Source organism: Nicotiana tabacum, chromosome 5 (genome assembly GCF_000715075.1).
Source record: "Nicotiana tabacum cultivar K326 chromosome 5, ASM71507v2, whole genome shotgun sequence".
NCBI lineage: Eukaryota > Viridiplantae > Streptophyta > Magnoliopsida > Solanales > Solanaceae > Nicotiana > Nicotiana tabacum.
The window spans coordinates 153,346,274-153,418,362 of record NC_134084.1 but is presented as its reverse complement, the minus strand read 5'-3'; the positions used below and the strand labels follow the sequence as shown (position 1 = coordinate 153,418,362).

Genomic DNA, 72,089 nt, shown 5'->3' with positions numbered 1-72,089 from the left:
TATTTCGGGCACACCTGTTTTAGACGGACCCAACCCCTGTGTTAAGTCCCCTAAGTCAAATGCACATGATGCAAACAAACGTTCCTACTAGGGATCCGGCATGGGGCTGTGTTTTTGCTAGGTTTAAATCCTGGGGGTTTGGTGTAGACTTGGGGTACCCGAGCGGACAACTGGGGCCGAGGAGGGGGCGACGTACCGGGAGCACTGAAGTCTACCCGGCCTTGTCGCTTGCCCAGCCTCGTTCTATTTGGTATAATTTCTACAGAAAAAGTGGGCTACGCGAACGTATGCACCATTTTCAGAAGACTCAGATGGGTGGCGTGAGAAGACAATTATACAATTCCAACAATTCCAGAGATTCTGGGTTCGATCCCCAGCAGAGTCGCCAGAGATGTCACACCTCCTTTTTCACTACACCCCCGTAAAGGGCATAAATATAAGGGAGTTTTTCCAATTAAATGATAATCGAAACGGGATCGTTTATTTGTTAAAAAATTAGAGTCGCCACTTGGGATAATTTAGGGTGTCCCAAGTCACCGGTTTAAAATCCCGAATCGAGGAAGTTGACTCTGTTCTACAGCCTGCGAACAAAGAAATTCGGGTAAGGAATTCTGCTAACCCGGGAGAAGGTGTTAGGCATTCCCGAGTTTCGTGGTTCTAGTACGGTCGCTTTTGATCGTACTTGGCTTATTAAAATTGTTTAATTACTCATTTTTAAACCTATGTGCATTTGCCTCTTAATAGCTTTTTAATTAAGAAAATTATCTTGAAACGAGTCATGCGTACGTGTACCCATTTGTTTGGCGCGTCAAAAATTATGTCACGCGAACGTGTCCAAAATTAATAACACTTTATTGTTATATATGAAAAGATTTGGCCAAAGTTGCGTGTGTCTAAAGCAAAACATAAACATTCGTCACTTGTATGATTAAATGGTATACAACGCACCTAGGACTATATGAACTAATTTAATTAATACCATATGAGAATCCGCTTATTATTAAGAAAGTTTGTTTGAAGTTGCGCGAACGCATACTATGAATCGATTTTTAGAATTGTAATCATGTCACGCGAACGTGTACACAATCACAATTGTATTTTAAATGGCCCTAGAGGTTCCTCTACGACTATTCAACATTTATTCCTAAAATCGAGTCGGAATTGCTAAGGCCACGAGCTATACATTTGACTAGTCGGGTGTGCCTCAATCCATTTTTAAAAGGTCTAGCTAGTTGACTAAAGGTCTAAAGTGATTTGAATTCCACCTAAGTAAACAAGTGACTTAACGAAATGCAACAATGTCTCATTAATATAACCCAACCCACTACAGACCCACATCGATAACAGGCCCAAATTACGAAGTACAACAGGAGTCCGAAATGAAATTTAGAGCATGCCGGAGGCGCGGTGCCAGCGTTAAAGGCCCAACTACAAGCTCCAAACAAAATCACACCCAGGAACTTATCAATTGTACATATTGTATTGAACACCAATCAGCTAAAGCAATGTGGAGCAGTGACAAACCAACATCTTTTCCCTTGGACTGCCTTGGACTCACAAGGCCATCTCGCAAGAGCATGAGCTTTGGGCCCAACGAGCCCAAATCAAATTTCAGGGTAATCTACTGGAAGTTTAAAGACTCGTTATCGAGTCTCTTCAGCATCGAATAATGTCTGTCTAATAAACAGGCCTCAATATGCAAGTTTATAGCTGAACTAAAGCATGCACTCAAGCCAACAATACTGGTCTCAATAGACCCCAAACAGACCTGAAACACATCCGACACCACTAAAATTCTTTGCAATTATTCCCTACTGTTCCTATACATGATCAAAACCCTTCAACTTTCAAGTTAAGCGAGTGAAAGGGAGAACTTTATACAACATCATAAAGAATCTAAAAGGTACGGTAATAAGTAAATAACTTATGTGAATCTAGTAGGAACATGAAGACGACATATATCAAACACCACGACTGGTAAAGTAATAGGGAAAGGGCAGCGATCGATTTCTTCAACTCGAACTACATAATTCAAGCACAATTGCCATAAAAAGCTTCATTTCCGTTCAAGGTTTGAAGGAAATACCTGGAAATTGAAAAGCAAAACAGAGAAATGAGGAATCAGGAGTGGAATCAGTAGCAGGAACAGGACTCAGCAACAAAATCAGCCCAGAAATGATTGAGGAAAGACCACTTTAGCCCAGTTTGTACCCACACTGATATCATATACAACTCAAAAACCAAAATCTACCCAACATTAAACCAAAACTTGTATACCAAATCATATTTAGCTCTTTTAAAACTTCAGTTGCTCGGAACTTATCACAGAATCAGTACCACAAGAATTTCCCTAAAGATTTTCAATGGAACAGTACTTTTTGTATTATTTTTTAGCTGTCTCTCATTTTTTATTTTTCAGCCCCTTTTCTCTCTCTAAAGTGTAACCAAAAAACTGACTTGAATGAGAAGAAAGCTTTCTTTTTAAAAGGCTGAGGGTCTGCTGTGTGCCTTCCAAGGCAAGGCAGTCAGATTTTCCAAAATACCCTCATAGGGCATCTTTCAAAACTGAATTTTTTGGACAACTGTCCATTTCCTTCAGATATTTTCAACTTACAGCCTATTTTCCCTAACCATTTTGGACAGCTGTCCATTTAGGAAGCTTCCATCAGTTATTAAAGATTTCTTAGGTTGAAACAATCTCTAAAATTACCCCCTAAAGTTTCTCATTATTCACTTACCCCCCTTAAATTCTTACTACCCCCAATCTCAATAACAGTAAACAAACGGGCTGACACTTCCAAACAAATTGAAACCCAAAACAATTATTGAAATTATGAGAAATTGGCTTGCATACCCTTCACACATAAACATGAATTCAGAAAATATTTGTGAAACAAGAATTAATGCAAACGATGAACTATACTTGACTCAGTTCCAAAATTAATTCACAAAATGTGACATGAAACCCAGCGGAAAACAAAAGAAAATTTCGTGAATTGAAACTAAATTAAACGCAAACCTTACGAAGCCGATTGTCATCGACAACTACGCAAACAAGCTAACTAACAATCTAGCAATCAGAACATAATGCCATTAATCAAGAGACGAAGATTCTGAAAGCTATAAAACAAACCGAGCAAACAAACAGAAGAGAAAAGCCAATCGACGCAAAGGAAAATTATTCCAAACCTGCTTAGGCAAGAACCGCATGAACTCTAACAACCTTGGAGGAGGCAGTGAACCTTTGACAGTCATTAATCAGTTGTCCTCGACAGAAAACAAACAATTAATGACGGTATTAGGTTCACCTGACCTTGCTAAGCCGGAAAAGAATCCCAAGGAGAAACTTGGCAATCCGGACCTCTACTCTACCACTAGGGGCCATTTTGAGATGAAACCAACATGTATTTGAGGCCGGAGGGAGATGAAGGGTTGCATGGTGTGATTTTGGGTGGATCTGGGAATTTTAGGATTTCCGGTGCTAACCTCAGATCTGAGATTCGAGGCGATAGAAGGGGATTCGAGAGGAACTATGTGGATATTTGGGATGGGGAGATGGAGAGGAGTTCAGGGTGTTATTCTTAGTTGTTATTTATTGTCACATCATATCTTTGTTCCGGGCTAGTTTCATGGCATTGTGAGCACGTATGTTATACTGGAGAGTGATGATTGAGTGAGGCCGAGAGCCTGATTTTAAGTGATAGTTATGGGATCGGGCTGCACGCTGCAACAATTATGTTGATGATTATGATAGCACTTGGGCTCTAGGAGACCCCCGGAGTCTGTAACACACCCACAGTGAGCGTAGTTGATATTTTTGAGGGATGGATTCTGGGATAGATCTTTGTAACGACCCGACCGGTCGTTTTGAGCATTTTGCACTTTGCTCGCCAGTTTCCAGACATGACTTGCCCCATATGATGTATTATGACTTATGTTAATTGTTGGTTTTATCTTTTAGGGTAGTCGGAACGAGTTTGGAAGAACAGTTCTCAGTTTGAAGCTTGAAATTTGAAATGTTTGACCAAGATTTGACATATATGATCTCGGATCAGAATTTTTATGATTTGGTTAGCTCCGTTAGGTTATTTGAGACTTAGGAGCGTGATCGGAATGCATTTTGGAGCTTCCGGAGGTCGATTCGTGTGGGCAAGGCATCGCGGGCTAGAGTTTGGACCAGATCGAGGTGAGTAATGATTGTAAATGTTGTCCTGAGGGTATGAAACCCTGGATTGCACATCGTTGTGCTATATTGAGGTGACGCACATGCTAGATGACGAGCGTAAGGTCGGACACTGTTGGGATTGTGACTTAGTCCATCTTGAATGACTGTTTTACTGTGTATTTGATTGAAAACTATTTGCTATCACCGTGTTTTGGGTTGAATTCCATATTTGGGCCTCGTGCCAACTATTTGGACCCTTCGGAGAATTTTATTGATATTGCCTCACTGTCTTGACTTTAAACTTGTACTCAGTCATGCTATATTCTACTACTTTCAAAACTCAGCCACGTTTACTCTGCTTTAACACTTGAAATGATATTTTAAATCATATTTTTGGCTAAGCATCATGTTTTACTGTTGCCCGAGTGGCTTATGTGATTTTTGACTGAGTAAGGTCGAGGGTTTGTGTTGTGAGGATACTTTTGGGTCAGGCTGCACGCAGTAGTAGTGATACACTGATTTTGATTATGAGGCCGAGGGCCTGAGATATGTACGCCATGAGGTGGCTTGTTGATATGAGGCCGAGGGCCTGAGATATGTACGCCACGAGATGGCTTGATATTGTGCTTGGGTCGTAAGGGGCCCCTCCAGGAGTCTGCACACCCCTAGTGAGCGGGTATCCATTGTGATGTGAGATATAGCCCGAGGGGCTGGTATTGTTCTGAGATATTGCCTGAGGGGCGAATTCTTTGACATTGTGCCCGAGGGGCGAACCTTTATGTGTTTATCTTTCTTACTTGCTTGTCATTTACCTAATTAATGGTGTATTTATACCCGAGGGGGCAGATTTTCTGTGTTTATCTGTTCTAATTGCTTTGCATTCAATTGCTTAACTATTACAAAGGCATTTTTATAGATGTTTAAACTAAGTTAAGGTGCTTAAAGAAATTTCACAGCTTTATTGTTTTCATACTGGTTTTGTACCACTCTATATAACATGTTGATGTACCTTACGTGTTTTCTTACTCCTCAATTTTTATTTACCTTTATTACTCACTGAATTGGAGTACTCACTTTACTCCCTGCACCTTGTGTGCAGATTCAGGTATTTCTACACCCGGTAGCGGGTATTGGCTGAGCAGAGGCAGAGTCATTGGAGTTTTAGTGAGGTAGCTACCCAAGGTCCGCAGCACAGCTTTACTCCCTCTTGATGTCATTAGGCTATTTTTAGTATGTTTTCAGAATCCCGTTGTATTTTAGACCTTAGTAGATGCTCGTGACTTGTGACACCCCGATGTCGGGCTGTATTCATTTTCGCACTCATTTTATTTTGCTAAATCTGTACTTGTTGGGGATTTATCCTTATAAATGACTTAAATTGACTAATTAAACTATTAAAACTGAATTTGGGAGTTGTGTCGGCTAGCCTTGTCTTCATGAGAAGCGCCATTATGACCGGGTCCGGTTTGGGGTCGTGACAAGTTGGTATCAGAGCCTAGGTTACATAGGTCTCACGAGTCATGAGCAGGTTTAGTAGAGTCTCGCAGATCTGTTCGGAGACGTTTGTACTTATCCTTGGGAGGCTGCAGAACCTTTAAGAAAAATTTCACATTCTTGAATTATTATCGTGCGTCCTTGATTCAGCTTGAAAAGTAACTCTTTGAATTACTTCCACGTGTACGTATGCGCGCATGAGTGCTCAGTATATGATGTGCATTGATGGCTTGTGATTCCTCGATCAAGGGGCGAGATGTGATCTCTGTGTGTTGATATTGGGCTAGTCTGGAAGACTTGAGGCCGGATTTTTGCCTATAGCTCGAGCCTTGAGCTGTTGATTTCGTGAGCGCGTGCTTCTGGATCTATATGTTCTATTGTGTCCCTATTAAGGGGAGTAATGACTGGATAGCTACATGATGAGTATGTTATGACTGTGAGGTGTATTCATATGATTTGGAAATAACGAGAAGGGTCTGCTGGAGGATAGAAGAACTATTAGGTACTTGATTTTCATCTCGATTTAAGGTATAGCCCCGAGTTATGGGTGTGTGAAGAATCTTTTCATGTGTTCTAGTTGGGAGTGAAGTGAAATTCATGTTGCAGTATGAGTTCAGACTCAGGAAGATTAAGTGACTGCGTAATGTTTATGACGGTGGAAGGTATACAAAAATGTTAGTTTGAGGCAAAGCAGATGGGGTTATCTCTGCGGATTGTTTTGAAGTTTGTGTAATCCCTTGTGTCATTTATTGGAAGATCTCTATTACAAGGGAAATATATGTTTTAAAATTTGAATTTGGGTTGCTCAAGAGAGTAGGCTTGACTACTACGAGAGTGAATGCGAGATTTGCAGAAGATATAAAGTACCAGATGGTCTGTGTTCCACGGCTTATGAAGGATTGAGTTTAATCTCACTATGGTATTATGGCAACAATAAAGTATATGTGTTATGAGTTATTGTGTATGTTTTGGTCCGTGGTTTCAAGCCAAATGGGGGATTACACTATTAATTAGTCGATTGCACGGTTATGTGCTATGCTGGTTCCAGTTTGAGACGTGCGAGTGGATCAGTTATGGCTTATGGAGATTGATACTGAGGATGGCTCGAGTAAAGGAAAATTTTGACAAAGGTTATGTCATGCTTCATAGGTGTATGAGAATCACGGATTGTCATAAGTTGTTATTGGTAATGGGCCAGTGTTTGGATGGGGACGCGCATTGGAGCAAGGCTATGTGGAGGTATGATCATTCGGGTTAGATTTGTGTGTTCTGTTTCTATGATATAAGACGGGTTCTCAGCCTTGTGTGTGGCAGTATTGGTGAGCTTGCGGTACAACTCTTTCATGTAAGTCATTTTCATGATTTAGGTATGTTCGAATTATTGTTTATTGGTGTCTGGATTGCACAAGTTGTGGCTTTAGTCTATATTGATGTGTTATGTCGCCAAAGTAGTGTGTTGAATTAGATGGGATTGTTGGAATCTTTAATGAATACGAACAGATTCGGTTTTAGCATGTTGGAAGACTAATGTCGAGGTTCGGCTCAGAAATTTGCTATGGTCTTTGCCAAAGGAGGAGTGGCTTCATGAATGGTTGATTTGAGAAATGGTTATGGCTTACTGTGTGTTTTATTTATCATAGGCAGTATATGAAAGTGTTGGAATGAGACTTTAGTTGATAAGGTGTTTTCCACCAGTATTCGATTGTTGTGTGCAGCTACTGTGATTAGAAGTTATCGCTACAAGTGTTTGTGTTATGTGGTATATCATATAATTGCACCTGAGGTTGCAGGTATGGGTTATTATAGCTGGTTCGGGCTTATTCAGAGTATAGATGTAAGATTCTGATCTTGTAGATGATTCCAGAAGTGGAAATGTGGTTCTAAGGTTAATGGGCTAAGTTGGATTGTGAAAATTTCAGTCACATTGTATTATCGGACCTATGTGAGATAGGGTGACGTGGGATCACCCCGGGTATATGTATGGTAAGGTTATTCAGCAATTGGTTGGCTTTTGGAACCACTCTGGGCACATTCAAGGACGAACGTATGTTTAAGTAGGGGAGGATGTAACGACCCGACTGGTTATTTTGAGCTTTTTTCACTTTGCTCGCCAGTTTCCGGGCATGACTTGCCCCTTGTGATGTATTATGACTTATGTAAATCATTGGTTTTGGCTTTCAGGTTAGTCGGAACAAGTTTGGAAGAACAGTTCTCAGTTTGAAGCTTGAAATTTGAAAGATTTGACCAAGATTTGACTTGTTTGTATATGATCTTGGATCGGAATTTTTATGATTTGGTTAGCTCTGTTAGGTGATTTGGGACTGGGGAGCGTGATCGGAATACATTTTGGAAGTCCATGGAAGGTTTAGGCTGGAATTAGCGAAATTGAGATTTTAGCGTTTTTCAGTTGATAGGTGAGATTTTGATATAGAGGTCGGAATGGAATTTAGGAAGTTGCAGTAGCTCCTTTGTGTCATTTGTGACATGTGTGCAAAATTTCAGGTCATTCGGACATGGTTTGGTTGGGTTTTTGATCAAAAGCGTAATTTGGAAGTTCTTGAAATTCTTAGGCTTGAATCCGATGTGTTTTGATTGATTTGATGTTGTTTGAGGTGTTTTAAAGATTGGTACAGGTTTGAATAAAGTTTTGTGATATGTTGGTGCCTTTGGTTGAGGTCCCGGGGGCCTCGGGTGAGTTTCGGGTGGTTAAACGGATGAAATTTCATATTGAGGTGTTGCAGATTTTGCTTCAGGTCTGTTGCAGACCTTTAATTCTATGCAATCGCGTATATAGGATTGTGATCGCATAGGTTTAGTTGAGGTCTAAGGCATAGTTTCCTTATGCGATCACGTGGAGAGGGTTGTGATCGTGTAGGTCTGTGTGGTGCATCTTCGCGTTCGCATGAGCCTAATTGCGATCGCATAGGTTTGAGTGTTAAGGCTTCGCGATCGCGTAAGGTTAAATGGGGAGTCAGCATTTTGTGCTTCGCGATCGCATGGTTTTATCTGCCATCGTAGTGAAGGAAATTTAATAGCTGGGCGGAATGTTTTAAAAGCTCATTTCCGCGAATTTGAGGCTAAGTTCCTCCATTGTTGGTCAATTTTGAAGCTTTTTGAAGAGGATTGAAGAGGGATTCAAGGGGAATCACTTGGAGATAAGATTTTTTAACTCAATACTCGATTCTTGTGTAAATTCTACCTAATTAATCATGGAAGTAGGCCTAGTATTGAAGAATTAGGGCTTGAATTTGGAGAGTGTAAATTGGGGATTTGAGGGGTCATTTGAGGCCCGATTTTGATGTTCTTGGTATGTATAGACTCGTGAGTGGATGAGGATTCTATTGATGTAATTTTTATCGGATTCTGAGATGTGGGCTTGGGGGCCGGATTTGAGCAATTTTGGGATTTTGATGTAAATTGGATATTTTTGAGTAGGCTTCGTTACCTTAGCATATTTTAATAATTATGTACTGATTTTTGCTAGATTTGGAGCAATTGGAGGTCGATTCGTGCGGTCAAGGCAACGCGGGCTAGAGTTTGGACCGAATCAAGGTGAGTAATGATTGTAAATGTTGTCCTGAGGGTATGAAACCCCGGATTGCACATCGTTGTGCTATATTGAGGTGACGCACATGCTAGATGAAGAGCGTGGGGTCGGGCACTGTTGGGGATTGTGACTTAGTCCATCCCGAATGATTGTACTGCGTATTTTATTGAAAACTATTTGCTATCATCGTGTTTTGGGTTGAATGCCGCCAACTATTTGAACCCTTCGGGGATTTTTATTGATATTGCCTCACTATCTTGACTTTAAACTTGTACTCAGTCATGCTATATTCTACTGTTTTCAAAACTCAACCATGTTTACTCTGCTTTAACACTTGAAATGATATTTTAAATCATATTTTGGACTGAGCATCATGTTTTACTATTGCCCGAGTGGCTTATGTGAATTTTGACTGAGTAAGGCCGAGGGTCTGTGTTGTGAGGATACTTTTGGGTCGGGTTGCACGCCGCAGCGGTGATATACTGATTTTGATTATGAGGCCGAGGGTCTGAGATATGTACGCTACGAGGTGGCTTGTTGATATGAGGCCGAGCACCACAACAAAAAACGTTTTTAGAGGCAATTATTTAGTGGCAATAAGCTATTTGTCACTAATTTATATCTTAAGATGAAAATTTACCCGGCAAATATACTTTTGCCAGGAAAAGGTCCATCTTTATCGGTAGTTAACAAAAATGGCCAGTAAAAGAGCACATTTTTATTTTACCTTCCCTCCAAAAGTTAGCCCTAATTATTTTCATTTTCCTCTCTTGCTAATCCAGCCGTAGAATTTTTTTCTATTTTACTATTCATATCTCTTTTGTTTTCTGATTACCCTTTCAAACTTTCATGATTTTAAATATTGAGTTATCTACAAAAACTCCGATGTGAAGGTAATGGTTAACTGGCCATCAATTTAGGATAAAATTTTGTGTACATTGATCGATTTTTGTCTTTTATTTACATATTTTTAATTTCTCTTATGGGTGAATAGGTATCTAATTTTCTCATGCTTCTTATTGTCGTCTCTTTTTTCGGCATGCATGTGTCCCTATGTCAATCGTAGAATTGGATTAAGTAAAGTCTCTTTTTTCTTTTCTTTTTTCAATTTTACAATAATATGTATTAGTTTGATTTTGTTTAGTTTGACGCTTCTTTGTACTCGTTTTGTAATCATAGGAGATTGGGTTTAGTTTTGGTTCATTTGTTTTATCTATATTGCTTATGGTCCGGTTCTAATTCATCTTTTAATATTATATGCTTGAGGTATTTTATTCTAGAGGATGAATTTAAAAGGCCTATTTGGTGTTTGATAAAATGCCACAACAGAGATAATGTCATTTGAATAGTAATATTTATATTATGGCTATGTTGTTTAACAAGGTTCTTTAAATCTTTGAAAGATAAGATATCATTTTCAAATATTCGTATTAGTTTTAATTCCTTTCTTTATGAGTTAGATCAGATTCGATTGACAAGTTAAATTTCGAAGAACAATAGAAGTACCTCTCGGTAAATTAAGTTGTTAAGTTATGTTGTTATTGTTCATCAATGTTTTTATGTGAACATGAAGATATTATCCTAAATAGAGAATAAATTTTTAATTGAATCTGTAATGAGAAATTACATCAGCAAAAACATGGCTCCTAAGAATAAATATATAGTGAGAACTAAGGAGATATAAGGACTACAGCATAAACAGAATAGGGTGAACTTTGGTTAGAGGCAAAAATTGGAGAAAATGAGGACAAAATAGGAAACTGATTGGTGCAATAAAGGTGCAGACAGTCTTTATATTTTAGCTTACTATAAAGTATTTATGTTTACATTTTTTTGCCTTAGTTTCTATCTAGTTATGCTATTTTCCTGTTTTTTGGGTGATCGACAAAGGTGGTAACTTAAAAGTTTTTAGAGTTAGGTAGATACAGTTTTAGAATCACTAGAGCCAAGTTAGGATGATGTACAACTGTTTGATTATATTAAGTTTTGCACTACCTTATAGTTCTGGATATATTTTTTTCACAAAAAATAAGCTTTTACTTTTTATTTGCACCTTTATTAAACAGGAAAGCTTTATTACAAACACAAAGAACTCAATGTTAGGGATGTACATTGTTGTTACCATGTGGATGGGATGCCATAGGGTAATCAACAACTGAATATCACGAACTCCTAAAAAAAGGGGGGTTTTCATATGCACTAAATCTGAATTATTAATATGCAACACAATAGTTGCATAATTCTTTACTTTTTGCTATTTTAAGTTCCCATGGTATATCTCAACAGGTCATTAGCCTATGTTGCGAAATGGATGCAGCTTCTAGACAGCACAACTCCTCTTTTTAGGTAATAACATGTAGAGTAATTTTACTGTCACATTAATTGCCTCTGTTTTATTTACAATATACTGCTACTTTGTGTTGCAGATGATGGTAGGCAGGAGGTATACTTAGAAGTTAGGATATTCTTGTTCAATTGTATTCGGCGTTGTGTTTAGCTAGATCTCCAAACCATAAGTTCTTTATTTAATGAATTCTTGTTCTTTAAGTTACATAGTTGAAATAGTTGTTATGGTATTGTAGTTACATGTCTTCTTTCTCCACAGCTACTAAAATCAACTCATTATTTTAGGTACAGACTATATAATCATAGTTTCATGAGCCTAAATTACTAATAGATAATCGGAACCCACGACTAGGAAAGACAATTGCTATTCTTGAGTTCCATATAGAAGAAAACAAACTTGTGAAAAACTTATTAGGGAATACTTACACCTGCTGGAGTATTCACTTGTTCAACGGTGCAAAGATTTGTGCATGTTTTCAAGCATTCAAGTACGTTAAATTTATGATAATGAGTATATTCACTAGTAAAATGAATGGTATTACTTAATACCTCTTTTATATCGTATCTCAATATTAGACTAAATCAAGCTGATAGATACATATTCAGGATTGACATTAGATGTTTGGTTGTTAAAACTTAAATCCAATTTTTAGGTGCATTCTTTTATAGTGTGACAATTTGGATCTTAGTGTTGTACTTGATTTTGCTGGTATATTCTGTCATTCAAATTAAAAAATACGGTCAACTGACTACGGACACTTTGACCGGAGTCCATCGAAAAATTTGGGAGAAAAATTGAGATTTTTATTTCTCAAAATCAAAAATAAAACAGATTTAAGAGAATGAAAGAGCTATACTGCGCGGACTCTCCAAAATGTAGCCGCACCCGTGTTGGATTCTTCAAAAATGCACTACTTTTGGAGGATCCGACACGTATCCGGCCACAATTTCGGAGAGTCCGAGCAGCATAGTAAAAGAATAATGTCCATCTTGGAGAATAAAAGATTGAATTCTATAATATTCATGTAAGTTTTTTACAGAATATCTCTCAAAATTTACAATATTTTTATAGCTTTATTTTTTATTAGCCGAATCCCCACACCCGTATCCATATTCGGATCCGTACCCTCGAGTCTTAAAATTTAGACTTTGCCGAATCCGAATATCAGTAAAGTTATCAAAGGTTTCACATTCTCTTCCAATTTTCCTATACTACTTTTAGTTTCTTCTTTTTGCCACTGCTAGCTTACTGCTTGACCAAAAACCATCCTTTTGGAGTATTAATGAATAGCAACAAATATCTTTGACAAGTTATGTTGTTAGTTTCTAGACAAAAAATATAAGGTTGATTGTTGCAACTTTAAAATTAGTTAAGGGATGTTTGTTTTCTAGTATAATAATAGAAGGATATACCTTTGGTTTGGGTCATACTTTTGAGGATGTTTTTAGCCGAAAACTCTCACCTTCCATGTCCAGGTGAATAAAATGATCTTTTCACTATGCTATTGCTAGTTTTTGAGGGACTAACATCAGTAAATTGCCTCTGCTGATGTTGTATAATCTTTTGAAGTACTAAGTAAAGTTCTCCATCGCTGAATCCATGGAAATGATTTTCTTATAACCTGATTTGCAGAACTCGGGAGAAGGTGTTAGGCATTCCCGAGTTCCGTGGTTCTAGCACGGTCGCTCAATTGTTATAATTGGCCTATTTACTGATTTTAATACATGTTTTAACCTATGTGCAATTTCAACCTTAACCGCTTTTATTCATTTTTAGGAAGATTGCAGCGTTATTAAAACACGTCTTGAACCACGTCACACAAATGCACCCGTGGTCTTTGACATATTTTAACATTGTTGAGATTTGGATTTGGGTCACATAAATGCGCACCCGAGTTTTAAGGAAGTTAATTATTAAAATAACGCGCCTAAAGCAACTACGCATATTTGGATTATTTTCCTAATCTTTGAGATTATTGGGAAGGCCATGGTTATGGGAGTTATTGTGGGAAATCATACTAATTTTTATTTCTAATTATATGGAATTGACCAAGCATTTAAGAATAGATATGGCACCAAATTTCTAGCATAAACTTCAAAATATGATAAGAAAAGATCACTTTATCTAAACTGGAATTGGTCACACTTATACAAACAAACCTATTCACATTAAGAACAAGAATACATTTGAACACAAAATTTACTTCAATAACCTACCAAGAAAATACAACTAACCCATTAAGTACTGAAATAAGTAATCCAGTATGACAAAGCTTAGCTTGAAAACAGAACAATTATCAAAATTGAATATATAAGCACAAAAGTAGTCATGATTTTCATGTTCATGTAAGAATACTGCTCCCAACCTATTGAGCTATTAAAGAAAGACTCACTTATTTCATCATTTCGTTGGCAAAACTTGACCTAACAACACCAAAATTTATACAAACACACACGATCCATTCAATGAACTAAGTGACTAAGTAATTAGAAAAGTCATATAATACTAAGCTAAATGAAAGCGATGAAAATGAATTTCTTATCACTTCAATTGAATACATATCAAACGATGAGTTCAAAACAGTAAGCACCTAAAGTTAATTTAAAATAAAACTTTGATTCATGGGCTTCAATTAAGTGACAACAAACTTAAATATCCTCCAAAGAACAGTCGGAACATGAGAGGGAGCAATTACAAAATGATATGAGAAGGAGCAATTACAACAATGCAATACCTAGAAGAAGAAAGCTCAAATATCAGATAAGACGCCCATATATTCATCAATAAGGGGGAAAATTACAGCATCGTTTTAGACTGATACTCATACCTGGAATGCAAAGAAACTTGAACGCCAAAACAGAGACCGACGGAACTCGAATCGAAAACCGACGACAGTACCTCGACGTATGACTGAAACAGACTCCTTGAACAACAACCTCCGACGAACTCGAAGCTCGTCGGAAAGAGATTCTAAACGAGCTTGAGTTGATAAAACTTACTAGTTGTTCTATTTCATGGGTGGATATGGAGGGTGGTCATTTGGCGTGGTGTTTCTGTTGCTGGTGACGGACAACGACTGGTGGAAGGCTGGGCGCTGGATTTTGGGTCTGTCCGGCGGGTCAAAGCTGACGAGATGGGCGGTGGGGAGCTGGGCATTAATGGGCAGCTGGCGGCGAGGATGATGGAGTGAGCAGATGGAGTCGTTCGGGGTGGTTACTGGCGGATCTTGGTTGCTCTTGTGTCTTGGTTGAAGAAAATCAAGTTTCAAGGGCTGTTCTTTTGCTGAAAGAAAATGAATGATGAGGGGTCGCTTATGGCTGCTCAGTGGCGCTCATCTTGTGTGTAGAAGAAGGTGACCACTAGAAGGGGATGTCCGGCGATGATTAGGTCTGGAGTAGAGTTGAAGGTTGCTATGGTGTTTTGAGATTGGGATAAAGAAGAAGGGTCAGCGGCGTGTGTAGTCTATTAGGGTTCTGCTAGGGTTTTTCATTGTTGTCTCCATGAATAAGATGAAGGGGCTTGTCTTCTTTAGAAGAAGGTAACGGCTGATTCCATGAAACAAATCCCCCTTAGAGTCTCTTAGGCGTTAGTCTATATAGGCTTAGGGTCTAGGTTTATATTTTGTGTATTTTGCCAATTAGTCCCTAGGTCTTTTGTGTATTAGGTCCTTAGGGTCTTTTTATTTATTTTTGTCCCAAAGAAGAGTCTAGAAGGGTCCATAGACTACACAATGCCTTTTAAAATAAGATAGAAATACTACACAATGCCAAAGCTAATCCTAATTAATTAAACTAAACATGAAACTGTTTTTTTTGTGTTTTTTTTTTTGAAATTATATAAAGATAAAAATAAGGTACTATTTTTGTATTTATTTTTTAAAAATTTATGAAAAATACCAAAACTAAAATATTTTTTATAATTTTTATTTTTCTTGTAATAAAATAAAGTAAAATATTCCAAATGAGTTGAAATAGCTATATTAGGCCTTAATTAAATATTTACGTGCTAAAATATGAAAAATCTCGGGGAGGGTCAAAAATCATATGTCTACAGCTACCCCTCTTTGACTGGAAACGCACAGAGTTTTCAGACAAAGACTGACTATACAGGTTTTTGACCCGACCCTTATTTGGAGAGACTAAAACTAAGAGAGAGGGGAATGTGACCGAGCCCTGGTATCTGAGCTGCCTATATATCATTGGCTATAAAGGAATCAGGCCACGTGTAGTTCAGGGGTGAGTGAGATGATGGAGTATGTCAAGGTGGAGAGCCGGTTGAGGTGCCGTTCCGCCGAGGTTCCGGTCCGCAGTCCTATTATTACATCAAGATCAAAAGGAATGAAAAAGACTAACTAAGCCTGTCAACTACGAGTTACAAGATTCTTATCTATAAGTCTTCTGAAGCTTGATCTTGAGTCTTAAGTGGTTCTTCATGCTGACTTTGGATTTAAACCTCGACGCTTGCTAGTTGCAGGTGCTAGCTCATTCTTCTTCAGCTTTTCGGATCAAAATCGGGCATGCAGTGTTTATGACTTCCACCATATCTTAAGCAGTTCACGTCTTCCATCAACTTCTGTATTTGGATTCACTTCTTGCCTTTCTTTTTTTTTCTTTATTGTGACTAACTTCTGTTGATCACCTCGGACTGTTGACTCGCATTCTTGCCACGAGATTCTTTGGTTGCTGATTTGAATTGCAATCTGAGATGCTTTTCCTTTTCTTCAGGTGGACACCTGATTGTTGAACTTGAATTGTATTCCCTTGCTCTCTAGGTGTGCGCCTGACTGCTGAACTTTGAATTATATTCCCATGCTTTCCAAGCGGGCTCCTGATTGCTAAACTTGAATGTATTCCCTACTCTCCAGGCGGGCTCCTGACTGCTAACTTGAAATGTATTCCCTGCTCTCCAGGCGGGCTCTTGACTTCAACAAAATAGACAAAAACAAAGAAAATTTCCTGCCTCCTATTTGGGTATCTGGGCACATATGTAAGTGTAAAACGAATCACATTACCAAATATCAATAAGAACTTGAAAGCTGAAACTTGAATTGTACTCCTTTGTTCTCCATGTGGGCTCCTGATTGCTGACTTGGAATGTATTCCATGCTCCTCAAGTGGGCTCCTGACTGCTGAACTTGAACTGTATTCCCTTGCTCTCCAGGTGGGTTCCTGATTGCTAAACTTGAATGTATTCCCTGCTCTCCAGGCGGGCTCCCGAATGCTAACTTGAAATGTATTCCCTACTCTCCAGACGGGCTCCTGATTTTAACAAAATAGACAAAACAAAGAAAATTTTCTGCCCCAGTTTGGTGGTTGGGCACAGATGTGAGTGTAAAACTAAATCATGTTACCAAATAAGAACTTGAAAGCTAAAACTTGAATTGTACTCCCTTGTTCTCCAGGTGGGCTTCTGACTTCAACAAAATAGACAAAAACAAAGAAAATTTCTCTACCCCGGTTTGGTAGCTGGGCACATAGGTGAGTGTTAAATTGAATCATTCTACCAACTATTATTAAGAATCTGAAAGCTAAGTCCTATTATCTAGAGAGGTCCTGACAACTCTTAATTAGATGACAATTATAGATCTAAGCTATATCTTCTAAAGGTATTACTTCCGCTAAGTCCTGATATCTAAAAGGGTCTTAAATTACATCCTATTATTCAGGAAGGTCCTGAAACTCAAAATCAAATTTTGTCCTAAAAAATGACACTTTTACGACTGAATTATACTACCCTACGACAGAATTTATAACACATCTTGTGATCTAATGGAAATCTCAAAACTAGGTCTCATTATTCGGGGAGGGGGGGTCCTGAAACTCCTAATTTAATCCTATCTTAAACATGCAAACTTTGAAACCAACTTACCTTCCTCTATGTTATTCATGATTGTATTTTAACTGAGCCACATTTTCTAGGAAGGTCCTGAGAGTTTACGGTCAAACCTGTCTGGTGCTTGCTTTTCCTTGCGGAGGGTTTCTCTGAAACAAACGAAATTTTCTGCCCATGTTTCAATCAAAGAAAATTCTTGTCAGTTTAAAATGCGGTGGTTGGTTTGTGGCCTTGACTTTGAGGGAGATTGCTCCTCCACTTCCCATGATAACTTTGACTTCCACTCGAAGACCTTGCTAACCACTTTCTCTGTCATCCTTATCACAGAAAATACCTCTTCTCCGTTCAGACCCAATACCCTCTATCTGTTGCATTGCTCATGAACTGACATTTACCAAACCTTTGTGTCTCACATGAATCCCAAAGTACGTCAATTGCCACCCACTCAGTACGTATGTTGTTCTTTCTTGACTTAAACCACTAGCCTTGGCCTTGAGGTCTATTGCTCCTTCACTTGCCATGATAACTTTGATTTCTGCTTGGAAGACCTTGCTTGTCACTGGTTAACCACTTTCTTTGTCAATCTTATCATAGAAAATACCTTTGATCCGTTCACCCTACACCCTTCATCTGTTGCATTGTTCATGAATTGATATATACCAAACCTTTGTATTTCACATGAATCCCAAAGCATGTTGATTGTTTCCAACTCAGTGCGCACGTTGTTCTTTCCTAACTTATGCCACTTTGATGTACTAGCCAGATCCCGTTTCGTGCAATTGGAAAGCTGGTGGCAAATTTTGAAGTCATTTATCACTTATCTTGACCAAACAGACTCAGGAAGAGGAATTAAACAAGACAAAAAGAACAGAGTGAAGGACAATAGAAAAGATGATTCCTAACAAGAAAACTACAAAGTAGAAACCTATCAGTTGTGGATACCAACTCTAATGACCATGACATGCACCTGTGGCCTATTCTGTCAAGTAAGCCTGATGTTCAACTCTTGTTGTACCTTTAAACCGTGAAACTGGGCTTCAATGCTCCGATTATCCAAGCTGATTCACAATCCTTATTCGACTTGTAGTGCCCGAAGGGTTTTCACCATCAAGCCTCTCTCATTTTGTTCTTTTTCTCAACTTACCGTCGCCTTTATGGTGACCGTGAGGGTTTTCACCAATAAGACTCTCTCATTTTTATTTCTCTCATTTTTTATTTCTCTCAGCTTTCCATCGCCTTACGGTACCCGTGAAGGTTTTCACCACTAAGACTCTCTCATTTTCAATTTTTCCTGCTTGGACCAGAGTGTTACCCTTGATATGATTCCCCTCTACCTACTTGACTCGATATTTCTCGAATACTGATCAGAAGGTCTTTCTTTGGACCGTAACGTGGGCTTTTGGACAGGATTAGAAAGAAAGGGTATAAAAGCCTCAAAACAATTCAAGTGGCTTCAAAATTACAACCTTTGGAATCGGATTTCTTGCAACAACCACAACTTCTGCCCCAGTTTCTTTGGTTGGGGGTTTTTGGATTTTTGTTTTGATGGGACCGAACCGTGAGGCTGCCTACGTATCCTTAAAAGGAATCAGGTCGAACGTAGTTCATGTTATAGGAATTACTTTGTTTGTTGTGATTTTTCTTTTCTTTTTCTTTTTCTTTTCTCTTCTTTCCTTCTTTTCTTTTTGTTGTTGTTTTCTTCTCTTTTTTCTTTTTTTTTCTTTTTTTTTTCTTTTCTCTTTCTTTTTCCTTTTCTTCTCTCTCTTTTCATTCTTTTTCTTTTCTCTTTTTCCTTTACTCATCTTTCACGCTTGCGTTTCTGAACTTTGCTACTGATTCCAAAAGAGGGGTATGAAAGAAAATAAATAAGGCTCAAAGGGGTAACGAAGGATAAAGTGTTTAGATAGCAGAACAAAATGCCTTCGTCATTTCAATCTTCAAAACATGCCAAGTACAAACAACACAATTAAACTAACCAAGGAAAACATTTGTAACACCTTTTGATTGTATCAGACTTGATAACCATATCCACACATTCGTCTTCTACATCTGTTAAATACAAAGCCCCATTGAACAACACTCTCGTTACGACGAACGACCCCTGCCAATTTGGGGCAAACTTGCCTTTAGCTTCAACCTGATGCGGTAGGATGCGTTTCAATAGTATTTCTTTTTGTTCTATCTGCCTCAGTTTCACATGGTTCGGGCTTCAAGTGATCTCAAAATGCCTTTACTTATTTCCCTCAAATATCCCTATCATCTTCAAAATTGTTCCATTGCTTCATAACTAAACTAACTTTAAGACCAGGCCTAGAATTTTGCATGCATGTCATGTCACTAGAACCAGCATTAGACAAAAGACAAAATGAAAGGATAGAAAAGAACTAAACAAAGAAAATGACTGGAAATAAAAAAAGACAGGACATTGCATTAGACAGACGATGAAACGGTTCGAATAACAAAACAAGTAAAACAAATTGGGATACAACCCTGGAACAAACCTAGACAGCACTAAATGAGATACTACGACTAAAGGAACTAGACAAAATAGAAGGATAGAAGGGTTTGAGTCACAAGACAATATCCGGATTACAACCCTGAAATAACCCAGACAACAGAAATGACAACAAACTAAGCCACCAAAGCTCCTCCCTGGCTAACCAAGAAAAGAGCGTCTTTCCAATCCTCCAACTCAACATCTTAGCCACTAACTTCTGCATCAACAATACTAGGAACTTCACAAGTCTTCATCACATTGTTCTTAACAAATTGCTTTTGGGTTCCTTTTCCCGGCCCGTTCTTAAGATCAACCCCTGATAGCGTTGAAAGCTTAGTAGCACGTGGACCTCCGAGGCTCCCAGAAAAATTCTCACATTCCTTTTCAAAATAAACCATACCCACCATATGCGTCTCATTATGCACAGGCGATGGACTTTGGTTAGTTTCTGCTGCATCTGGACTTTGCACGACAATGTCGCCTGCATCAATAAGCTTCTGAATCGCATTCTTAAGATTCCAAAACTTCTCTATGTCATGCCCTAGGGCATCTGAGCAATAGGCGCACCTTTGAGAAAAATCAAACTTCTTTGGAAGAGGGTTTGGCATTTTTATCTAGGTCAGCTTCAACATGTCCAATTTCCTTAGCCTCTGGAATAGACTGGCATATGACACTTCCAATGGAGTGAATGTTTTCTTCTTCTGTAACTTCTCGTTCTTAAAGGCTTGACTGGGCCGGAAACCTGATCCAGGGGGTTTTCGATAGGCTCGTGGGGGTAGATAGGCATTTTGTGGAGCTGGGTACTGGGAGAGTGATGTATGACTTTGGGAGTTTTGTGGAGAGAAGTGGCATTGGGGAGGATCATCTGGTGCATAAGGATATCCACGGGGACGATGTCGAGGCTGGAAGTGTTGATCGGGAAAGCCCATTGGATCATCTTTTCTGTTTCTCTTTCTTCCACCCAAGCTTACTGGGATGTTCTGAATGTTTTTCGAACAACTCATGATTTTGCCTAGCTTGATTCCCTCTTCTACTAGCTCCCCTATTTTTAACACATCTTTGAAAGGCTTTCCCAAGGCCGGGATCAAATGACTGAAGTAGGTGGGCCCCTGGACTTATAGGAAAAGCTCAACCATTTCTTCTTCACCAATCGGGCTATTGACTCGAGCCGCTTGCTCCCTCCACCTGAGCCCAAACTCTCTAAAGCTTTCCTCCGGCTTCTTTTCCATTTTAGATAGGGAGAAGCGGTCTGGGGTAACACCTGATCTGTATTGAAAGTATCGAACAAAATCTTGAGCCATGTCACCCAATGTGGGCCACTTACCAACATCTTGACGAGTATGCCAGTCCAAAGTTGCCCCAGACAGGCTCTCACTGAAATATGCCATCATCAAGTCATCTTTCTCTCCAACAATTCTCATTTTACTACAATAATCCCTCAAATGGGCTACCGGATCTCCACACCCATCAGACAAGTTAAAATTTGGCACTCAAAACCCCACCGGTATAAGAACATCAGGGGACACAGACAGTTTTTTGTAAGCCATGCTACCCTGGTCTCCCCTTCCTTGTTTGTTCTTTAAGGATTGTTCTATGCCTTTCAGCCTCTTGGGTATCCCATCTCGCCCTTTTCTTCCCGTGAACTCTTCATTTATAACTTGAGGCCCATCCCGCGAGCCCTGTTTGTAAGAGTGGAGAACCTTGTGGGCAATCTCTGAGGGGTAATATTGGGCATCATGAGCTTGGAGATAAGCGGATGGATATGGAGAGTATAAAGGATCATCTGGCATTGTGTCTGGAGCTTGGGTAAGGGTGGCATCTAGAAAGCTAGGTAGTGGCAGGGGTGGTGCCTTCCCAGCCATCCAAGCCTGATACATGTCCGCCATGTGTCGTCTCAACATCTTTACCTCTTCAACCAACCCATTGCCTTGTTCAACCAACTGTTCTCGGGCCCCGGTATCAACCAACTCACTTCTGTTGTTGTCTGACATTGCCTTTTGACTTTATGTTGTAGAGAGGGGTTACCACTTTAAAAACCACAAACCAACCACCCTTCTGCTATGAATATAACAAATTGAAGCCATCATGTTAGCATTAGGGCATTTAACATAAGATAAGCTCACTTTATGTTCAATGCACCTAGCCACAGTTATCGGTTCTAAAATGACTTCGAGGGTACAAAGGTCAATTGACATCATCCCAATTTGTTCATTTGAGCCTCTCTTTTCTCTGCTTTTTTAGCACCTCTTGGCTTGCCCATTTTCCTTCATTTCTTTTTTTTTAATCATCACTCTTTTCTTTCTCTCATATCTCACATCTCACAATTTCACCATCTTTTTTTCTTCTTTTTTTTTTCTTTTTTTTCATTTTTAAATAAAAAAATGATTCGATCGAACTCTATGTAGGTTGTCTACATATCATGACGCCGCATGAATCAGATTTGCATAATTCGGGAAGATCGAGAGTAAAGCACATATACAAATGTTTTCTTTTTCATTTTCTTCTTCTTTTTCTTTTTAGCTTAATGACTAATCCGATGAGAAAAGAGAAATAAAAGAGGCAAATCTTTTTTTCGAATTTTCTAGACTGAATGTTCTATAACCTATTCTAAACTCAAGCTTAATGAGAATATTTTTTTTTAAACAAAAACTCTATTAAGGAAAATCCTAGAAGAGAAAAAATCCCTTTTTTTATTCATTTTTTTATGAAGAAAATCTAAAGAACAAACCACAGAAAAGTATTTGAATTTTCAGTTGATATCCTGATGCAAGATTTCGAAACAAGCAATAAATAAAATAAAACAAAATATTTTTGGATTTCAATTTTGATTGCCTAAAGGAAAAATTCTAATGATAGACAAAAGACAAAGTATGATTTTTTATGTACAATATCCTAAAGTTTTAATGAAAATAAAAAGAATTTTTGTTTTTCCATTTTTCACTAATTTCCCAAAGAAACGCCTCAAAGAAAATCTTTTTGGATTTTAGAATTAATACCTTAAAGAAAATTTTTAAAGAGGTACTAAAAGAAAATTCTCTTTTTCTTTTTGAATTTTGGTCCCAATATAGTAAAGGAAATATAAAAACAACTTTTATTTTGATATTAATTGCCTAAAGAAAAAAAAATCTCAAAGGAATTTTTTATTTATTTCTAGAATTAGTATTCTAAAGAAAACTTATAACAAAAATATAAAAACGCAGAATTCCCCTTTTTTTGGATTTTTAACTTGTAACACATTTCCAAATGCAAAATAAGAAATGCAATAACAAAAGACTATGCAAACTTAACTAGACAATACAAACTCTAACATTACCTAAAAGACTAAATACTACTATACAGGACTAGAAAATAAAACAAAAACAATTGACTTAAAAACATAAAATGGCTCCTCGAGCAGCTCCTGAATGCAGTGATCCTAACTGAATGATCCCGGGGTGTATGTCATGCTCATACTCTAGTAAGTAGACCCACACCTGTATGAGAAAACTTTAACCAACACTATGTGAGATAATAACACTCCCTATTAGACACATGCAAGACATAATTGAGGCTATTTTTGCAAAATGACTTATTTGGCCAAAAGGTGGCTAGAAGTGCAAAATTTGGCTAAGACCCCGCAAAGCCAAGAACTTAAGATTTACTAGGAAGACCGGACCCTGTGTGGGTTGCCTACGTATCCCGCCCCGAGAGACGAGAATCAGGTTCGCGTATTCGGGCAAATTGGATACGGGCGAGAAATAAAAATAACAACTAATTTAGAGAAAATATTTTTTTCTTCTTTTCTTTCTTTTTTTTTGAAAATGATGAAACATGTAAACTCATCTCTTTTTTTTTCCTTTTTTTGATTTTTGATTTTTGAAAAATGATAAAAAAAAGTACAAAAATCCTTTGAATTTTTCAAGCTCTCTTTTTTTCTTAACAAAATATAACAGAAAACATAATTAGGCCCCACTCTCTTTTCTCTTTTTTTTTCTTCTTTCTTTTTTCATTGTTTTTTTTTCATCTCTTCATTTACCCTCAGCTATCATTGGTCCGCCAAATGACCCTTTAACCCTTGAATAAATGCAACATGTAGCACATAAGATGCATCATGATGGTCTTTTATTTTTTGGGGTATACCTGTCCTAGACGGACCCAACCCCTGTGTTGAATCCCCTAAGTCAAGTGCACATGATGCAAACAAGCGTTCCTACTAGGGATCCAACATGAAGCTGAGTTATTCTAGGTTCAAAACCTGGGTATTTGTTCAAGACTTGTGTACTCGAGCGGACAACTCGAGCCGGGGAGGGGGCTACGTACCGGGGACTAAAAGGCCATCCGGCTTAGTAACTTGTCCGAGCCTCTTTCTTATTTCAAGATATGACACTAACAGAATAAGAAGTCTCGACCAGCGAGCACATCCTCGAAGATGAGAAAAGAAGGGTTTCGTAACAGTTTATATACAGTTCAAATAATATCAAAGCAGTAAAAAGCAGCACTTAGCACATTAGGCCCAAACATGTGAATAAAATCAGATAATAAATAAAGCCAAATACAACAATTATTCTAAGCTCGAATTCTGAACCCTGAACCAGAGATTCTGGGTTCTTTTCCCCAGCAGAGTCGCCAGAGCTGTCACACCTCCTTTTTTACCTACACCCCTGGAAGAGGGTATAGTGGAGTTTTTCCAATTAAAGGACAATCGAAACGGAATTTATTGTTAAAAGATTCAGAGTCGCCACTTGGGAGATTTATGGTATCCCAAGTCACTGGTTGAATCCCGAATCGAGGAAAAGCTTGACTCTGTTTAACAGTCCGCGAACCAGAAATCCGAGTAAGGAATTCTGTTAATCCGGGAGAAGGTGTTAGTCATTCCCGAGTTCTGTGGTTCTAGCACGGTCGCTCAATTGTTATAATTGGCCTATTTACTGATTTTAATACATGTTTTAACCTATGTGCAATTTCAACCTTAACCATTTTTATTCATTTTTAGGAAGATTGCAACGTTATTAAAACACGTCTTGAACCACGTCACACAAATGCACCCGTGGTCTTTGATATATTTTAACATTATTGAGATTTGGATTTGGGTCACATAAATGCGCACCCGAGTATAAGGAAGTTAATTATTAAAATAACGCGCCTAAAGCAACTACGCATATTTGGATTATTTTCCTAATCTTTGAGATTATTGGGAAGGCCATGGTTATGGGAGTTATTGTGGGAAATCATACTAATTTTTATTTCTAATTATATGGAATTGACCAAGCATTTAAGAATAGATATGGTACCAAATTTCTACCATAAACTTCAAAACATGATAAGAAAAGATCACTCTATCTAAACTGGAATTGGTCACACTTATACAAACAATCCTATTCACATTAAGAACAAGAAAACATTTGAACACAAAATTTACTTCAATGACCTACCAAGAAAATACAACTAACCCATTAAGTACTGAAAATAAGTAATCCAGTATGACAAAGCTTAGCTTGAAAACAGAACAATTGTCAAAATTGAACATATAAGCACAAAAATAGTCATGATTTTCATGTTCATGTAAGAATACTGCTCCCAACCTATTGAGCCATTAAAGAAAGACTCACTTCTTTCATCATTTCTTTGGCAAAACTTGACCCAACAACACCAAAGTTTATACAAACACACACGATCCATTCAATGAACTAAGTGACTACGTAATTAGAAAAGTCATATAATACTAAGCTAAATGAAAGCGAGGAAAATGAATTTCTTATCACTTCAATTCAATACATATCAAACAATGAGTTCAAAACAGTAAGCACCTAAAGTTAATTTAAAATAAAACTTTGATTCATGGGCTTCAATTAAGTGACAACAAACTTAAATATCCTCCAAAGAACAGTCGGAACATGAGAGGGAGCAATTACAAAATGATATGAGAAGGAGCAATTACAACAATGCAACACCTAGAAGAAGAAAGCTCAAATATCAGATAAGACGCCCATATATTCATCAATAAGGGGGAAAATTACAGCACTGTTTTAGACTGATACTCATACCTGGAATGAAAAGAAACTTGAACTCCAAAACAGAGGCTCAATATGATGAACTATCGACGGAACTCGAACCGAAAATCGACGACAGTACCTCGACGTACGACTGAAACGGACTCCTTGAACAACGACCTCCGACGAACTCGAAGCTCACCGGAAAGAGATGCTAAATGAGCTTGAGTTGATAAAACTTACTAGCTGTTCTGTTTCATGGGTGGCTATGGAGGGTGTTCATTTGGCGTGGTGTTTCTGTTGCTGGTGACGGACAACGACTGGTGGAAGGCTGGGCGCTGGATTTTGGGTCTGTCCGGCGGGTCAAAGCTGACGAGATGGGCGATGGGGAGCTGGGCATTGATGGGCAACTGGCGGCGAGGATGATGGAGTGAGCAGATGGAGTCATTCGGGGTGGTTACTGGCGGATCTTGGTTGCTCTTGTGTCTTGGTTGAAGAAAATCAAGTTTCAAGGGCTGTTGTTTTGCTGAAAGAAAATGAATGATGAGGGGTCGCTTATGGCTGCTCAGCGGCGCTCATCTTGTGTGTAGAAGAAGGTGACCGCTAGAAAGGGGCTGTCCGGCGATGATTAGGTCTAGAGTAGAACTGAAGGTTGCTATGGTGTTTTGAGATTGGGAAAAAGAAGAAGGGTCAGCGGCGTGTGTAGTCTATTAGGGTTCTGCTATGGTTTTTCATTGTTGTCTCCATGAAGAAGATGAAGGGGCTTGTCTTCTTTAGAAGAAGGTAACGGCTGATTCTATGAAAAAAAAACCCTTAGAGTCTCTTAGGTGTTAGTCTATATAGGCTTAGGGTCTAGGTTTATATTTTATATATTTTGTCAATTAGTCCCTAGGTCTTTTGTGTATTAGGTCCTTAGGGTCTTTTTATTTATTTTTGTCCCAAAGAAGAGTCTAGAAGGATCCCTAGACTATACAATGCCTTTTAAAATAAGATAGAAATACTACACAATGCCAAAGCTAATCCTAATTAATTAAACTAAACGTGAAACTATTTTTTTGTGTTTTTTTATTGAAATTATATAAAGATAAAAATAAGGTACTATTTTTGTATTTATTTTTTAAAAATTTATGAAAAATACATAAACTAAAATATTTTTTATAATTTTTATTTTTCTTGTAATAAAATAAAGTAAAATAGTCAAAATGAGTTGAAATAGATATAGTAGGACTTAATTAAATATTTACGTGCTAAAATATGAAAAATCTCGGGGAGGGTCAAAAATCACATGTCTACAGTTATTGCTGCTAAAGGCATTTTTTAGTGTCGTTAAAGCCCCTTTTTGTAGTAGTGGAGGGCCTGAGATATGTATGCCATAAGATGGATTGATATTGCGCTTGCGCCGTAACGGGCCCCTCCAGGAGTCTGCACACCCCCAGTGAGCGCAGGTACCCATTGTGATGTGAAATATAGCCCGAGGGGCTGGTATTGTTCTGAGATATTGCCCGATGGGCGGATTCGTTGACATTGTGCCCGAGGGACGAACCTTTATGTGTTTATCTCTCTTACTTGCCTGTCATTTACCTGATTAATGGTGTATTTGTGCCCGAGAGGCGGATTTTTTGTGCTTATCTGTTCTAATTGCTTTGCATTGAATTTCTTAACTGTTACAAAGGCATTTTTAAAGAAGTCTAAACTGAGTTAAGGTGCTTAAAGAGATTTCACAGCTTCATTGTTTTCATACTGGTTTTGTACCACTATATACAGCATGTTGATGTACCTTACGTGTTTTCTTACTGCTCGGTTTTCATTTACCTTTATTACTCACTGATTTGGAGTACTCACTTTACTCTCTGCACCTTGTGTACAGATTCAGGTATTTCTACACCCGATAGCGGGTATTGGCTGAGCAGAGGCAAAATCATTGGAGTTTTAGCGAGGTAGTTGCCTGACATCCGCAGCACAGCTTTACTCCCTCTTGATGTCATTAGGCTATTTTTAGTATATTTATAGAATCTCGTTGTATTTTAGACCTTAGTAGACGCTCGTAACTTGTGACACCCCGATGTCGGGCTGTATTCATTTCCGCAGTTGTTTTATTTTGCTAAATCTGTACTTGTTGGAGATTTATCCTTATAAATGACTTAAATTGACTTATTAAACTTTTAAAACTGAATTTGGGAGTTGTGTCGATTGGCCTTGTCTTCACGAGAGGCGCCATCACGACCGGGTCAAGTTTGGGGTCATGACAATCTTCCCTAGGCCGGATGGCCATATACAGTACCGAGTGGTTGAGCACTTAACAGTGGAGGTACATGGTATATTTTCATGCATTCTGTGCATTGGCACGTAGAGATTAGTTGAGCTTTTACTTCACATTGTCCAGATCTATATTTACTGTACTGCTTGAGCTGAACACTTGAATTGAAAGTATGCCTACTTTTCTGCACAGTTTATTTCTATTACCCGTTGAGGTTAAGTACGTCACTACCTATCAGTCCATAGTTTGGACTTGTTACTTACTGAGTTGGTGTACTCACGTTACCCCCTGCACCTTGTGTGCAGATCTAGGTATCTCTGGCCATGGTAGCAGTTGTTGATTTTACTCAGTAGCGGATCATCGAAGATAGCGAGGTAGCTGCATGGGGATCGCAATCCTGCTCTTCTCCTTCTTTATCTTCCCTTTAGTGTATTTTGGTTATTCTTAGACTATGTTAGTCTTGCTATTTTCAGAACAATTGTAGTCGTTGCTCATGACTTAGTGACACCCCGATTTCGGGCTTTCTTTCCGCACTTCTAATTTAATTTGAACTCCTTATTTAAGGTTTTATATTATATAGCTTTGGATTTGTCTTTGAAATGAAAAATATCAATTTATTTTGATAATGTATCGACTTGCCTAGTACCACGATAGGCATCATTACGACAAGGTTAGTTTGGGTCGTGATACCCTTCTACCCTTACAGCTTGTTTGGATGGTTGTTACCCATTATTTTATAATGTATTGTATTGTGTTGTATTCTTTCGTTTTATAACTACAATATTTTGATAGATTGTATTGTTTGCTATTGTTAAATAACATTTTGTTGTTTGGTTTGACTGTATCGTACTATACTATAACTGATAAGCTTACTAAAATACTCTCAATTTTTCTAAATACTAAATTTATCAAGAATTACACATAAAATTAATTTAACAAAAACCCATTTCTGCTAATTTATTACCAAATATGTCTTATAAATAGATTAAGCAATTAAATTCATGCAAATTCTAACAAAATCATAACAACAACAACAACAACAACAACAACAACAACAACAACAACAACAACAACAACAACAACAACAACAACCCAGTATAATCCCACCAGTGGGGTCTGGGAAGGGTAATGTATTCGCAGACCTTACCCCTATCCTGGGGTAGAGAGGCTGTTTCCAAATAGACCCTCGGCATCCTTCCCTCCAAGAACTCCCCACCTTGCTCTTGGGGTGACTCGAACTCACAACCTCTTGGTTGGAAGTGGAGGTTGCTTACCATCAGAGCAACCCCGATTTCGGGCTTTCTTTCCGCACGTATTTACTCCAGAAATAAAAATGTCCAGATGTAGCAGTCATGTTTTACTCAGACTACTACTTGGGGAGACATGAGATAATTTCACACTGCTAGGATCACTAACGGGCCGGTTGGTACGACGGTTAAGCAAAAATAATTTTGGGTATAAAAATTTTGTATTGTCTTATCCTTTGTCTGGTTACTAATTATGGTATAAGTTATCGAAGGATTAAAAATAGTACCAAGATAACTTAGACATGCACGAGAGTGAAAAAATAATTCACGATGAGTTATCTTGGGATAAAACAGTAAAATCGACAATCTTAAAATTAATACAATATACTAAACAATTAATAAGAATTGATCCCAACATAACTTGTCTTCAAACCGAACGACCCCTAATTCAATTAAAAATTACCCAAAATACTTCCAATAAATATTACTGCACCCATTAGTTGTGCTTTAAGGGGTTGTGTGGTTGGTACTTACAAGGTAAATTATTCATTTATCGGGCGTCACATAACTAATAAGATATTTGGTAGCCTTTAGTTACTTTGTACAAAAATTAGCATAACTAATGTTATTTTTGGTTATTTTTTTTATTGGAGTTATAAACAATACATGGATAAGTTATACAATAAATCTAAGCATTACTCATGCAAGGTAGAATGTGAAATAACTAATACTATATGTATTAGTATTACATGAATTAAACAATCAAATGACCAAAAAATCCTCATATTTATTTTAAATTATACATTGTATAATAAGAATAAAGTAAATATTTACTACAAATATAATCTCTACAATACAATTCATAATTTACTAATCCATGCATTACTAATCCTTGCATAACTAAATCTTTCATAATAAAATTATGCATAACAAAAACCTCTATCTAATCCCTACAGTATATATACATGCATAACTCTAAGAGCAACTAAACCACCCCTAAATGCAATGTGGTATCTTTTGTTTTGGAAAAAGGCATAATAATATTAGAATGATTTCCTTATATTAGCATGGAAATTAAGAAAGTCCAACCCAATTCAATAATACTAAAATCGTATGTAAACAAAATTAATTACTACATGCTATTGCAATTTCATAATGTTAAATTTAGCTTTCTTATTTATGGATTTTATAGTAACATTATCAAAGTATACATTTTAGAGAATATTATCTGATATTAAGCTTATAAGAAAATATAAAGAAGAACTAACGTCTTTATTCAAACCAAAAGTATATAAAAAAGAAATATAAAGATTTCGCCAAATTGAATACAGGGAGTACAATATCCTATGCACAAGGAACAAGCAATCGAAACACTTTGTTCAAACCCCAAAACAGCATAGGAGTTCGGAATTTGCAGTTACACACGGATCCAATAGAGAATAATGGCGCTCAATCTTCGTCAAAAACATACAGGTAACTGACCTAAATCTTTTCATCAATTTCAGTATTACGAAATGTATTTTACTTGATTTTCAATTGAGGTTTAGTTAATTGATCGATTAATTTCTGGAATTTTGTTCAGAGTGCATTACGCGGATGTTAAATCTGAACCAGCCGGTGAATGCCGGCGGCACAGCTAACGAGGAGGTTTACAAGATCCTTATTTACGATCGCTTTTGCCAGGACATACTATCGCCGCTGATTCACGTGAAGGATCTCCGTAAGCACGGCGTTACTCTCTATTTCCTCATTGACAAGGATCGCAAGCCCGTTCACGATGTTCCTGCTGTCTATTTCGTCCGACCTACTCACCTCAACGTTCAGCGCATCATTTCCGACGCCTCTAACTCTCTTTATGATTCGTTCCATTTGAATTTCTCAGCCTCCATTCCTAGACCTTTACTCGAGGATCTCGCTTCAGGTTACAATTCAATTTCGTCTCTATTTACTTTTTCTTAGCTTAGAGCTGCTTATTTATGTCACGCACACGACTCACAAGTGATATTGTCCGTTTTGGGCTTAGACATGCACAATTTTAACACATAGTGTCTAAGACTTGCTTCCCTATATACCCATCATATCTCCATGTTTTGCCCATGTAGGATTTGGGTAGGTGTACAATTTACCATTCTACTTATAGCTTGTTTGGCCGAGCTTCATAAAAGCCAAAAATATTTATTTGGAAAAAATATTTAGTTTGGAGAGTTGAGGTGTTTGGTCAAGCTTTTAGGAGAAAAATAAGTGCTTTTGAGTAGTGGCAGAAACTATTTTTTAGAAGCTAAAAAAGTAGCTTCTCCTTAGAAGCACTTTTTGAAATCTCGGCCAAACAACAATTGTTGCTCCACTTTGGTAAAAATGCTTTTTAAATTGATTTGCTAAATACAAACTGCTACTCTTCGTAAGTACTTTTTTGAAAAGCACTTTTGCCAAAATGGTTTTTCAAATAAACAGATTTTGGAAGCTTGGCCAAACAGACTGTAAGGCCTATGTTTTATCCGACGAATTTTTGGGATTTTTTTTTGGAGAGATGTTGGGTGTAAGACTTTAAATTATGCAACTTGCTGAATGATAAGACATGTTTTTGCTTCAGGTACGATTAATTCAGAGTCGATTGAGAGGATTGCAAAAGTGCATGATCAGTACTTGGAGTTTATCACGCTTGAGGATAATTTGTTCTCCCTTGCCAACAAGAACTGTTATGTTCAGTTAAATGATCCCTCAGCTGGGGATAAGGAAATTGACGAGATTGTTGAAAAGATTGTCAGCGGGTTGTTTTGTGTCTTGGCTACTCTTGCTGTTGTCCCTGTCATCAGGTGTCCTCGTGGTGGGCCCGCTGAGATGGTGGCATCCCTGTTGGATCAGAGACTGCGGGACCATTTGCTGGTGAAGAACAATTTGTTTTCAGAGGGTGGGAATTTGACTGGCTCATTTCAGAGGCCAGTTTTGTGTTTATTTGATCGGAACTTTGAATTGGCAGTGGCAATACAGCATGATTTTAGGTATAGGCCACTTGTTCATGATGTGCTTGGGTTGAGATTGAACAGATTAAGCGTGCCAGGAGACAAGGGTGGGATGAAATCCTATGAGTTAGATAGGTCTGATCCATTTTGGATGGCCAACGGGTCATTGGAATTTCCAGAGGTTGCAGTGGAGATAGAGTCTCAATTGAATAAATACAAGAAGGATGTTGAGGAGGTAAATAAACGAACAGGTGGCAGTGGAGGGCCCGAGTTTGATGGAACAGATTTGGTAGGTAATACTAAACATTTGATGAATGCTGTAAATTCCCTACCTGAGTTGACTGAGCGAAAGCAAGTGATTGATAAGCACACAAATATTGCTACTTCATTATTGAGCGAGATCAAGGAGAGATCCCTCGATTCATATGCTAAAACAGAGAGGGATATGCTGGTGAGAGGCGGCATTGATCGTAATGAGCTCCTTGGAGTGCTGAAGGGAAAAGGGAGTAAGGCAGATAAGCTGCGATTCGCTATAATTTTTCTTATCTCAACTGAAAGCATGCCTCAATCTGAAGTCGAAATGATTGAAGCAGCACTTAGGGAGTCCGAGGTTGATACCAGTGCTTTCCAGTATATAAAGAAGATAAAATCATTGAATGTCTCTTTTGCATCAGCAAATTCTGCAAGTACGAGCAACATTGTTGATTGGGCTGAAAAACTATATGGGCAATCAATCAGTGCTGTAACTGCAGGTGTGAAGAATCTATTATCCACTGATCATCAGTTGGCTTTGACGAGAGCAGTAGAAGCATTAATGGAGGGGAAACCAAATCCTGAAATAGAATCTTATCTTCTTCTTGATCCTCGTGCACCGAAGTCAAGCTCTGCATCTAGCAGCAGTCACCTAAAAGGACCATTTAAAGAAGCTATAGTCTTTATGATAGGTGGTGGAAATTACGTGGAGTATGGAAGCTTGCAAGAGCTTGCCAATCGCCAACAGCCGGTCAAGCATGTCATATACGGGACAACAGAAATTCTTACAGGAGGTGAGTTCATTGAGCAGCTTGCAGTACTGGGGCAAAAGATGGGATTGGGAAGCAGTGGGGCTGCACCTCCCCATTGATGGGATGGATTTTGCACACAGCTGATTAAGCAACTATTTGTTGTTGAGTATCACACTGCTCTTCACTTTATTAAGCGACTGGTTCATGAGAAAAGCTTACATTGAACCTAATAGTCTAGTTGAGCGAATGGAGAACTGAGCTGACTGTATTTTTGATAGCGCCAGACTTTGGCATTTGACTGTGGTGCATACTGGTCTTAAAAATATGACTTGTATTTTAATTTTTGAAGATCTGAGGGAGTTAAAGGAGTTTTTCTACATTCTATATACTACTACTACTACAACAACAACAACCTAGTAAAATCCCACAATTGGGGTCTGGGGAGGGTAGTATGTACGCAGATCTTACCCCTACCCCGAAGGAGTAGAGAGGCTGTTTCCGAAAGACCCTCGGCTCAAGATAATAAGAAAAAAAACAAAAGGAGAGAATATTAGTTTCACCATAGGGGTCATAGGAAAAGTAGGCACATAAAATGCAGAAGAAAAATACAAGGCAGAAATGATGGCTAGTAAATAGGTCTTGCACCGAAAAGATAAAATATTAAGACACAACAATGCCCCTAGCTATTTTAGACAAAAACCTTACTAGACTAGGCTCACAACGGTACAAAGTAACGCAAGACTCAACTATCTCCTAGCCTACAACCGTAATACTGGACCTCCACAACTTCCCATCAAGTGTCATGTCCTCGGAAATTTGAAGTCTCGCCATATCCTGCCTGATCACTTCTCCCCAATACTTTTTAAGTCGTCCTCTACCTCTTCTCGTGCCCTCCACAACCAGCCTCTCACACCTCTTTACTGGAGCATCTGGGCTTCTCCTCTGTACATGCTTGAACCATCTAAGTCTCGTTTCCCGCATCTTGTCATCAATGGGAGCCACGTGCACCTTTTTCCGAATATCATCATTTCTAATCTTGTCCATCCTAGTGTGCTCGCACATCCACCTCAACATTCTCATTTCTACTACTTTCATCTTTTGGATATGTGAGTTCTTAACAGGCAAACATCCAGCCACATACATCATAGCCGGTCTAACCACCGCTTTATAGAACTTACCTTTGAGTATCGTTGGCACTCTCTTGTCACACAAAACTCCGGATGCTAACCTCCACTTCATTCATCCTACCCCAATACGATGTGCGACATCGATATACCTGGAACCAAAATCCGCATAACTTCCTACACCTTGTTTCTTTGTCTTTAACATGCTCTTCATTTCCTTTTTTTGGTGGGAGTTCAAGTATCCTTTGTCAGTCCAATTATTGAGATTATACTCATCATAAATAAATAACAAAAGTTATTTTGAAAATGAGATAGATGCAATGCTATCTAAGATCAGTATTCTTGGAAGAGCCACATATGGCAAACTACCAACTTAAATGCACTATCTGGTTGTTATGCTCATTTGCTCCGCAACGACCTCAGCTGTGTTTATCCTGTTAGAACAAAAAATACTTTAGAGATGAACACCATCATCTCTTACCCAAGAACTACCATGTCAAATCATCAAGAATAAATACTAGATGAGGAAACGTACCTGAATCCATGGGAATGGATGAAACTCGTTGTCTTGAGGTTAGTAGTCTTCCAAATCAAGACGCAAGCCGTAATCGCCTTCCTAACGATTGGATGCTAGAAAGAAATGTTTGGGGATCATAACCCTATTAATAGGTGCACAAGTTTATATAATTCTAATTTAGCCCATCATTAAATTAAAAGTTACATCCGAGTATCTAGACATAAGACCCCGTACTTTAGAAAATGTCTTATACTAGACTCATTTAACTTTAAACCTTAGCAGATCATTTTTAATTTGGGTTAACCTTTTAATGACAGCAACCAGCATACAGTTATTCTTAACACAAAATATATGTGCAAGTCCATAAACTCTTACATTCCTTGATATAACATTTTGCCACCCCTATTTGAAGGCATTGTAAGTTACCTTACTATCAGAATTTATGTAAAGCAAGCAGTTAGTAATCTTACTAGTGATCAGTTTCTCACGAGGCTTGGCTCTTTTCATCAATATGCTGTCAGTGACATGGTTTTAAGGAATTTTTCATATGCTAATGCAAAGAATAAATAGCTCAACTAAGAATTGAATAAGTCTTGTTGCATATGAGAACATCAAACAGCTCAACAAACGAATTTAGAGGACAGCTTTTGGAGATAGTGTTTGCCTTCTTAAAATTAGGGGTAAGGTCTGCCTAAGTACTACTCTTCCCACACCCCACTTGTAAGACTACACTGGGTATGTTGTTGTTGCTTCTGGAGATAGTTTTTGGCATAATGTAGAAAATTCTTTATAGTTAATCTTCTATCTACCTAAGCCTAGGCCAATAGAACAAACTCTACATTTGTACTGGTGGGAATAAGGTCTGCCTAAGTACTACTCTTCCCATACCCCACTTGTAAACCTACACTGGGTATGTTGTTGTTGCTTCTGGAGATAGTTTTTGGCATAATGTAGAAAATTCTTTATAGTTAATCTTCTATCTACCTAAGCCTAGGCCAATAGAACAAACTCTACATTTGTACTGGTGGGAAGTAATATCTGGTAAAATATTCGAGATATTCAAACACCGTATAAAAGAAAAGAAATCTATGTTGTTGTGTTTATTATCCGAGAGCTTAACAAATTTAGTTGGCGAGGCTGAATAAAGGCTCGCACCTTCAAGTAATTGGAAAGTGTGTAGGTTAAAATGGATCCAACTCTTTTCCATTTCTATTTTTTAGTGGGTAGGGCTTTATATTATTCAATTAAATCTCATCCATTGATTTTTAACCATGAAAAGTGTTTTCCATCCAAGTCAACAACAACAACAACAACAACGACCTAGTATAATCCCACAAGTGGGGTCTGGGGAGGGTAATATGTACGCAGACCTTACCCCTACTCCGAGGGGCAGAGAGGCTGTTTCCAAGAGACCCTCGGCTCATGAAAGCAACAAGAGACGATATATTAGTACTATCAATAGAATCATAATAAAATAACCTAAAATAATATAACATAACATAAAATAACAAAATAACAACAATACAAGAAATACGAGATGGAAGGTATAATAATATCCAGCAGATAAAGCCCTGCATCAGTAGCTGACCAGTAGCATCCTAAGACTAACTCCTAACTATCTAGTCTCACTCTAGTGCGCTGTAGAAATATTCACAACTTCCCCCTAACCTATAACCTTAATGCTCAACCTCCACAATTCTCTGTCAAGGGCCATGTCATCAGTAATCCTAAGTCGCGCCATGTCCAGCCTGATCACCTCTCCCCAATACTTCTTCGGTCTCCCTCTAACTCTCCTCGTGCCCACCACAGCCAGTCGCTCACACCTCTTCATCGGTGCATCAGTGCTCCTCCTCTGAATGTGCCCGAACTATCTGAGTCTTACTTCCCGCATCTTGTCCTCCATGGGGGCCACGCCCACCTTCTCTCGAATATCTTCATTCCTAATCTTATCCATCCTTGTATGCCCGCACATCCACCTCAACATCCTCATCTCTGCTACTTTCATCTTCTGGGTGTGTGAGTTTTTAACCGGCCAACACTTGGTCCCATACAACATAGCAGACCTAACCACTGCTCTATAAAACTTACCTTTTAGTAGCGGTGGCACTTTCTTGTCACACAGGACTCCCGATGCTAACCTCCACTTCATCTACCCCACCTCTATATGGTGTGTGACATCCTCGTCGATCTCCCCGATCCCCTGAATAACTGACCCAAGGTACTTGAAACTACCCCTCTTAGGAATGACTTGAGAGTCAAGCCTCACTTCCACTCCCGCCTCCGTCAGCTCGGCCCCAAATTTGCACTCGAGGTATTCTGTCTTCGTCCTGCTCAACCTGAAACCTTTAGACTCAAGGGCATGTCTCCAAACCTTTAGCCTCTCATTGACGCCGCCTCGTGTCTCGTCAATTAGAACTATATCATCAGCAAATAGCATGCACCAAGGCACCTCCCCTTGAATATGATGAGTTAGTGCATCCATCACCAGGGCAAATAGGAAAGGGCTGAACGCAGACCCTTGGTGCAATCCCGTAACAACCAAAAAATACTCGGAGTCGCCTCTTACTGTCCTAACCTGAGCCTTAGCTCCATCATACATGTCTTTAACTTTCACCTCTAAGCAGCTCCATAAGACCTCCCTAAGAACCTTGTCGTACGCTTTCTCTAGATCAATAAACACCATATGGAGATCCTTATTCTTATCCCTGTATTGTTCCACCATCCTCCTAATAAGGTGGATAGCTTCTTTGGTAGATCGTCCCGGCATGAACCCGAACTGGTTGTCTGAAATAGACATCATCCTTCACACTCTCATTTCTACCACTCTCTCACAGACTTTCATGATATGACTTAGTAATTTGATACCCCTATATTTGTTACAGCTCTGGATATCGTCTTTGTTCTTATACAACGGAACCATTGTACTCCACCTCCACTCTTCAGGCATCCTATTAGTCTTGAATATAACATTAAACAACCCAGTAAGCCATTCCAAGCCTGCTCTACCCACACACCTCCAAAGTTCAACTGGAATTTCGTCTGGCCCGGTAGCTCTGCCCCTTCGCATCTTACGCATTGCCTCCATGACCTCATCGACCTCAATGTCCCTACAATAATAACGGTGACTATCGGCATTCCTCAATTCACCTAGTACAATATCCTGATCCCCTTCTTCATTTAAAAGTTTATGAAAGTAGGTCTGTCATCTCCTCTCAATCTGGTCATCCCCCATCTAAACTTTGTCGTCTTCATCTTTTATGCACCTCACTTGGTCCAGATCCCGAGCCGTCCTCTCTCTCACCTTAGCTAGTCGGAATAACTTCTTCTCCCCGCCTTTGTTCCCTAGTTCCTCATATAGATGGGAAAAAGCTGCCATCTTAGCCTCCTTCCTAGCTACCTTATACCTCTCACTGTTTGCTCTCTTCTCCTCCTCGCCAGTGCTCCCTACTAACAACAAGTAAGTCGCCTTCTTTGCTTCCATTTTACCTTGGACAACTGCATTCTAACACCAGTCTCCTTTGTGGCCACCGGTGCAGCCCGAAGATATCCCTAACACCTATCTCGCCACCTTCTTTATACAGTCAGCCGTCGTCAACCACATAGTGTTTGCGTCCCCACTACTTCTTCAAGCTCTCATTGCCGATAACCTTCCTTCTAACTCCTGAGCTTTATCCTTAGTCAAGGTGCCTCACTTAATCCTCGGGTGGCCTCGTACTGACCTCTTCTCCTCCTTTTCATAATACCAATGTCCATCACCAACAGCCTATGTTGCATTGCAAGGGTCTCACCTGGGATGACCTTGCAATCCTTGCACCACCTTCTGTCGCATCTCCTGAGAAAGAGATAGTCAATCTGAGTCTTCGCCACCGAACTGTGGTAAGTAACCAAATGCTCCTCCCGCTTCGGAAAACTTGAGTTTGCAATCACTAGATCGAATGCCTTGGCAAAGTCCAACAGCGTAGTGCCCCCTCCGTTCCGCTCCCTGAAACCAATGCCTCCATGCACCTCAGTATAACCACCTACAGACGACCCAATATAACCATTGAAATCTCCTCCTATGATTAACCTCTCGGAAGGCGGAATACTACAAACGATGTCATCCAACCCCTCCCAAAAGCTTCTTTTAATCTCCTCATCTAAGGCTGCTTGTGGCGTGTAAGCGCTAACGAGATTTAAAGTACACTCACCCACCACCAATTTAATAGTCATTAGTCTATCATTCACCCGCCTGACCTCTACCACCGACTCTCTAAGATGACTATCTACCATGATACCTACTCCATTCTTACCCATCAGGACTCCAGAGTACCACAACTTATACCCATTCGTATTTCTCGCCCTCGATCCGACCCACCTAGTCTCCTGGACACATGCTATATTAATCTTCCTCTTGTGAAGGATCTTCGCCAACTCTATAGACTTACTCGTTTGAACCTATGTTCCATGACCCGATTCTCAACCTATAGGCTCCCTTGCCCCTCTACCTCCCCTGCCTCCCGTCCTACCCCCTGACCCTGGCCCCACACTCTGCCCCACCCGAGGACATGCCCTTAATCTATCATCCCAGACTGCAGCCACTACACCTACGACAATCTAAAGAAGACTCGCTAGTGCACAATGGACAACAAATCAAACTAGAAGGAAACAAGTGACTACTAGTACACTAGTTGAATGATTGAACTATTGTAAACTAAAGTAACATCAATTTAGTTAACACCAAAAGGGAGATAGTAGAATGGGAGGTACCAACTCCCGAGAACCAAACCTGTGTTGATTTGTTGTGCTCGATGTAGTTGTACGCTCACGCACCGCTTCCCACCGGCCTTTGCTGACGCTCGTCTAGGTTGATCTCCTTTGCTAGTGCTCGTACGCCCAACTTGTCTCCAACAACTTCGAGAATTTTCCTGAAACACACAGAAAATACCACGACCCAAAAATTAAAAAGGGTTGTCACCGCTACCACTGGTGTAGCCCTGACAGTATTAGGGTAAATGTAGGGAAAAAGCAGAGAACAATTTGCAACCCCACAAATAACCGTGACGCCTGCAGTCACCTTCTTAACCGAAATTGAACCGAACACTGACACTTCACCAAGTTTTCAAGAATCGGACAGATCTAACCTTTAGAGGACGAAAAGAAAAGATCGACAAGGAAGCTTCCGGTTGAAATCACTGGAGGCAGTGGTCGGACGAGAGCATCTAAGCTTCAGAAGAAAGGGAGGCGTGGGAGATGAGGGGAGGGGGGCTTACCTGTTGGTGTGGGTGGTCGGTGGCGTGAGGGGAGTGTCGCCGGCGTGGAATGGGGTGGTCTGATTTTTTACCGTTGGGGATGAGATTGACGGACTGTTTCAATTTATGATGGAAGAGATTAGAAAATGAAGGAGAATTGGATCCGGTTAAAATCAACTTATATATTGGTATTCTATGTACCATGTGCATTAATATGTATTACTAATATTTATCAAATTGTAGTAAATAAATACTAACTACTATAATATTATACTGCATTCAGTTTCTATTATTAGGGGTGACAATTTGAGTCTAAACCCATCCAACCCACTCAACCCGTAATGGGTTTGGGTACAAACATTTTAGCTCATGGGTCTATTTGGGCTGCTGCGCCCAAGTTAACGTATTATTTTTTATAGTCCATTCTGACTCATTAAGCACCACAAATACAATCCATAAAACTCACCCAAAACAAAGGGATCTCAACCCAATTTATCTAGAAATTTACTTAGTTGCCCCAATTTTTTTTTTTTTTTTTTTGTAGTTTCAGTTTTCTATTTTTTTGTTTTTTTGCACCACCCACCCACCCTACCCCTGCACCCCCCCCCCCCCCCCAATTTTTTTTACTTTTTTTTTGTATTTTCAATTTTAAGTTTTATGTTTTTTAGTTTTTCTGTACTACCCACCCACCCCCACCCCTACCCCGCACCCGCAAAATATTTTTCAACTTACACATTTTAAGGTAAAAGACTTTTTTATGCAAGATGAGCATGATTCTAAAACATGGGTCAAGTTGGGGTTCGACTATGATCCATTGTTTAGCCCATCTCCAGCCCATCTTAGCCTAAGTACACTTTGGGCTGGATTGAAGAATGACTTATTTATTGACCTAACCCATCTTGACCCGCCCAAATTCAGCCCAACCTGCCCATTTGCCACCCCTACCTATTGCTTATCATTAAATTTTTGCACACCCTTTATAAAAGAGATTTAACAATCTTAATCATTAAAATATTTGTCTAGACTACCTTTTATCACTCTTTAAACGCCTCACTCAATTACTCCTAATAATTAGAACAATAAGGATATATTTGAAAAAATTAAAGTAATAAATAATTCTTACGTACTTTAAAAAAAGAGTCAAATAGGTACCCTTTTCCTCCTTTCCTCTTCCTTTCCTTTTTTGCTCGCTCCCCTTTCCTGTCTTTTCCTTTCCTGAAGAGCAGAATAATTCACACACCCTAATTTCCATGCCCCAAATTCAATAGTCAAACCTCTCAACCCCATCGATCCATTTCCGATCAATGGCCAAACGAACCCTACCCATTCTCAAGCACCTCCTCAAGTCCTCATCTCCATCCCCATCACATGGGTTTTCCCATTCATTAACGTCAGCCCGATCCGTCACCTACATGCCCCGACCCGGTGATGGCACACCACGCGCCGTCACTCTCATCCCCGGTGACGGGATCGGGCCGCTCGTCACTGGCGCCGTTGAACAAGTCATGGATGCGATGCACGCTCCTGTGTATTTCGAGCGATATGACGTTCACGGCGACATGAAGAGTGTGCCTCCGGAGGTTATGGACTCGATCCGTAAGAATAAGGTTTGTTTAAAAGGAGGGTTGAAAACTCCGGTGGGTGGTGGTGTTAGTTCCCTTAACGTTCAGCTTAGGAAAGAGCTCGATCTATATGCTTCCCTTGTTCACTGCTTCAACTTGCAAGGCTTACCTACGCGTCATGAGAACGTTGATATTGTTGTCATCAGGGAAAATACTGAGGGTGAATATTCCGGCTTGGAACATGAGGTTGTTCCTGGTGTCGTAGAGAGCCTTAAGGTACTCTTCCATTAATATTTGTTTGACTTTATTCCAAATGTGTAATATGTCTGTAGGATCGTTATTTTTGGTATAATATGCATGCAATGTCAAGTGAGTAATTGTTTTATGCAATCGAAAAGGTTTCGGTACTATATTAATTCAAGTAGGTTCGATTGCTATCTTAGAAATCTTGATAAAATAAAAAATGACATAAGAATGGAGCAAGTGGAGGATTCAATTCATTGGAGACTGAAAAGAACCTAAATTTAAAAGGTTTCAACTGGACTTTAAAGGAGATTAATGGAACCAAATGACAGTTTTGTAAGAATTGCCTGCTTTTATTTCCTTTAGTCTAGTACGGAGTAGTTATATTATTAACACAACAATTGCGAACAAGTTAGGGAGATTGAAGTACCCTTGTCATTTAACAAGATTTAGACTTATCTAGCCCAAAGCTTATCCTTGTCGTGTGATAGCCAGAATCATTCTGGGTTTAGATCAATTCTGCTCCTACAGGATTTTACGACACAAAATCCCATTCTTAGTAGGATGTCAAATTTTAAACCAGCTGAGTTTAGCTCCATACTTGCTATGGTTTGGCCTTGACTGAAGAGTGTATTTTATAATTCTGTTTATCTTTTCATCAAAGATTTTTATCATACAGTTTATTATGCTCTTAGGTATACTTAAATGGAGGTCCATGCTTGAATTTACCAATCATCTTATTAAGATCGTCCTAAAACATGTTGGTAGAACGCCTAAAGACACCTTAATGGAGTACCGTTAGCAACACTTAATCTCGTCAGTTTCCAAATTCGGTCCACAGTACTTTTTGAAGTATTGAATAAAATCACAGCTTGCTTTACAGACCCATGTTTAACACTTCCAGTTTGCTTTCCTTCAAAAGCCATTTGACAACAACATGACTCCTCAATTTTTAGTCATATTTTACTATTAGTTGAGTCTAATTGTGAATCACTCATTTGTTTTTATTTAATCTCTTATGCTAGATAGAACAGGATTAAAGGAATTAATCAGCATATAAGAGAAAAATTAGAAAATCCAGGACATAGAATTGGATTATCAAGAGAGAAACAGTGAAAGCATAAGTGAATAATCTCAAATATCTCTATATAAATGCATAATCTTTTCACCTAATTAAAAAAGAAACTTTTTTGTGGCGCCACAAGAATGAACAAGACCTTTTTTTGGCGCCACTAGATTGAAGAAATTTCACAGACTTTGTTTAGCAAACCTGAGATGCAGAGAAATCCATTCAAAAATCTTGGTCTTCAAAAAACTGGACCTTTGTTCTTAGAGTAGACAGTAGACTCTGAGAGTTGAAAGAAGAGCTTTTTTGATTAAAGGGCTTATGGTTAATTTCTTATTGACATGGGAAAGGCTTGATAAAGCATGAATCATGATAATGGAAAGAAGGAGCAAATATAGGACTTTGAGATTAAAGTTGATAGAACCAGGAGAATTAAGGGGAAATTGACACCACATGTCAATGGCAGAGAAGATGTGACATGTGGGTCGCTTTTGCATTTATTTTGTCATTTCCATTAAAAGGCTAGCATGTGTGCCCTTAAGGGTAAAATTTGCACTTTAGGTGGTTTGACAAGAGTCTTGTCCGATTTATTGAACTCCATGCCCAGTCAAACCATGTCATATAAATTGAAATGGAGGGAGTATTTTTTTTCTTTTTTATTTATTCTAATGACACGTCTTTGTATCCACTTTACACCTGTAAAAGTTGTTGAAAAAAAATCAAACTTAAATCACTCTACGTGCTCTAAAGAAGTGGAGGACACACGTTCCATGTCAGCTTTACGTATTCAATGAACACATTTGACAACTTGAGTGTTCAATAGGTACAACCTCATGAAGAGGTGCCAAAATGAAGTATCGTGCCAAGTTTGAGGGGCAGTTCATATATTTAGTGGAAGAAAACTATTGAAGTATTGGTTGAAAAGTTAGGATGAAGGAGAAAATAACAAGTCAATTCAAGTTGGAGTAGCTAAATGGAGTTGAATTCTTAATAGTTGAAAGTTGTATAAAAAATGGAATGGCGTCAAACATTTTGAAACATCCAAAATTTAAGAGAGTCATATATATTGGAACATTGTGAGTATATTTTGTTATTTAACCCTTTATGGTTGATAAGTAGCAACCTGCCTCTCCGGTTAAATTCTGTTTGAAAGTGGATGGAAAAGTTTGTCATGTGCTTATTTGAATGAGTAAATTTTGCAAGTTCGGTAGGCAACTTAAGGATTAAAGAGAAAACAAAGAAAGTTACAGCTTCTCATATTTTCTTTCTTCCCTTTTCTTGCTTCTTTCTTCTTCACCAAAACACTTCCTTTTCTGAGTGTTTTTGCGGTGAAGTAGTTGTGCACTAGTGGATCAAAAAGCTTGTAAATTAACATTGAACAACTTATATCAGCAAAGCCACTGGGTGTGTCGCAAGAGAATGGAAAATTTTTATCCACGCGAATGTGCCCTTTGTCTTAAGGTGATAAGAAAAGAGTCAAACAGCAGCATTAATTCTTTCTTTGGGGGTGGGAGGGGGTTGGGAGAGGAAGGAGGAGGGCCTAGAGAGCTGATCTTGAGGGGGAGGGGTGTTCCTGGTATCGTGGTCCTTCATAGTTGCTGAGTGAAAATAAGTAACTAACTAAAGGTAAACTTGTTATTTTTTGAAGAGGTAGTTGAAAAACATTTCCCGGAAACAGCCTCTCTACCCTTCCGGGGTAGGGGTAAGGTTTGCGTACATCCTACCCTTCCCAGACCCTACTAGTGGGATTTTACTAGGTATGTTGTTGTTGTTGTTGTAGTTGAAAAACATTTATAGAGTTGAATGAGTAACTAGTAAGTTACCACAAGTTAAATAATTGAAGGGGCTCTTTTGCACTTCGCCCTATCGAAAAGATTCTATGGGAAAATGCTAGTGTTTCATTTTTCTTAATAATGAGCCAAGCTTAGATAAGTTGCTCACATATAATTTTGTTCCTTACCAGATGTCCAATTCGTTGTTGAGAAGTGTATAGTTCTGTCGTATTTCATTCTTGGTTTATTGTGGCCTAATGCATGAACAACATCAGCCTCTGGGTTTCTGTGTTATTTTTGGGTTTTTCTTTTGTCACTCTATCTTCTGGACATATTCTCCTTTTTCCCTTTTTGTCAGAATTTCCTTGCTAAGGCCCAACATGTTACATACTTTTTGTTGTTAACCAGCACTTAATATATTCTGCGCAGCACAGCCGGAGATGTGCTATGAAATTAGTCCGTGTTATAATGAAAAGAACTAGTTCAAGTACATCATATGCTAAGATTTTCTAAATGATTGTCTAAACCAGATTACATATCCATCTTTTAAAGTAATTTGCAAGACAGCTTATTTACACATCTGAACTTAATATTGATGTACAAATTCGCGCTAGTCTTTACCTAAAATCTGCTGTGAGCTTCCTTCTTTGCTCTCACCTTTATTTTTCTTCTAAGTAGAACGTGTCACTTCCTGTAACGAGTAACATTTTCATTATACCAGGACCTAGCTCATGCTTAGCTTTTAGAGGATATCCGAATTGTTAACTCCATCATCTGTTTGTTGCAACATTTCAATAGAAACTTTGTTTGCCTCACTATTGCAATTTCCAAGCTGGGACATTTTGTTACATTTTTTTTTTCATTTTTCAATCACAAGTTGCATTGTGGACCTAGCTCGTGCTTAGCTTTAGAGGATATACAAATTGTCAACTCTATCATCTGTTTGGTGCAATATTTTCATAAAAACTGCCTTGACATCACAATTACCAAGCTGGGTCGTCTTGTTACATTTTTTTTTTTTCATTTTGCAATCACTAGTTACATTGTTGCGGAGGACTTATTTGGTGATATATATAATTTTTTTAAGTTTTAATTCCCCCTGGGCTTCTAGCCCTAGGACATTGTGGGCCAGTTTCCTCTTTGATTCTTTCCTTTTTAGGATATCCCATATGCCAGGATGATTGCTTCTCAAGTTCTTTTATACTAGCATTGCCCGCTTCCATTTCAACTTAAAGGTCCTCCAATAGCTTCTTTGTTGCAGATTCTTATTGTTTGTGTCTTTGCTCTATGGATTTTCTAGGTAATGACAAAGTTTTGCTCGGAACGAATTGCAAAATATGCCTTTGAATATGCATACCTCAACAATCGCAAGGTAGTGACTGCTGTGCACAAAGCAAACATTATGAAACTTGCAGATGGTTTATTTTTGGAGTCTTGTCGCGAGGTTGCAAGCAAATACCCTGGGATCAAGTACAATGAGATCATTGTGGACAACTGTTGCATGCAACTTGTATCAAGGCCTGAGCAATTTGATGTTATGGTACAAGTTTTGCCCAAATACTCTTTTCTATCTTTTGGTTCATGATTGTTTTCTTATTCTTGTTTGGTTTTTGATTGCTGACATTGTGAGTTTTGCTGCTTGATGTTAAAGCTGCTCTCAATTTCTACTCTATATGGATCATTTATCTTAATCCTGACAAAAAGGATTTTTTTTTGGGTGGGTGGGGGTTGGGGAGTGGGGCAGGAATAGAGAGCTAAATAGCTTCTCATACAAGTCCGAGTATAGGACCCTGGTGGTTACTAGATTAAGCATCAAGTGTTAGACTAGTAAAACTACATTGCTCGGTTGACCTTTTAGCATATTTTCCCTTTTTTTCTCTCTCTTGATATTAGAATGGGTAAGGGGTGATGTGAGGATGGAGAGTTTCAGAAAATGAAAAGATTAAGTTCGTACTTTGGGTTGCTGAAATGGGAAATAGAAGTGGCGATTTCATCTTTGCTGGAATTTAACAAGTATGGAAGTTTACAAAATGGATTTTGTAATCCTTACCCGTATTGTCGTACAACAGTAACCTACTTTTGTATTCTTCTGTTCAAGTTTATCGTTCAACCTACTTTCTTGTCATTTACTTTGTCACTAAATAGTCCAGTCTGGATATGAACTTGAAGTTGTATATCACAGGTCACCCCTAATCTCTACGGAAATCTGGTGGCAAATACAGCAGCTGGTATTGCTGGAGGCACTGGTGTTATGCCTGGAGGTACATATAAGTAACAGTTAGAATTTGTTTTCTCTAAATTAATGTGGATATGTTTCAATGTTTTTCCTGCATTATTCATCCCGTCTACTATGTCGGATTATCTGGTCGATTTTGATATGAATGATCATTCATCTTTTGAGCTGCTTTAAAGCTTGAAAAAGATCTGAACGGCTTAATATGTTAATTATATGACTGAAGAGATTGGCTACTTGTGCTTCAGGCAATGTGGGGGCTGACCATGCTGTATTTGAGCAAGGTGCTTCAGCAGGAAATGTAGGAAATGAGAAGATACTAGAGCAAAAGAAGGCAAATCCAGTTGCCTTGTTTCTTTCATCAGCCATGATGTTGAGACATCTGCAGTTTCCTTCATTTGCAGATAGACTAGAGACATCGGTGAAGCGTGTAATTGCTGAAGGTAAATACATGACCAAAGATCTTGGTGGAGATTGCACCACCCAAGAAATCACTGATGCTGTCATTGCAAATCTGGACTAATTTCAAAGCCACTTCTATCTCTTTCGTTCTCGAGATGATTCATGCTACATGTTAATTCATCATTCTTGTGATGACTTTGATTGTTCTCTACTTCCGTTGGTGCGGCGTGCCTTTCAAGGTGGCATATTCCACACAATAATGTGAATCTCCCAAGTGGAAATATTAAAGTAAGATACAGGATTTTCCGAGCTTATAGCCATTTATTTCTTAGAGCATGTTTTTGTAACGAAGGGTAATAATTCAAGGTATTTCAACTTTTGAACTTGGAGACAAGCTTCTTGACCAACAGTTTGTATGGTTTCTTTTGCCAGATGGATTTTTCTTTTTGGTCTTGGGGCTAGCTTAAATTTGTCTGAGGAACAACTAACGCTGACCCACATTCGTAAATCTGTCAAACTTGGCTATCTTGGCCAGAATGGGCATTAAACTTGATCTTAAAGGACCGTTAGAGAAGGCACTGTATGCCAGCATAGTTACTAAAGCAAGCACAACCGCTGTGAAGGACAACCTTTTTAGGACGGCAAATATTGCCCATAATTCTTAAGGAGTTTAAATTTATGGACAATGTAAAAGATATTTAAACAATTAGGCCATTTATAATTTAGCTAGAGTTAAATTTCTATGATAAGTATTACTAATTAGTCATTTGTCCCCGTTTAAGGAATTTGTGCGAAAACAAACTCCGATGTACACATCCATTTCATTTAGCAATATAGTACTGGGTAAGTAATATTTGCTGGCATATTAAAATTTTGTTTCCACTAACTATCACATCCTGTTATTTGATTAAAAAGGAAAATGAAAATACAAGAATAACTATGTAAGGATAATGGTTATGGAATTGAAAGATCAACTATTCAACCATCCTTATCAATGAATGAGAGTGTCTACGGCCACAACAGTTGACCAAACCCTTTCTCCCCAAAAAGGGAACTTCTCTTTTTGTTTAGAAGGCAACTATAAACGTGTTATATTATTGTATTGTTTGAGTGAGACATGATTCCAATTTCAACAAACAGCTCAAGCTTACGTTGCAGTAAGACAATTTAATGAATATCCCACGTCTTGACATATGGAAGGACTCGTACTCCCTACGTCTCATATTATCAGTCGTGGTTATTAAAAATAATTGTCTCAAATTATTTGTTATTTTAGAAGTTCAAGATAAAATTGATTATCTTTTTTCTTTTTTACTTGAAGACTACAAATCCATCAATTATAGATAACTTTGTTCAAATACCAATGAAGAAAGATTAAATTTTAAAACATGAATAAGGATAAAATAGTCAAAATCCCATCCTAATTAAGTTTTCTTAAAGGACGTGTATAAGAGAATCGTGACAACTAATATGAGACGGAGGAAGTACAAATTAAGGAGAACAAATGCTACAACTGCAGTCCCAATTAGGATGTTTAATTATCGCTATCTAAATCTAACACCAAATAATTTGACAGCTTATCCGTCAAACACCCACCCCAAATCATAAATTAATCTTCCCTGTATATAATTCGGCCAGAGGCATATCTAGTATAGAAGCTATAGGTTTAACTACACCCATAGTTTTCACTCATATCCTATATTTTTGCCTAAAAAATTATTAAATATATATAAATAATAAATTTTAAACCATTAAATTAGATGATCTAAACCCATAAAATTTAAATCCTGAATTTCTCTCTAAATTCAACTTAAGTTCTGAAAAAAGTATAGGCAGTTGGGTTGGGACCGATAGTTATGGGAATTTAAATCGTGCCAAGCATGAATGTGTTTTCGATTTACGACTTCAATCACACGCAATCTCTTATCCGTTCTTGAACTACTACTCCCCATGCAACTTGGCAATAAACAAATTAAATCTGTTCTGTGCGCAAATAGTGACTAATTAGAGAATAATATTAATTATACCTTCCTGCAGTAATCTCTGTAGTTTTGCTCCTCTCTTGCGTTAATTATCTGTCTAGCGTAATCCGTCCAACTTCAAATGGTCTGGTCCGGTATCGAAACTAGGATTTTCACTAAAAAGTGTCAACAATAACACAACAACAATCCAGTGAAATTTTACAAGTTTGAAAAGGATAGTATGTACGCAAATCCTACTCCGAAGTTATTTCCCATAGACTCTCGACTCAAGAATTCACTAAAAAGTGTCAAAATATAAAAAACTAAATACATGAAAAAAATCAAAGAGATTCAACATATGGTATATATGCATAAAATAATTTATTTATACCTAGCAAAACATATAATATTTCGGTGAAGAGGTGTAACTGACGACCTTTGGTTAAACGTGGCTCTGCGACTGGTCTGGTTCAAATTAAACGTTCCAGCAAAGGCAGAGCTAAGATTTAAAGCTTGTGTCATTGACTTTGGAGGCTCGTGGGATCAGTTCTTGCCTTTAGCGGAATTTGCCTACAACAACAGCTACGAGTCGAGTATCCAGATGGCTCCTTATGAGGCTTTATATGGTAGACGGTGTCGGTCGTCAGTTGGATGGTTTGAGCCGGGAGAGGCTCGGTTGTTGGGTATGGATCTAGTACATGAGGCCTTGGATAAGGTCAGGATCATTTAGGATAGGCTTCATAGAGCTCAGTCTAGGCAAAAGAGTTATGCCGACCGTAAGGTTTGTGATGTGGCATTCATGGTCGGCGAGCGGGTGTTGCTTCGGGTGTCGCCTATAAAGGGCGTGATGAGATTTGGGAAGAGGGGCAAACTTAGCCCTAGGTTCATTGGTCCCTTTGAGATTCTTGATCGAGTGGGAGAGGTGGTTTACAGACTTGCATTGACGCCGAGCTTATCAGCCGTGCATCCAGTGTTTCATGCGTCCATGCATCAAAGTATCACGGCGATCCATCCCACGTGTTAGACTTCAGCACCGTCCAGTTGGACAAGGACTTGTCCTATGAGGAAGAGCCGGTAGCTATTCTAGACCGGCAGGTTCGTCAGTTGAGATCGAAGAGTTTTCCTTTTGTTCGTGTTCAGTGGAGAGGTCAGCCTGTTGAGGCAGCGACCTGGGAGTCCGAGTTCGATATGGGGAGCTGATATCCCCATCTTTTCTCCGACTCAGGCACTTCTTTCTTATGTCCGTTCGAGGACGAACGGTTATTTTAGAGATGGAGAATGTGATGACCCAAAAGGTCATCACTTATTTTAGAAGTAAATTCTGTATTCTGAGGCCTTAAAACCTCCCTTTTGTCTCACCTCGATTTGCATGTGCAGTCCGGGCATGTATCCGAAAAGCCATTATGTGGAAATCTGTGAAAAAATGATAAATTTTTCTTTTAAAATGAATTTAAGTTGAATTCGATCAACATTTTAGGTAAACGGACCCGGACCAGTGATTTGACAGCTCCGGAAGGTCTGTAAGAAAATATGGGACTTGGGCATATGTCCGGAATCGAATTCCGAGGTCCCAAGCCAGAGAAATGAATTTTTGAAGAAAATTGTTTGACTGAAATTATAAGAGTTTTCAGAAATTTAAATATGTTTGAATTTGATGGTATCGGGCCTGTATTTTGGTTCCGGTATCCGGTACAGGTCTTATATGGTATTTAAGTCGAGCTTGTGAAATTTGGTAAGAAACGGACTTGAAATGACGTGAATCGGACCATCGGTTGTTAGAATTGGAACTTAAGAGTTCATGAGATTTTTCTTTGATTTTGATGCTAAACTCATAGTTATTAATGTTATTTTGATGATTTGATCGCACAAGCAAGCCCGTATGATGTTTTTGGACTTGCGTGCATGTTTGGTTTGGAGCCCTGAGGGCTCGGGTGAGTTTTGGATAGGCCAAAGAGTGTTTTAAATTTAGGAAAAAACTGCTGGTATATTGCAGATAATTGCGAAGCCTGACTCGCAATTGCGAGCTCGCATTTGCGAGAAACCCCGCATTTGCGAAGACTGGCTGGATAGGATACCTTCGCATTTGCGAAGCTTATGTCGCAAATGCGACCTTGACAGGCACCACAATTGCGAACACTGTTCGCATATTTGCGAAGAAAGCAGACATAGGCCATCCTTCGCAATTGCGAAGCTTTGGCTGCAATTGCGAGTTCGCATTTGTGAACCAAACTTCGCAATTGCGATATCTGCGCCTGTGTAAATCATGACTTAGTCGAAAATCTCTCATTGTTCAAACCTTCTCAAAACCTAAATACTTTTGGGCGATTTTTTAAAGACAACTACTCTTCCAAATCGATTGTAAGTAAATTCTAACTCGTTTTCCTTATTCTTTAACATCTTTTCACATGATTTCAACTAAAAATCAAGGGTTTTCATGGGGGAAATTGGGTGTTTTGGGTAGAACTTAGGTTTTTCAAATTTTGGGGATTTGGACCTCGTTTTGAGGTCCGATTTCAAAATAAATTATATATTTGGGGTCGTGGGTGAATGGGTAATCAGGTTTTGGTTCGAACCTCGGGTTTTGACCATGTGGGCCTAGGGTCGATTTTTTACTTTTTGGGAAAAACTTTAGAAAACTTATTTTCATGCATTAGAATTGATTCACTTAGCATTTATTGATATAGTTAAGTAACTTATGGCTAGATACAAGCGACTTGGTGGTGGAAACAAGAGGTAAAGCGGTAGTTGAGGCTTGAATTATGTTCGTGGCATCGAGATAAGTGTTTGGTCTAACCTTAGCTTGAGGATTAGGAGTTGTGTTTTATGTGCTATGTGTTAATTGTTGAGTACGACGTATAGGCATGGTGACGAGTATTTATACGTTGGTGTCAAGCATGCCTGTGAGTCTTATACTATGATTAATGTGACTCCGATTCGTATTGTCCATGCTTTATATGATGATTCATTTTGTTGAACAAGGCTTGTGGAAGTATTATTGATAATTGAACGTTGAAGAGTGTTGGCTCAAGTTGTAAAATAATTTGTGGAAGTATTATTGGCAATTGAACATTTTGGAGCATTGGCTCAAGTTGTGAATTGAGTTGTGAAGTAAATGTGGAAAAGAGAAGAGGTTTATGATATTGTCTCCCTTGTCAGGATGTTATTACTTTTGATGTTATCTCCCTTACCGGGATGTTATTGCTTTGATATTGTTTCCCTTGCCAGGATATGGTTGTTATACTATTGTTCCCTTGCCGGGATTTTATTGTGATTTTATTGATTCCCTTGCCCTTATTGCTTTGTGATTATTGTTTGGGTAATGAAGAGTGTTAAAGCACGAAGGATGATGTCGTGCATGATATCTGTAAGAGAGTGTTAATGCACGAAGGGTGATGGCGTGCCAATTTTTGCGAGGTTAAAGTACGAAGGGTGATGTCGTGCCGCACGATGTACAATTCTGTACCATGATATGAGTGATAAAGCACGAAGGATCATTCCGTGCCATGTTTATATGAGGTAAAAGCATGAAGGGTGATGTCGTGCCGATTTTATTGATTTTATGGTGAGGACGAGAGTAAAAGCACGAAAGGTGATGCAGTGCACTTGTCTTTTATTTCTGATTCTTGTTGATAATTGCATTTTGGTGTTCCTTATATTTATCTGATGTTCTTCTATTATTACTTGATGTTCCCTGCAACATGTTTCTCCCTCTTATCCTTAACTGTACATTTTTGCCTTTATTTTCCGGTGTATATGATTTTGTTAGACCCTGTGCGTCCACCAAACTGTATAGAGAAACGGGTTCTCTATGTGTTTCTTCTAAAAATACTGATGAACCAAACTGTATAGGGATCTGGTCTTATATCAGTTTGGTACAGTGCTAATTTTGTGTGAATCCACCAAACCGTAGAGTACCTGGTCCTTTGTGGGGTTCTGCTGTGAATGCTAGTAAAGTTGTATGTAAATAAGGCCGAGGATTTTTACGTGAAAAAATCCCACACATGGGGATCAAAAAATCACGACCTACACTGGTAGGCTTTTAACTTCACTAACTTGCAAACTCCCTATTACAAGCCACTTTACAATAACCTTATTGCAAAGACTTCAACTAACTTATGATGCTCTCATCACAAGCCACTCTATAACTATCCTAGTTATAAAGAATTTGACTAACTTGTGGTATTTCCACCACAAGCTACTTTGTCACACTATAGTTACAAAGGCTTTGACTAACTTGTGATGTTTCCACCACAAGCCACTTTGTCACACTACGGTTACAAAGGCTTTTGCTTATGACTATCCCTAGTCACAACATAAACTCAGAAGTTTATGAATTTTGGTTTGTTCCTAAGACAACGCTTCTAAGAAAGTAAACTAGGAATTACAATGAAGAACACATAACAAAGACCCAACAACCTAAGGACTTAAGATATCTTCGATCTTGGATCAGGTCCTTGAGGTTGCAACAGCTTTGTTCTTGAGAGAGGTTCTTGAGCACTTGAGAGAATTTTCGTTTTCTGTATTTTCAAGTATTGAACTAGAATCTTGTGCCTTGCATGAGGTTTATACTACACACGACATTACCTTAGTGATGTCCAATCTCAATGGAAAGTGATTGTTGTACTGTCTGTTGCTCTATGTGCTACACTGTTGCAGGTAGTCACTTTCTGTAGTTGCTTTCCAGCTGTAGTTGACTTTGTACTTCTGTTAGAGAACCCTAAGGGACCAGGTCCCTGTTGTGTTCCTCTTTGTACAGTTGTGATCAGTCACTCAGATGCGTTCCAGCTGTATAGTTGACTTGTACTTCTGTCAGAGAAGCACCAAGGGATCAGGTTCCTGATCTGGTTCTTGTGCACACTGCCTAGATTGTCTTGAGTTGAGTAACTTGAATTATGCTTTGTATAGACTCATTGTAGGTACACCTTGATCACATCGCTTGAAGTGATATGAGCACTTTAGTTGGTCAGAGAATGAGTGGGCGATGAAAATAGTACAGTGCGGCAGAATCTTTGTTTCCAGATGTGTTCAACTGACTTTATATTGCTGTGAAGAACCCACAAGAGTATCAGGTCCTTGTTTGGGTTCCTACCTCATGAAGCTGTAGCAAGTTCACATTTGGCTGGAATCCGTTAGATGCAGTGTAATCCAAGTGAGTCAGGCTCCCTATCTGGTTCTTAACATTAAGTTTGTTACATCATCAAAACACAAGATAAAGATATTGAAAACCTATCAATTTCCCCTTTTTTGATGATGACAAACTTAATTGAATACGAGAAGTTAGAGTTCAGATAACCAGATTGAATAACAGGATACCATAGGTTCCCCTGACTTTATGCCCTTACTTACACATGTTTCCTCATATGTTCTCCCTGACTTTTTACTATCATTCTTGGTCTTTTATCTAGATTTGACTGCACATGTTTATTTGGTAGTTTGGTCCTAGCCTCGTCACTACTTCGCCGAGGTTAGGCTAGGCACTTACCAGCACATCGGGTCAGTTGTACTGATACTACACTCTACACTGTGTGCAGATCCCGATGCTACAGCTTTTGGACCGTAGTGAGGGTGCTGTCTTCAGTCCATTCAGGCGACCCGAGGTAGTCCTGTAGGCGTCCGCAGGCCTTGGCGTCTCCTTCTGTCATTCCCTTTCTATTTTTACTTATTCAGAGACAGATTCGTATATTTCTATTCAGACTTTATTTGTAGTATTCATAGATGGTCCGTGACATTGTGACACCAAATTCTAGGTAGAGTTGTACTTAGACTTCCGCAATTTGTATTAATTTAAATTATCACACTTCATCTTCCGCACTATTGTTGTTATCATTATTTCCGCTGTTTTTGTTATGTTGTTTTGGAATTGCTAAGGGATATAACTGAAAATGGTTAAATAATACTAATCGACTTGCCTAGCTTTCACTAGTAGGCGCCATCACGACTCCTGAGGGTGAAAAATTCGGGTCGTGACAGAAAGACTCGCACTCCATCTGTCTCATATTATTAGTCGTGGTTACTAAAAATAGTTGTCTCTAACTTATTTGTCAATTTAGAAGTTCAAGACACAATCGATTATCTTTTTCCTTTTTTACCCTTAATAATAATTATCCTTGAAGAATACAAACCCATCAATTATAGATAACTTTGTTCAAATACCAATGAAGAAAGATTAAATTTTAAAACATGAATAAGGATAAAATATTCAAAATCCCATCCTAATTAAGTTTTCTTAAAGGACGTGTATAAGAGAATCGTGACAATTAATATGAGACGGAGGAAGTACAAATTAAGGAGAACAAATGCTACAACTGCAGTCCCAATTAGGATGTTTAATTATCGCTATCTAAATCTAACACCAAATAATTTGACAGCTTATCCGTCAAACACCCACCCCAAATCATAAATTAATCTTCCCTGTATATAATTCGACCAGAGGCATATCTAGTGTAGAAGCTATAGTTTAATTACACCCATAGTTTTCATTCATATCCTATATTTTTGCCTAAAAAATTATTAAATATATATAAATAATAAATTTTAAACCATTAAATTAAATGATCTAAACCCATAAAATTTAAATCCTGAATTCCTCTCTAAATTCAACTTAAGTTCTGAAAAAAGTATAGGCAGTTGGGTTGGGACCGATAGTTATGGGAATTTAAATCGTGCCAAGCATGAATGTGTTTTCGATTTACGACTTCAATCACACGCAATCTCTTATCCGTTCTTGAACTACTACTCCCCATGCAACTTGGCAATAAACAAATTAAATCTGTTCTGTGCGCAAATAGTGACTAATTAGAGAATAATATTAATTATACCTTCCTGCAGTAATCTCTGTAGTTTTGCTCCTCTCTTGCGTTAATTAACACAACAATAACAATCCACTAAAATTCTACAAGTGAAGTCTGGGGAGGGTATGTACGTTGACTCTACTCCAGAGGAATAGGTAAGTTATTTCTAATAGACCCTCGACTCAAGAATTCACTAAAAAGTATCAAAATATAAAAATTAAATACACGAAAAAGTCAAAGAGATTCAACATATAGTATATATGCATAAAACAATTTATTTATACCTAGCAAAACATATAATATTTCGGTGAAAAGGTGTAACGGACGACCCTTGGTTAAACGTGGCTCCGCGACTGGTCTGGTTCAAACCTTCCAGCAAAGGCAGAGCTAAAATTTAAAGTTTATGAGTTCGAGATTCTAATATTTTTAAGTAACTAGGTTCTAAATTAATAATTTATACATATTCAATAAATTTCTTAATATAAATATTAGGTTTCGATTTGAAGGAATACCATGCTTCAGGATTAGAGCACAAAGGAAGAACTTCACTGAAAACTAGAAGAATTTCTTTTTATAGATGAGAATGATATCAGCAGACTACTTAAAATTAATGTATCCGAAAAATAATAACTCCTATGTGATTTACAGTGAACTTTTGAAAAGTAAAAGGCCCTTTGTAGTTTAAAATTTTAGATTGATTTGAATTAAGGCGAAAAGAGAACTTACAGCTTGTTTGGATGGTTGTTAGGTACTGTTTCATCATTGTATCGTATCGTATTTTGTTGTACTGTATTGTTTTGATATATACAATGTTTGGATAGATTGTATTGTTTGCCGTCGTTTCATAATGTCATACACAAACAATATGAAGAATAAACTTACAATAAGGTACGGGGTAAAATTATTATATAAAAAGGTAGAATAAAAGATAAAATATAATTATTTAATAATATCGAAGGGCAAAATGAGAAAAGAAAAAAAAGGGAACGACACGACCACACCAAATCAGTCGTTCCATAAAGTAACACTTTTGGTCGTTTTATAACGACGAATTTAACGATACGATACAATAAAATTTATATAACAATCAAAATAAACATCGTATTTTAAGTAACAATACGATACATTACAATGAGTAACGTCCAAAGAAGTTGTTAGGTGTAAAGTTTTGTTTTTACTAAAAAAAGAAAAATGAACTCCATGCAGATTTTGACCGTTTGTGTATATAGACATGCGTTATCCTCATCAGATCAGTTCAAAAGAGAGTAGCATGAGAAATGTGAGTTGTTAAATGTAGATTTCCTAACTAAGATTTTAGGTGCGATTTAGTCGAGGCGGCAGTTAGTTTAGTATATTTGTACAAATTAATTAAGGGATAATATTTCTGCAGTTTAATTAATGAATTAAACAAACAGATAAATACGTAGGCATATATAACATGCGTATAGTGAGAGATAACAGCAAATACGTTACCGGGAATATTACAATGTTGTTATCGTTCGACGGAGATTCCAAGCTGATTGTTAGCTGCCGGCGCCGGAGTTGCTGAATTACCGGCGATTGTTCTTACTTGTAACGAAATGAAATACAGAAAGCAACGCCATGAGACGGCGGCGGTGTTTATCGGACTTCCGATCGTTTTACTATTCCGTCGACGCCGTCGCATTTACCACCTCCTCCCTTTCCTCTCAGCTTTATCCGGCGCTCTTCTCCTTTTATTTACGCTTCTCTCTTACCTTTCTCCTCCTATTAATAGCCGCCATCGTCACTTTATCAGCCGCAGCTCGGTGAGAACCATGAAATGTTATTTACGTTACAAATGACGTTCTCTGTTTTCGTACTTCTACGCCCAATGGTTTTGTAACTGTTCTGTGTTGTTTTTCTAGTTTAATAACGGAACGGAGTTTCGAAAGAAGCTTCTAGAAGAACAGGTGTTTCGGGTTCCGGTGAGTGAACGCTACAGCTTTAATTTCACATTTCATTGCTGGGTGGTTATATCATGAGTTTGTTTGTTTGATTTTTCGTGTGGGATTTGAATGTGTATAGATGGGTGGAGGGAGCTTAAGCAGCCGAGACCTGTGGAATTCGAAGAAATCGAATTTCTACCATGGTTGCAGTGTTGCCACTGACCAGTTTCCAAGTAACCATTCCTTTATATGTTTCCAATTGATTTCACATTTTGTTCATTAATTGCTAATGGGACCCGGGGGAGGGGGGAGTATTTTTTTTTTGTTTAAACATTTCTTTTTTTAAAAAGAGTTTTCTAGCGATGGTAAAGTTATTTACGCGCGACCAATATGTCACTGGTTCGAGTCTTGGAAGCAGTCATTAATGTTTGCACTAAAATAGAATGTCTAAATCACAACACTAGGGATGCGGCCCTTCCAGGACAAAGTACTTTTTTGTTGTTTAAATATTTCTGTTTCTAAAAGGGAGCCTTGGAGCGGCGATAAAGTTGTCTTCGTGTGACTTATAGGTCACGGGTTTGAGCCGTGGAAGCAGCCACTAATACTTGCATTAGGGTAGGTTGTCTATATCACACCCCTACGGGTACAACTCTTACCCAAACCTTGCGTGAATGCGGGATGCTTTATGCACAGAGCTGCCCTAAATATTCTTGTTTCTATTTGGTTGATATGGGATCTGTCCAACATTTTGCAGCTGCTGAGGTGAATACACTTCCTAATAGGTACTTGATGATTGCAACAAGTGGAGGCTTGAATCAACAGAGAACAGGGGTACTTCTCTCGTCCCAGTAACTGTTACTGCATTTTTTCACTAATTGAAGGTCAATAACATGGAGAGCACCAGACAGATTATTTTATTTTATATTTATTGTGTGCCTGTTCCCCAGCCTAACCTTATTCTGGCTCACTACAATAGTAAATGAGGAAAATGGCTCTTTTCCTGATTTGTTACTTCATCCGGTCCATTTTAGTTGTTTTAGTTACTAAAAATAACTGATCCGAAATACTTGTCACTTTAAACAATCCAGATATAATCAATTGGAGTATTTTTTTTTCCATTTCGTCCTTTGCATTAATTGGACTTCAAAGTAAAAATCATTGATTGCATAGCATAGAAAATCTAAATGTGGAGTAAATAAGGGTATGGTAATCAGAAAGCTCATCACCTCAAGGGACTTTTAGGGGCGTGTAAAAGTGAAACATGACAACTAAAATGGACCGAAGGGAGAACTATTTTGCAAGAAATGCTATCTTTGCCATTTCAGTGAGATCTTCCAGTATTTAAATTCTTAGTTACAGGTGCATCATTGCCTTTTGAATATACATACTTGCTCCTAGTAACAATTTTTTCAGCTGTTAAGAAATAACAAAGCAAAACTCCCAAGTCCCCAAGGTTTTCCTACCGCAGATTAAACCATGAACCATAACATCACTTGGACTAATGACATGGTGCATGTTCGTATAAATTCTTCTCGTTACTTCCAGCTACAGAGGCATTGTTTAAGTTGTTTCTCATGAATAATATTAGGTCTATTCCCTAAGGCTACCTTGTCCCAAGTTTTAGCTATTACCTAAGATAAATTTACCTCATTTTAAGTGTTCTTCCTTTGACCTGGCTGAACTAGTTAGCAACATTGATCTGATGCATATAATCACCTGCAAATAGAAGAAAATGGATAGCCACTTATTTCCCTTTTCATGATCCTCTTGTCTTTTAGGGATGAATCTAGTTTTTATTGGTCATCGCACATTTATCATATAAGTGATATTGCATCAGTTCTTGAAATGATATTTAATCTGCTCATGCATGTTAATGGATATTACCCTATGAGCAGATCATGTTTAGCCTGGAATTCTTTTCTTTTTCCGTTACATTTAAGAGACTGTTGAAATGATGCGAGTTTGAAGCTGTTTTCTTGCTGAATGCAGATTATTGATGCTGTTGTTGCAGCTCATATCTTGAATGCCATCCTTGTAATTCCGAAGCTGGACCAAGAATCTTATTGGAACGACTCAAGGTTTTACTTGATGTGATTTGTACTTGGATGCATTTTTTGAGCAATCTCTGTGTCGTTTAGTGATTTCAAATCTTAGGGACTAATCTATTCCTTTTGTGCAGTGACTTCTCCGAAATTTTTGATGTCAACTGGTTTATTTCATACCTATCAAAAGATGTCAAAATTATTAAGGATCTCCCAAGAATGGGAAATAAACTCATAAAACCGCATACAACACGTGTTCCAAGGAAGTGCAACGCTAAGTGTTATCAGACTCGTATCCAGCCCATTTTAGTTAAAAAACACGTAAGTCAGTCTACATCAATAAGAATTACTTCACTGTGTTTGACTTGTGTGTTGTATCTTAACATGATGTAACTCCTTGACAAAGAAATTTTTGCAAGTTTATATGCAGACTCTCTAAGCTGTTAGTAGCCTGTTTTTCTTGTTGAATTGTATGTGTATGTCCGGACTCTTTTGAAATTCAATATTTTTGTCCAGACCAGACTGATGCAGATCAATATCATGGAAATGAATTGGCTATCCTTATAACACAAGTTTAACTTAATTATTTCCTAGAAGTTTTAACTTTAAATACAGAGCCGAAGTCTGTTGATCACACTTGAACTTAAAGTTTGATGCTCAACTCTCCAACTGCTTTGTAATAATAACTACAAAATATTGGGAGATAAGAGTTGGTACTCTGATTTTGAAGAGTTCTCGTTGCTGATGCAGGCTGTTCAGTTAACAAAATTTGATTACAGACTCTCCAATCGTTTGGATACAGAGCTACAGAAGCTGAGATGTAGAATCAACTATCATGCATTGAAGTTTACTGATCCCATAATTGAAATGGGAAAAAAATTGGTTGAAAGGATAAGAAAGAAAAGCAAGCATTTCCTTGCGCTACATCTAAGGTAATGCGCTTATTTGATACTTCCACAAGATTTTTCTGGTCATTATTTTTTCTTACTTAACAATCAATATAAACAGATATCCAGACTATCTGAACTCTATTATGATTTTTTTATTCTCTACATACGGTGAATGTAATGCTAAAGCTCACTCTTATTGCTGCTGCACATATTCAGTTTTGTCAAACTAGAATACCTATATTGTGTGCTATATTTGAATTCAACGTATCATTTACGGACTTAAAAGTTGATCATTTTATTGTAGATTATGGACTTATCCATGTCACTACTAATGTGCTAGCTGAAGTTTTATTTTCGTATGAAAGGTTTGAATCAGATATGCTAGCATTCTCAGGATGCTATTATGGTGGAGGAGAAAAGGAAAGGCTAGAACTGGGTAAAATACGAAAGAGGTGGAAGACGTTACATGTAAGTCACTACCTATTACAGTAACTGTCAGTATTTACATTGCTCCTACTACTTGCACTAAACATGTTGTTGCTTCTTTGGCATAAAATCCAGTCAAGAAATCCAGATAAAGAAAGAAGGAATGGAAAATGTCCTCTAACTCCTGAGGAAGTCGGTCTTATGCTTAGAGCACTTGGTTTTGGTAATGATGTTCATATTTATATCGCATCAGGGGAAATCTATGGGGGTGACGAGACATTGGCTCCTCTTAAGGCTTTCTTTCCAAATTTTTACACCAAAGAGACACTTGCCAGCAAGGAGGAGCTGGCACCATTCTCTTCCTTTTCTTCCAGAATGGCTGCTTTGGATTTCATTGTTTGCGATGAGAGTGATGTTTTTGTATCAAATAACAATGGCAATATGGCAAGAATGCTTGCTGGACGAAGGTACGCACTTGCTGTTTTATACTTGAAAGTGTTGTCAAACCTTCGGTTAGAGTTACAAACATACATACAGGGGGTAGAGCTAGAATTTTGAGTTTATGAGTTCTGAATTTTAAAATAGACAACTTAGTAGTTCTAAATAAATTATTTATGCATGTTAAATGAATTTTTTATCACAAATATAGGATGGACTAAAGCTATTGAGTTCTGCCGAACTTGTACGCAGGCTTGTGGCCTCGCCCCTGCTTACGGAAATCTTTTTCATGTTGCAGGAGATATTTTGGTCACAAGCCAACTATCCGTCCAAATGCTAAGAAGCTAAATAAGTTGTTTATGGATCGAAATAACATGACGTGGGAAGAGTTTGCCTCGCATGTTCAAAATTATCAAATAGGTTTCATGGGAGATCCAATGGAGGTAAAGCAAGGGAGGGGTGAATTTCATGAAAATCCATCAGCATGCATTTGTGAAAATTCCAATGTCAAGGATAGAGAAGATATAACTATTCCTGGAAATTTTGCAATGAATTTTGATAAGGGCACTGATTCTGCTGATGATAGTGCTAGGAGATCTTTTGGTGAAGTGATTGATGGTCACATTAGTGAAGATGAGCAAGATTTGTTTGATACAACAGATTATATGGAGAATGAAGTTGATCAGGGAAGAGCATTACCTAAAGAAATGAAGGCAGACTCTAGCCAACTTTTCTTTAAAACAGAACAACCAGAATTGGAAGAGATGTTCTCAGATTAAAGAGTAGTTGCAAGCTTGTATTGAGAAGAAAAATTGTGGCACAAACAAGTTCTATCTTGTGACGAACTTTTAGAAATTCGCTCGTTGTGACTGTTGGCTTCAATTGATTGATACAAACATGATGTCTACGGGTAGAAAATTTGTATATAACGCCAGCTGAAGATCATCGATATCTTGTTTCTCCATTTTTGCTAGTCAAGGTGCAGTATTAAGGGCAGGAGGTTCGCGTTACACTTGTACAGCACATGTTGGAGGACAAATATTATACAGATTTATTCTTGGAATATGGAGGAAACCATAATTGGACGACTGTGAAGAGGATGGATCATTGGATATGGAAAGAAATGCTTTGAGGTTTGTTCTGTTGGCATATTCTGTTTTAAATTCTTTTTTACTTCTGTTTTCTTTAAAATGGAAGGAGGAAACAAATGAATTGTATAGTGCTACTCCAGAAGAGTGTATTCTGATTCTGATGATAATGTTGAAGGAACTGTTGATTCTTATGTTGGGCTTTAGAAGAATATTACAGAAGAAAACATTGACAAAAACATGCAAACTCTGTAAATGCATATTAAAAAGGGGAAAACAAGAAAACACACACACAAAAAACTCCTATAAATTGGGCATTAGAAGTACAATTTCCTTCATTATTAGCAGGGAGAAATTAAAAAATAGCTAAATTTACGAGTGGTCATTCAAAAATAGTCACGGTTTCAAAAGTAATAGAAATTTAGCCACTTTTCATGTAAAGATAAATCTGAACGAAAACACTGTTCAAAATTCGGAAAAATACTCCAGTATAATATACTGAAATGCCAGCATAAGTATACTGGAACTCCAGTATAATATACTGGAGTTCCAATCCAGCATAATATACTGAAGATTGGAGCATCGGTGCTCCAATCTCCAGTATATTATACTGAAACTTTCCGCGTGTTGGAGTTCCAGCATAATATTATGCTGAATATGCTGGAAGTTCATACACAAAGTGTACCGATCTCTAGTATATTATGCTGGAACTTTCCGTATTGCAGCAAAATAGTGGCTATTTCTTAATGGCTTTGCAAATGCTGGCTATTTTTTAATGGCCAGTTCGAAAACTGGTTAGCCCGTGCTATTTTTACTTATAAGTAGTATTTTCATGGCCCTAGACCAAACTGAAAATTTTGAATATACTCCAGATATTGCTCGATTAGTATTTTGAGAATAGTAACCGAATGCTTTTCAATTTTGCTGGGCCTTGGGCATAGACAAGCCGAGGACGTAAAGGGGATTTCTTCATGTTAGAAAGGATCATTTTCTTTGGTAATCTGGAGTGGAAATGACTCCATGTTGCAATTTTTAAGCGCGTTGTTTGAAATATATTCACAGTTTATAATGTATTTAAAGAGTAGTCAATTTTGCTCAAACTTCATGACATGGCATCCTAAAATTCAAACTTTAGGATATTGTGTCATAGTTCGAAAATTGTGTCCAGAAGTTCGAATCTTATACCCTGAATTTTAAATTAATAGTTCAGAAATTCAAGACATTTAGACCTGAATTTCAAATTAACAACTCAAAAATTCAGGACACTAAGTCCTAAATCAAATTAAGGATACTTAGTCTTGGAGTTTGAGTGAATTGGCTAATCTTTAAATACATTATAAATAGTAAATATATTTTAAAAAACGAGCTTAAAAGTGGCTATTGATGCACTTAACTCTAATTTGGACATGTAGGTGCTCATTATTTAGATAAAATGGTCGTATAAAGAGCTGACTGATAATATATTATGAGAATTTTTGAATATATTCAACTCAAAATTTTAAGATAATTGGTTAAATATCATAGCTCTTACCTTGTAGACCTTCTGAAAATTCTTATTAGTATTCGTATTAGAAATACTACTGCATGGACACTTTGCATTGTGATAATAGGCTAGATTCATGTAGTTGGGCGACTGTTTATGTCCCAACTTGACTATGCTTCACTATTCTATGATGGTTAAATGATAATAAATTGACTCTAATTGCGAATATCATATTTTGCAGGAGTGAGTTGCGTTTATGAGGACTTAGGACAGTGTTTGAAGCTAAGTTAAAGCAAGGGAAACCCCTCGGAGCTGAGTATGTGTGAAAGAAGAGAGAAAACAAGTGATAAAATGCTAACCAGCTTAGCGCGACCGCGCTAGCCCAGAAATTCGAGGCAGAATAATATGCTATATGTGCGGCCATTAGCGCGGGCACGAGCGCGGCTGTGCTAGTCCAGTTCGGAGCATATAATTTCAGGGGTAAACTTGGAAGTTCTGGGTAATTCCACTTAACCTATAAGAGGTCCAGCTCGCCCAAAGGGACATTATCAAGGTTTTTACAGCTTAGTTGAAGGCAAGGAGAGGCAAGAGGCAAGAGGCAAGAAGGATAATTCGACATCGAGTTCTTCCTTTCTTCCTTTTGTATTTACCATTTATGATAAATTTTGTTGTTGTTAGTGTGAATACGATTATGAGTAGCTAAATATTTAATCTAGGGTTTTGATGGAACCTGTTGAAGGATGAACTTCGTATTATGTTAATATAGTTTGCCCGGTTTAATATCTATTTGTTCAACTACGTTCTTGTTGTAGTTAATTGATAGGATTCTCACTTATCTGTGCCTATTTAGTATGTATTACTCGGGAGAGAGTGCATATTTAAGTAATTGTTGAACAACACCACTCCCAAAGTATATGAGGAATCAATAACCGAGGGTTTAAAGGTGGGATTAGGGATAACGAAACCTTGGGTGCGATCTAAAGTGAGCTGTAATAAAAGTCAACTAGCATAACTCAGGAGAGTGCATCTAGTAAATTGTCGTAATTACTCGGGAGAGATTACGATAGTAAGAGTGTTCATGATCGATAGAGACAATTAGGCAATTCTATGCGAAACATAACAGGAAGGGATTCCATCAATAGGGGAAATCACAATCTTAGATCCTTCTCTTATTTGTTTACAACTCAATCATAGTTAGGTTTTGGTTTACTTAACGTTATCCAGTTATAGTTAGTAAAAACATCTCCAATTGTTATTCAAAATATCTGGGAAGTTGATTACAAAGAATTTAGTGAGTCTAATAAGAGTAATTGGTAGGTTAATTCCCTGTGGATTCGACTCTGGGCTAAATACTCGAATTATATTTGCAGCGACCGTTTTGTCCTTTTATAAAGCATAATTGGGCATGATCACATTGCGTGTGCATCCTGTGTTAGTTATTGTCAAATTATATATAAAGTAACAAATTCTAATTGCATAGATAATATTAGGAATTTTTATCTTATATAGCAAAGGTTGATACCTTATTTATTTTAAAGAAATACCTTTTTAAAAAATTATATTCCATAGCTACCTTTTAACTTTTATAGCCAAATATCTATTTATGGTTACCTCTTACCCTTAAGCCATAAAATACTCTTTGTATTATTTTTCTCTCTCATTCTTTTAGATTTTTCTCTACCCTCTCTCTCTCTCTCTCTCTCAACGCCAGTCTTTCTTCGTGAATATAACCACTATTCTCCACTGATTCATCTCCATTGTCTCGCGAAATTTTCATTGTCAGTGGGATAGGGCTCTGGAAAAAAAAATCAATGTCGAAATCAACCCCTAAAGAGAATGATCCACCCTATTCTGGTGTCCGTTGCTTTGCAATGAAAACTGGCCATGGCCACTGCAACTCTTGCCTCTCACGACCTCCATTGCTGCTTTTCTTTATCTGCCAAATTCGCAATTACTAACAAAAGAAGGCAATCTGCTATTGAAAATAAGGAATTTCGTTCGTTTTTGCGCCTAATTTTGAGAGTTTCAAGTCAGAATCGCGGCCCTCTTGACGAGACGATATTAGGGTTGTTCTTGAACAAAGACGACGGAGTTTGGGCTGAGCAACTTGAAGAGCCTGTTACCTTTTTTTCACTGTATTTCAATGTATCTCGTTGTATTCTATGTATTTCATTGTATTCATTGTCTTTTTTTCATTGTATCCCATTGTATTCTATATGTTTCATTGTATTCATTATCTCGCTATATTCCATGAATGTACTCATATATTTTTTTAAATAATATAATTTATGTATTCAGATGTATTATATAATTTCTTTGAAGAATGCTATGTTTTTGGGATTTTTCGGTTGAGAATCTTTTTTATAAGTGAAAATACAAAATTTGTGTGTTATAATGTATTTAACTGTATTCAATGTAATTATATAATTTCTCTGATGATTTCTATATTTTGGGGTGTTTTTTCGATTGAGAATCTTTTTTATAACTGGAAATACAAAATTTGTGTGTTATAATTGAGTTTGAGTTATATTAGGAGTCTATTATGTTAATTGATTCACTTTCCATTTAAAAACAGCTGAATAGACCATGAATTGCGCTATTTACGTTACTGTATTCACAAATACATATCGTGAATACAGTCGAATATAATAATCTATCTAGCTGTAATCCCCTGTTTTACGCCATGAATACAGTCGAATACAATAATCTGTCTAGCTGTAATCCCATGTTTCACGCCGAGAAATGCTTTGTGAAAATTTCTCATAATATTACCAAAAGTAGGCCGAAAATTAAAAAGATTTAGGCCCCTAACAGTAAACTTTGTGTCTTTGCTCTTTTGTTAGAGGATAAAAGAGTTCGTAATTCAACATATATAGTTGTTCTTGAGGCTTCAGTATCGTAAAGCCCAAATGACTGGCCTTTAAGATAGGGAAATTTTCATATTTACTTAACAATTTGTAAAATATTTCATAATATACAACTTGGTTTTGAATTACAAATTGTACAACATACATATTATAAATATACTTTAAAAAATAAGGTAACTTCCCCTATTTAAGGGGAATGTCATCATATCCTTAGAGGAACGTACTTCCCCTGAAGTAACGTACTTCACTTTTCAGTGTATGGTAAGCGTAGATTTAGGCCCTAAATATTCTCTATTTTGTTAATATTAATTATCAATTAGTATTAGTACTCGCGCGATGCGCGGATACAAATCATGTTAAATTGTGATGTTGGATATTTGAATCATGTGCAAATAACCTTAAAATATAAACCTCTCAGATAAAAATTATATAACATTAGATATTAATTATGAAGCAGGATATGAAATTATTGTTCAAATCTCGTAGTGCACAACCTATTTTATTTTTTATTTGTAGCAACCTAACTACTTGATTTTAGTACTTGCACTTCGTTTTGCTGTTAGTATCAAAGAATACTAAACATATCATGTTGCGATCTGTCTTGTTTGAGCACATTAGATCATATTATTTTAACAAACTTCTTTACTATCACTTTGTTTTTATCTAAAAGTTAAATATTTCTTATTCATCACATTATTTTTACGCAAATTTTTTTTCTTTTATTTTTTCTTATAGTTATTGTATTATTTATTATTTAATATTATTTTACTATCATATAATTTTTTATTATCTTAATTAATATCTTGCTTATTATTCTTTTAATAGTCTTTAATAAATATAAATGTTTTATTCTTGAAATTTGGTATATTTTTATGCATTCAAATTTTTTTAATCATTTAAACTTATTGTAATATTTTTAAATATAATTTAATTTTTTAATTTATTTATTTTTAAATTAATTTAATGTATAAGTATTCTCACACTATCTCTATTTTTGTAATACATTCTCTTCCCTAGTATAAATTTTAATTATTTTTATATTAATTTTTTACCTTTAACCAAAATAATATCATATTTTATTTTAAATTGTAAAATTGAATTAGTCTAAAATATTAATATATATATTTGATGATTATGTTGCAAATATATTGAGTTCTCTTATAATTATTTTTGTATTAGATGCAGTTAAGTTTTCTTTTTTTAGCTTTAAGATACAAATTTAATTTTTAATTTTCATTAGTAAAATTACCTATATTAGAAAGTTATTTATATTTTTAAAATTTTATTTTAATCATAGAAAAATAATTTCTTAATTGTTTGAACATATTATATATGTAGTAATATGTTTATTGTCATTTTATTTCTTTATGTAATATTTTTAAAAATAAAAACTTATGAAATAAAAAACAATCTCATCTCAAATTCAAATAATTTTTATCATTCTATTTTCTAAATTGGACCGTATTTTCAAAATATTATGCTATATATTCAAACTTAAACTAACTGTACTCAATTCAGATATTAATCATAGAAAAATATTTTCTTTGTTGTTTGAACACATTATATGTTAATGTTGTAGTAATATTTTCATTATCGTTTTATTTCTTATGTAAATTTTCTTTCTTTTTTAAATTTAATACAAATTTAATCTTTAATTTTTATTAGTAAAATTACCTATATTAGAAATTTATTTTCTATTTTAATATTTTTTTCATAAATAAGACTTCAATTTCATGATATTATCCATAGTTTGGACATTCTAATCGTAGTTTTAACAAATTTCTAATTTCAAATTCAAATAGCCTTTCCCTTTCATTTCTAATAGTAATATTTTAATAATTTTGCTAATTTTTAATCTAATATATAGTCTTATTACGTTTTATGTGGCTTTTCATTAACTTGTAACTTTTTTAATATCATTATAAACTATTATTCTTTAATATAATATAGATAAATATATAATTTTCTAATCATAAAATAAATATTTATTTTGTTTTAAAAATATTGCTCGAAAATTTTAAATTATTTAAATTTTAATAAGATTTTAAGCATTGTATATTTAATTTATTTTATTTTCTAAACTTATGATTTATAAATATCTCATATTATCTCTAATTTATGTCTATTATTCAATATTTTTAGTTTTTGATTTTATCTATTAGACTTGAGTTACGTGGACTTATCCATATTATGATTTTCTTATCATAGTATAAAAACTTTCTCATCTCAAATTTAAATAAGTTTTACCTTTCTTCTCTATGATAAAAAATCTGAATTTTATTTTTTCTCTATTTATTATTTATTTTTGATATTATATTATTCAATACCTAATATTATTACATTGTCATGTGGATTTTTATTAGCTTGTTTGAATTTAATATCTATTTCTACCACATTCATTCTAATATAATATAGATAAAAATTAAAAAACTTTCTCAAATTCAAATAAGTTTTATTATTCTATTTTCTATATTTAACTACATTTAAAAAAAAATATGTTATACTTTCAAACTTAAACTTACTGCACTCAATTCAAATATTAATAAAAAAAAATATTTTCTTAATTGTTTGAACACATTATATCTGAATATTGTAGTAATATTTACGTATAAAATATTCGTTTGCCCGATTTATCAATATTAATATGACTTTACTATTCTTATTTTTAAAATATTTTTTTTACTGATTATTTAAGTTTTTTCTTACCTTATAAATAATTTATATACTTTATGTAAGATCTTATTTTGCTACTTGAATTTATTTAATTTTTAAACTCAATATATCTTTAGTAAGTTAAGTAAATTTTAATTTAATTTTATATTTTAACTTACTCCAATGTATAAATAGTCATAGGTAATCTCAATTACGTCTTTCTATATTTTTTTATTTTTTCCGATTAGAATTTTTAATTAATTTTTACCTCCATATCTCTAGTTAATATAGAAAAAAAATTATGGGTGAATCAATATATATATAAATATACTTATAAATATAAATTTAAATGTAGATATATAGATTAAATTTGTCTAAGATCTATTTAGATTAAGTATAAGATTCATTAAACTACTTCCATTAATTATGTTTCTATTTATAATTCAAATTTTTAATGTTGTCTTAAAATTGCCAAGTGGCTTCTTTTTAGCTTGCCACTTGGCTTAACCACATGCTTCACTACTCTCCTTTTAATATAATATAGATATAGATATAGATATAAATTTCCTCCATCTCAAATTATTTATCGTATATCTCTTTTACACACACTTAAAGAAGATATTAATTAGAAGAAATTTTGACTATTTAATCCTTATTTATGTCTTAAATATAATATCTCTTCATTGAACATTTACTTTATATGCTGGGAGTATATTGTATATTATGGGCATTACTACGAAATACCTTTGAGGACCCTTTGGAAGCATCTACTCCGTCTCGATTAACAACTAGAACTTGACTCATTTTCTGTATCGAATCCAAACAGAAATCATCATCATCATCATCATCATCATCAAACACTAAAGATTTACTGTTGCAAATTAGAATGAGGGTGATGGCGGGTTGAGAACAACTTGGTTCTTTCAAAAGATGATTCTGAAATTTCTTCAATACAAACAATGTCTCTACTACCACCGTCCATGAATTTCGGAGCAATATATTTTCTATGAAAATCGGCCCCTACACAGATATATTATATTGATACAGAATGGAGAAATCACGCAGAAAGGGGATATACGCTATGAAATCATGGAGTATCTTCTATTTGAGAAATTTTGGGGAAATTGATAGTGATAGATACGTGAGAAACACAAAGAGATATTTTAAGTGAGAGAGAACATCACGGAGAGATTTTAGGAATTAAAAAATTGTATAATTTAATTAAAAAGGTATGATTTTAAAAAAAATTGTACTAAAAGTAATTTTATTAAAGCAGTTGTAGAAAATATAAATAAATAATCGATTTGGTCCTTTACTACTCCTTCCGTCTCATTTATGTGGCGTTTGAATTGTTAAAATAGCACGGGCTAGTCAGTTTTCAGACTGGTCATTCAAAAATAGCTAGCGTTTGCAAAGTCATTAAAAATAGCCACTATTTTGCTGCAATAGGGATCGGTCCAGCATAATATACTGGAGATCGGTGCACCTGTGCATGAACTTCCAGCATATTATGCTGGAACTCCAACACGTGGAAAGTTCCAGCATAATATAATATACTGGAGATTGGAGCACCTGTGTATGAATTTCCAGCATATTATACTGGATCGGTATATTATACTGGAACTCCAGTATATTATGCTGGATTTCCAGTATACTTATGCTGGAACTCCATTATAATATACTGGAGTTCCAGTATACTTATGATGGAACTCTAGTATATTATGTTGTGGCTATTTCGATTACTTTTGAAATTGTGGCTATTTTTGAATGACCACTTGTAAATCTGGCTATTTTTGAATTTCTCCCGTTTGAATTTCGAGATTGAAATAATTATTTTTGCAATTATTCAAACGTAAATGTTGTAAATTATATAAATTACAGTTACCAAAACAAAATGTTGTAAATTATAGTACTATTTACATATTTTTAACTACATAAATTTTATTTCAAAAAATTTAAAGATTTAATTTTTAATTTACTATTAAAATTAAAAAGTTTTCGTGGCGTAAATTGAGACACAGGGAGTAATACATAGATGTGGTTAACTCAAAGTCAGAATTTAAAAGGATTTTTCTTTG

General features: G+C 37.0%; 3 protein-coding genes across 3 annotated transcripts; all 3 read left to right on the top strand.

Annotated features, from left to right (window-relative positions):
• The first annotated feature begins 30,676 nt into the window (after window positions 1–30,676).
• LOC107781242 (SEC1 family transport protein SLY1-like) lies at window positions 30,677–33,703 on the top strand. Its single transcript, XM_016601917.2, has 3 exons — window positions 30,677–30,828; window positions 30,938–31,276; window positions 31,946–33,703. Exons 1-3 carry the CDS (start codon window positions 30,798–30,800, stop codon window positions 33,436–33,438), a joined length of 1,863 nt encoding a protein of 620 aa, XP_016457403.1. The 5' UTR covers window positions 30,677–30,797; the 3' UTR covers window positions 33,439–33,703.
• A 7,630-nt stretch (window positions 33,704–41,333) lies between these two features.
• LOC107781243 (isocitrate dehydrogenase [NAD] regulatory subunit 1, mitochondrial) lies at window positions 41,334–47,873 on the top strand. The gene is made up of 4 exons (XM_016601918.2): window positions 41,334–42,026; window positions 46,132–46,371; window positions 47,014–47,092; window positions 47,313–47,873. Exons 1-4 carry the CDS (start codon window positions 41,493–41,495, stop codon window positions 47,585–47,587), a joined length of 1,128 nt encoding a protein of 375 aa, XP_016457404.1. The 5' UTR covers window positions 41,334–41,492; the 3' UTR covers window positions 47,588–47,873.
• A 9,544-nt stretch (window positions 47,874–57,417) lies between these two features.
• LOC107781245 (O-fucosyltransferase 6-like) lies at window positions 57,418–63,205 on the top strand. The gene is made up of 10 exons (XM_016601920.2): window positions 57,418–58,005; window positions 58,105–58,164; window positions 58,265–58,358; window positions 58,880–58,956; window positions 60,115–60,203; window positions 60,305–60,488; window positions 60,918–61,099; window positions 61,423–61,525; window positions 61,619–61,950; window positions 62,220–63,205. The coding sequence occupies exons 1-10, from the start codon at window positions 57,799–57,801 to the stop codon at window positions 62,698–62,700; spliced, it is 1,809 nt and encodes a 602-aa protein (XP_016457406.1). The 5' UTR covers window positions 57,418–57,798; the 3' UTR covers window positions 62,701–63,205.
• The last annotated feature ends 8,884 nt before the right edge of the window (window positions 63,206–72,089 follow it).

What these genes read in the sequence shown, in the direction of transcription:
- LOC107781242 (XM_016601917.2), top strand. Translation starts at nt 30,798, where the DNA reads ATGGCGCTCAATCTTCGTCAAAAACATACAG. An exon ending in TCTTCGTCAAAAACATACAG is followed by an intron (nt 30,829 to 30,937) that starts GTAACTGACCTA and finishes AATTTTGTTCAG; the next exon opens with AGTGCATTACGCGGATGTTA. An exon ending in ACTCGAGGATCTCGCTTCAG is followed by an intron (nt 31,277 to 31,945) that starts GTTACAATTCAA and finishes TTTTTGCTTCAG; the next exon opens with GTACGATTAATTCAGAGTCG.
- LOC107781245 (XM_016601920.2), top strand. Translation starts at nt 57,799, where the DNA reads ATGAAATACAGAAAGCAACGCCATGAGACGGCGGCGGTGTTTATCGGA. An exon ending in TGCCACTGACCAGTTTCCAA is followed by an intron (nt 58,359 to 58,879) that starts GTAACCATTCCT and finishes AACATTTTGCAG; the next exon opens with CTGCTGAGGTGAATACACTT. An exon ending in TCTTATTGGAACGACTCAAG is followed by an intron (nt 60,204 to 60,304) that starts GTTTTACTTGAT and finishes CCTTTTGTGCAG; the next exon opens with TGACTTCTCCGAAATTTTTG.
- LOC107781243 (XM_016601918.2), top strand. Translation starts at nt 41,493, where the DNA reads ATGGCCAAACGAACCCTACCCATTCTCAAGCACCTCCTCAAGTCCTCA. An exon ending in GTGTCGTAGAGAGCCTTAAG is followed by an intron (nt 42,027 to 46,131) that starts GTACTCTTCCAT and finishes TGGATTTTCTAG; the next exon opens with GTAATGACAAAGTTTTGCTC. An exon ending in CACTGGTGTTATGCCTGGAG is followed by an intron (nt 47,093 to 47,312) that starts GTACATATAAGT and finishes CTTGTGCTTCAG; the next exon opens with GCAATGTGGGGGCTGACCAT.